The sequence below is a fragment of the Rhamphochromis longiceps genome, linkage group LG11 (genome assembly GCF_057381845.1).
Source record: "Rhamphochromis longiceps isolate RC_006_pf linkage group LG11, R_longiceps_female_GT1.1, whole genome shotgun sequence".
NCBI lineage: Eukaryota > Metazoa > Chordata > Actinopteri > Cichliformes > Cichlidae > Rhamphochromis > Rhamphochromis longiceps.
The window spans coordinates 38,867,753-38,939,841 of record NC_140567.1 but is presented as its reverse complement, the minus strand read 5'-3'; the positions used below and the strand labels follow the sequence as shown (position 1 = coordinate 38,939,841).

Here is a 72,089-nt window from a genome sequence, read left to right as displayed (position 1 = left end):
TCTGACTGAAGAGAGTCCGATGCAACAATATTCAATTTGAAAAACCTACAAACACAGTCACTTTTACAGCTGGGTGCCATAGGAAGTGATGTCACGACCTCCAGCTGGCCCTGGTTCCCCAACTGGTCTATGTTTACCCTGCAGGAGGAACAGCTCACACTCTGTTAACATCATGAGCAGTGATACTGTTTAAATCAGTCACTATAGGCTTATCTGCACCGGTGAAGTGACGCACTCACCTGAGATCCTGGAAAACCAGGCATTCCTTTGGGTCCTGGTTCGCCGCCGTTCCCCCGGCTCCCTGCAGCAACATTAATGCCTGATTACGAGTGTATATCCTTGTCATCAATATGAATGAATGACAATATTTAAAGTTGCGTACACACACACACACAGCTCCAGTGAATTTCTCTGGAAGTCTCTTTATGAGCCAAGTCCAACAGCTACACCACGCTGGAGTTAAACACATAACTGATGCCAAGGATCATTATTCATGAGAACTCTGTCTACTCGGCCAAAAACGACTGAAGGACTAAGTGTGTGCAGCTGCTCTGAATGAGCCTTTAGTGTTTGCTTCCTGGATGAGAAGTAGAGTAAAAAAGTGTTTAGAGATAGAAGTTTATATATCCCACAGGGACGTGATTAGGAATATTGGGACCAAGGTCGTTTACAGCGCTCACTGGCTCAAAATGTGTTTCCGTGCTTGGGATTCGCTGGGTACTACAGGCCAAGCCACTCAACAACCTCACATGTGGATACCCATCCACTCACGAAAGCTCCAGAAATGAGACTTCTAAGAGCTCACAGTTTGATCCCAAGCAATCTTTGGTTCCAGGTGGAGTCCTGAATGCCACTTGGCTTTTGATACTCTCATTGACAAACTTAGCACTGCACCAGTTCTAGGTTTTGCTGATCCGGCATTGCCTTACATCTTCCACACTGACGCCAGTACCTCCGGATTGGGCGCCGCCCTTTACCAAGAGCAAGAGGGGAGACTTAGGGTGATAGCCTATGCCAGTAGGGCATTGTCATCCAGTGAAAGTCGTTACCCAGCTCACAAGCTTGAAGTTTTGGCACTGAAGTGGAGCGTGACAGAAACATTTCATGATTACTTGCATGGAGCAAATTTTACAGTGGTCACGGATAACAACCCTCTTACCTATATCTAGACATCAACAAAGTTGGATGCTACCGGCCATCGTTGGCTGGCTGTATTTCTACATTCTCGTTCAAGATACAGTATCGAGCCGGCAAGCAAAAACCTGAACCTGCTCAGAAAGATGAGGCACTAATAATCAGTTTGCTCAACAACATCTCTCAAGCAACAGTGATGATGAAATATCAGCTGAAGTCGCTGATGCGATTTGCCAAAGCTGTCAGGACCCAAGCTGAGAATAGTTTGGTCGAATCCCTGTCCATCAACACAGTGCTTCCTGAGAATTACTCAGAAGATTCCCATGGACTTCCTGTTATTTCCACCATATCTATTTATCAAAAACAGAGAACCGATCCAACTCTCCGGGAGGTTATTCACCAGTTGGAGTCAGGAGAAAAGGTTCCCCCAACAGCCATGGAAGAGCTTCCTGAAATTCTCCGTAGAGAACTGAATAAATTGGAGCTGATTGATGGTATTCTCTATAGGAAGAGCTCAGTGGCCAGTGGATCTAAGAGCAGACCACAGCAACCTCCAGGTCCAAACTACTTGAAGGACTGTTTTGAGTTGACTGATATTTGTTGGATAACAAATGTTTTGAAGTTGTACAATCTGTATATTGCAGTTGAACTGTTTGTTAACCCAAAATGTGATGTCCACTGTTAAGAAGAGATTACCTGAAGTGCCTCAATGCTGTGCTTTATATTAATAAGTGTTGTGTAAAGTGCTTTGGGTCCTTAGGGACTAAGTAAAGCGCTGTACAAATGCAGGCCATTTACCATTTTACCCAACATGACAACACACCGCCAGCTCTACGTCAGTCATCTGTTTCCACCCCCCTCTCACACTGACCACTAGTAGTCTCCTCATGCCATCAGGGAGCGTTTGATTGGTTGTCGCTTACCAGCCAATTCGGTGCAGTGAAAGAGGTCGTGTTTCGTCACAAGCAGGGATGAACCACCAAGGAGCTGGTGGTGGACTTCAGAAGGGGTCAGCACAGAGACTACAAGCCCATTATCATCAATGGAGCTCCAGTGGAGAGGGTGCAGTCCTTCAAGTATCTTGGTGTCCACATCTCCTCAGACCTGACATGGGCTGCCCACATTCAGGTCCAGACCAAAAAGGCTAGGCAGCGCCTGTATCACCTACGACAACTGAGGAAGTTCAGGGTCTCTCCAAAGATCCTCAGGATTTTCTATACAGGACTCTTCCAGATATTGTCTATCCTGTAAAATAGTCAGATGTCTATTCTTATTAATGTACAGAATTCACCTGCTTGCTGCTACTACTGCACATTCACGCAATGTGTGTATACACACACACACACACACACACACACACACATACACACACACACACACATAATGTTCTTCCTCTACAGCCCCCCCTCCCCCCAAGTTTTTGCACATGTTGAGGAGCGTGTCAGGCTACATTTCACTGTGTGTTATACTTGTATAACTATGCATGTGACAAATAAAGAACCTTGAACATGCTTACACCCTGATACTAGAGCTGTTTTTGTTGCTATAGATCATTTCTGCTTCAACAGCTGGAAGATGTTTTCTCTGAACTGTACTCAGGCTTAAAGTCTTCATTATTATTACAGGTGGACGGAAAACACAGTTAGCTCTGTGTGTGTGTGTGTGTGTGTGTGTGTGTGTGTGTGTGTGTGTGTGTGTATATATGTGTGTGTGTGTGTGTGTGTATATGTGTGTGTGTGCGTGTGCGTGTGTGTGTGCGCTGTGTGTGCTGTGTGTGTGTGTGCTGTGTGTGTGTGTGTGTGTGTGCTGTGTGTGTGTGTGTGTGTGTGTGTGTGCTGTGTGTGTGTGTGTGTGTGTGTGTGTGTGTGTGTGTGCTGTGTGTGTGTGTGCGTGTGTGTGTGTGTGTGCGTGTGTGTGCTGTGTGTGTGTGTGTGTGTGTGTGTGTCTGTGTGTGTGCTGTGCGTGTGTGTGTGCGTGTGTGTGTGTGTGTGTGTGCGTGTGTGTGTGCGTGTGTGTGTGTGTGTGTGCGTGCGTGTGTGTGTGTGTGTGCGCTGTGTGTGTGCGTGCGTGTGCGTGCGTGCGTGCGTGCGTGCGTGTGTGTGTGTGTGCGCTGTGTGTGTGTGTGTGTGTGTGCGCTGTGTGTGTGTGTGTGTGTGTGTGTGTGTGTGTGTGTGTGTGTGTGTGTGTGTGTGTGTGTGTGTGTGTGTGTGTGCGCGCGTTCTACCTGACTGTGACTTGTCTCCTGTCTTCAGTGTTGTTGATGCTCGTCCGTCCCGCCTGCTCCTGACTGAACGCAGAGCAGAAGAGTCATCACAATATTTTTCTGGATGATACATTTTGACAGCCAACATCAGTTTACAGTCAGAGGTGCATCGTCCCATTGAAGCACACAGACTCGATGATTTGAATTATTGTCTGCTAACACTTTAGTGACTGAGAACCATGACAGGCTTTTAAAATGCAGCTCTATGATGTCCCCCCAACAATCCTAGCTCGGCCACGCTTATTGAAGAGAACACAAGTGTGGTTTAGAAGCTGATCAGATTTATCAGACTTGGTTAATAAAAGCTGACTCTGCGGCTACGTCCACACGTACACGGGTATTTTTGAAAACGCAGATTTTCCGTTTTCGTTTAAAAAAATAATCCCGTCCACACATAAACGCAGAAATGAAGGAAAACGCTGCTAGAAACACGCCAAAGCAACAGGTGGCGCTATATTGCTATCCGTGTAGAAATGTTGGCCAATCAGAAGTCTAGAAGCCTTGGTGGGAAAAAGTAAACAAAGCTGGGGCATAGAAGCAGAACCGAGTCGTATGTGTGGAGGGACAGTAACTGTGTGTATATGTAAGCATTTAAACACTGCAGAGAGTAGAATTAACAGTATTGTAGAAATTCATTTCACCGAAACAATAACGTGGCGCACAGTGGGACGTCACAAAAGGCGCACACCTTTGACGCTGCGTTTTTTTCCGTTTTTCTCGTCCACACGTAAACGCAAAAACTGAGTTTTCAAAAATATCCACCCTGGCCGGAGTTTTTAAAAATCTCCGTTTTCAGTGACCGAGAACGCCGTTTACGTGTGGACAGAAGGTGCAAACGCATAGAAAAATCTGCGTTTTCAAGAATACCCGGGTACGTGTGGACGTAGCCTGAGAATCACAACATTTAATTAAATACAGACAATTCTGAACAAAGCACAGTTTGCCTGCTGAAGAAGTGTACGTAGGACTATAACGTAGAATTAAAAGTCAAAATGCCTTAAATAAATTCTGTAGAGTGAAGTTAAATAACTACGGTCACATGAAAGTTTCTCAGGGCTGTGTGTAGTGCTGAGAAACCGTTCTTTAGCCACGCAGCGCACCTGACCGACAGCCTGTCAGCGATCAGGTGTCAGTGCAGTCAGACGACACGCAAAATAACACAGATGAGTTTGTCTGATATTCTTGATGCGTCTCAGAAAATATTAAAGATAAATATAAATCAAGTTGGCGCTCAGCCCAGCAGCTAGATTTATATTTAAAAGACACAAATCTAATCTGGACATTTACAAAAAACGAAACAGCCTGCCTAAACCAACAAACGAACACTTCCAGGACGTTCGCTCTTATCTGAAGCAAAGAATTCCAGCAGTATCTTCCCTCTGAAGACAGATTAATGAGAGGATGATGTATCCATACACCAGATATTTGGCTGAAATGCTGCTCAGTAAATCACTGACTCCACGTTGAACTCGGTCATCTACTTTTACAGACCAGTTTCTGATCATCTCGGTCTTTGATGGCAAAGCTGTGTGAGCTTAGCAGCTGCAGGGCACCGACATGTTCATCGGCCTGGATCTCCCTGAGCTGTCCAGCACCATGACCAGCCAGCTTTATTACAAATAAATTACACAACAGTGAAACTAAAGATGTGAAAGTTAGCACCATCCAAACACCATGATGCACAAGCATCGTGGTGTTTACTACTCATGGTATGAGCATCAGTCGTTACCGTAACAGACGGCACAGCTCTTGACCCTCCTCAGGTCAGCAGCCGGCTCCTGTGGCCTCCTCAGCACCGTGAAGATGGAGTTTCCTGTGTGGTCAGCCTGAGAGGAGGCAGCAGCTACCGTTACCGACCGCTTCGCTCGTTCATGACAAACAGAATTCCTCTTCGGTCCATCTGTCTTGTATGTGCTTTATAACTGACAGCCATGAGAGAAGGCTTCAGGCACCGCAGCTGTTTCTTCCTGTTGTACACTAACTTCTGGCTACACACTGTAAACATAACTGGAGCCGCACAGGGAGACTAAGTGCACAATGAGCTGGAACGACTTTGTGCTTGCAGGCCAAACAGGCTGGGAAAAAGGCCCTCACATCATGTGCTGAGAAGAGTTTAAAAAGGGGATGATGACCTTTAATGAAAGATTGATAGAAAGGGTGTGATTAAGGGTGGGTCTAACTTTTGATTAAGAAGTTCCTAGCCAAGGTGTGTGTACCATCCCTCACTTTCTCACTCAGATCCACTCCACACTGATCATGTCAGAGACACTCCTCACTTTTTATCACTAAAACATGGTTTATGATGCTTCGTCTCTTCAGTGACACTTGTGCTTTCTTTTTCTAAATCTCAGATGAAACATTGGAGTTTATCAGCCGCTGTTAAGCCAAACTCTCCTCCATCGCCTGATTAATCGCAGGAACGTTCTAGTTACTGTGAGCTCAGTTCCTTGATCATCGATATGCAAATTGTCATGAACATTGATCAACAACGAATGATCAAAGGCCATGAGTACCATTCACATAGAGTTGGTGAATGGCTGCAATCTGAAGAAGTTGCCTGGATGAGTGATGAAACGTTTCTCCTAGTGTGGAATAAGGGAAATATTTTACTGCTACTCATACTCATCATTATTACCATTGCATTAATCAAATTAATCATTTCAGTAAAACATTTATTGAAGCTGTTGGCATTACATTAACCTTTTTATTACAGGTACAGCTAAGACCATTTTATACACATTGCATTTTGTGCTTATCAAAGAGTTGGAGCTCGGTCAATTAATTGGAGGTTGTGAGCCTCGTTCGGCGCGATGTCCGGACGATCTATTGCGTAAGTGACTTGGACCCTTGGACTTGGGCCCTTACGCCATTTACCATTTACCGATGTAAATGGTAAATGGCCTGCATTTGTATAGTGCTTTTCTAGTCCTTAAGGACCCCAAAGCGCTTCACACTACATTCAGTCATTCACACATTCACACACATCCACACACTGGTGATGGCAGCTACATTGTAGCCACAGCTGCCCTGGGGCGCACTGACAGAGGCGAGGCTGCCGGACACTGGCGCCACCGGGCCCTCTGACCACCACCAGCAGGCAAACATGGTTAGTATCTTGCCCAAGGATATTTGGCATGCAGCCAGGAGGCAGCCTGGGATCGAACCACCGACCTTCTGATTAGTGGCTGACCTGCTCTGCCACCTGAGCTACAGCCAACCTTGGGAGGAGGTTTTCTGGACTTTGAACAAGGCTACAGGCCTGAAACAGGCCTGATGTCATGTCATGTCTCAGTCTGGAAAAGATCCACCATATCTATTTATGAAAAACAGAGAACCGATCCAACTCTCCGGGAGGTTATTCACCAGTTGGAGTCAGGAGAAAAGGTTCCCCCAACAGCCATGGAAGAGCTTCCTGAAATTCTCCGTAGAGAACTGAATAAATTGGAGCTGATTGATGGTATTCTCTATAGGAAGAGCTCAGTGGCCAGTGGATCTAAGAGCAGACCACAGCAACCTCCAGGTCCAAACTACTTGAAGGACTGTTTTGAGATGACTGATATTTGTTGGATAAATGTTTTGAAGTTGTACAATCTGTATATTGCAGTTGAACTGTTTGTTAAATCCTAATTGGTTAAATATGTTGTTTTTTTATTTATAAGTTGTGTACACAGGAACAAGAATAACTTGTATTTAGCTTACCTGGCATTAACATTTTAATATTATTTTTGTGATTTCTTGTTGACCCTGTTTATTTAATACAGGCCAGGTGACCCTTTTGGGTTTAAAAAGGATGGCGAGCCGGACTCGTTTTGATACAGATGTGTGTTATTTATGGGGAACATTTTTTGATTTGAGAACCTATATTGCTTAATATAAGCTACAGGATTATTTAGTTGTGTTTGTGCACCCCAACTGGCTTTTTCTTTGTTTTGTTGAAATACATGATACCTGCAAAAGCTTTTGTGTTGTATTTATTAATTATTGACAATCAACTCCAGTAGCCGTTCTTACATCTTCTGATTAATAATAGCCCGATATTTAGCTTAATACCTGATATGCATTCATTCATTAGCGCTTTGTTAGTGTTACATGAGCATACCGTCACGATAGGACTCACCTGTGGCCCAGCAGCACCTGGGAGGTTCTCGGGTTCCTCTCTCACCAGGTGAGTCAGATATCTGTGCACAGTAACAGACCTTCTCACCACCGGGAGCTCTTCTTCCATTACGACCCTGCACAAGAAAGAAAAACATGAATCAAATGTATTTATTAACAGCGTTGTAAACCAGAGCGACCCTGTGCGTCACAAAAAAGGTCTTATAAAATCTTTAAAGTTGTATCTGTGCGATTAAGGCAACAGATTAAAATGTGACTGAAGACTTTCAGCTTCGGTTTATCAAAGGTTTTATTAACTGTTCAGGGATGTCAGACATTTTCATGCACAGCCTCCAATTTTCAAAAGCTTTAAAAGCAATTGGAAAAAAAAACCACAATTCAATATAATTAAATAATATATTTATATTAATATAAATATAAGTTTTTAAACTTGGATGAAAATCCAATGACTGCCTGATGTACTGTAGAGACATCCAGGGACAAAACCCAAAAAACTTTAATTGTTAGTGCTTTTAATTGACAGGATTGTGTGCTGGGATTATGTGATCAATATGTTTTAGTCTGCACTTAAAATGAGCATTTGAATTAAAGTTGACAGCCTGTTCATTATTTACAGTCTTGCTGTTGTTGGGGGTGGGGAGGAGTGAGCAGGGTGAGTAGAGGAGGTGTCAGAGGTGGAGCAGCAGCAGTGGGGGTGGGTGAGGGTTGGAGACCGCCTCATGATGAATCAAACCTGTTGAAGTAATGATTCAGTTCGTTTGCCCACCTCGAGATGGCTCTGAGGCCCCTCCAGACCTCACCAACGTTGTTCTCTCGAAGCTGGTTGTCCATCTTCTGCCTGTAGCTGTCCTTCCCTTTCCTTATCAGTCCCCTCAGCTCTCTCTGCACCCTTTCCAGCTCCTCCTTGTCTCTAGATTTGAAGGCCCTCCTCTTCTGCTTGAGGACGGCTTTAATTTCTGGGGTAATCCAAGGTTTGTGAAATGTATTTATGTATTTATTCAAACTGGTATAATGTATACTGTGGTGGAAGGTTGGGATTTAAGAATTTACCTGAAAGTGGAATAATGGTTTAGTCTGTGACAGCTGAACATATTTAAGGCTGTCATTAGAGGGTTGATGTGCTGTGAAGAAGCTCGACAAGTGAATTGTTTGTAAGGAGCTGTAAGGCAAATAAATACTTATTGTTCCACTACACTTGCCTTGGTCCATCTTACTGTGTTTCCAGCCGCTAAGGGCCGCCCTGTTACAATGCTCAACTGAGAGGAACACCGGCGGCAGACCCAGAACCAATGAGAGAGATTATATAGATCCGCTTGCCCGGGAATGTCTTAAATGTTCACTCCCCCAGTGCACGAGCTGAATGTGGAGTAGCAAAAGGGTCCAGCAATCAGTGATTAATGACACAGGTTTGATGCTACACTGGTACAACGAGCTTTACAAATACTCTGTGAAAGCTGCCAAAAACACTGAGAACAAACAAAAAGGCCCATGAATAAAAACCCTGTCAGACCGCAATACTTCACATACTCAAGACCAGTTATGTAACTAAATGAAAAACATCAGGAAACTCTTAAACAAATCTGTTTATACAAGAGGCCAAGTGCTTTGTAACTGCAAATCAGCCTTCATGTAACAGCATGAACGAGATGTCGTAAGTCTGATGAGCTCACCAGAATCATCTCCAGCATCCATCACTGATCCAGATGGATGTAGAAAAATGAACCTTACAGTTCAGCCCCAACATTTAACACTATAAATAACTGAGACCCCCAAAAGCTGCAGTTCGTCTAATGTCCACCCGATGCTCCTAAAACGAGTCTCCTTACCAGCAGACACCTTCTCGTGCAGTTACCTCTGATCCCCTAAAACTCGACCATAAAGTCGTGGCTTCAAAGGACTACTCCACCAACCAGTGGGTGATGTCATGGTCACTACTTCCATGTTTTACATGCAGAGTATGGATGTGTCTTACCAGTGTCCCTGGGCTGCCGGGGTCTCCTTTGGGTGCTGGTCTGGTGCCGTCGACACCCGGGGTGCCCCGTCAGACAAACAAATCCAGAGTCGTGTTCGGTTCTTGAGCTTCCAGCTGTTTGTGGAGCTGCTGTCGGCCTTCTGACAGAAGAAAGAGCAGATTTTACATTTTTACTGACATTAAAGACATTTAAGTTTCCTTGTATCTAGTCTGGTCACGTGTATGTTATCTTTCCATTTAGTTATTTTACTTTCTGTGTTTCGTCCTTTTGTCTCCTCGTGAAATCAGTCGTGTTTGTTTAATATCGAGTTCCTGCTCATTACTCCTGATTTGTGCCAGCTGTGTGCACAGCTGTCTGCCTGATCACCCTCACTGTCCCCTTCAGCGGTTTCTAGTTTTAGTGTTTATTCCCAATTACATTTAAGTAAGAGTAAAGCTGCCCTTTCAGTTTCTTATTTTGTGATTTTTGTTTACTCTTTTCTTTGTTTGGTACTTTGGATATTAGACTCAAACTGCTCGCCTGCGTCATCTACCAGCAAAGTCCTGCAGTAGTCCAGAGCTCTCCTATACCCCTGGGAGACTCGTAGTGCAGCCTAGATCCCGGCTAAGAGGTGACCGTGCTTTTGTCCTGGCAGCCCCGAGCTTCTGGAACAATCTTCCTGCTGCTATTCGCGCCTCTAATTCCATCTATTCATTTAACACGCTGTTAAAAACTTGGCTGTTTGACCGAGTGTTTTCAGCTAGTTAGTGCACATCCCCTATATTTTATCCTATAGTATTTATCTTCTACTGATGCTCCACTGTATAAATACCCCCACCTTATATTTATACTCAGTAATTCTCTTTTAAATTATATTCTGAAGTTTTATTGCTTATTTTATCTGTACTTTTTAGGGTTTTTTGGACTCCTATATCTTATATTCTAACCTTGTTGTGAAGCACTTTGATGTTTAAATGTGCTATAAATAAAGTTGTATTGCCTGCGATGCTGTGGTAGATATATCAATATCATATCATATCAAACATCCTTGAAAGAGTAGCTGTCAAACAGCTAACAGATCATCTGCAGAGGTTTATTTGAAGAGTTTCAGTCAGGTTTCAGAGCTCATCACAGCACAGAAACAGCTTTAGTGAAGGTTACAAATGATCTTCTTATGGCCTCTGACAGTGGACTCATCTCTGTGCTTGTCCTGCTAGACCTCAGTGCAGCGTTCGATACTGTCGACCATAATATCCTATTAGAGCGATTAGAACATGCTGTAGGTATTACACGTACTGCGCTGCAGTGGTTTGTATCATATCTATCTAATAGACTCCAGTTTGTGCATGTAAATGGAGAGTCCTCTTCACACACTGAGGTTAATTATGGAGTTCCACAGGGTTCAGTGCTAGGACCAATTCTGTTTACATTATACATGCTTCCCTTAGGCAGCATCATTAGAAGACATAGCATACATTTACACTGCTATGCAGATGACACCCAGCTCTATCTGTGCATGAAGCCAGATAACACACACCAATGAGTTAAACTGCAGGAATGTCTTAAAGACATAAAGACCTGGATGGCCGCTAACTTTCTGCTTCTTAATTCAGATCAAACTGAGGTTATTGTACTCGGCCCTGAAAAGCTTAGAAATATGGTCTCTAACCAGATTCTTACTCTGGATGGCATTACCTTGGCCTCCAGTAACACTGTGAGGAACCTTGGAGTCATTTTTGACCAGGACATGTCCTTCAATGCACATATTAAACAAATATGTAAGACTGCGTTCTTCCATTTGTGCAACATCTCTAAAGTTAGAAATATCCTGTCTCAGAGTGACGCTGAAAAACTAGTTCATGCATTTATTACTTCCAGGCTGGACGACTGCAATTCATTATTATCAGGAAGTCCTAAAAACTCCCTGAAAAGCCTTCAGCTGATCCAAAATGCAAGAGTCCTGACAGGGACTAGAAAAAGAGAGCAGATTTCTCCTGTTTTGGCTTCCTGTTAAGTCCAGAATTCAAAATCCTGCTCCTCACATACAAGGTCTTAAATAATCAGGCCCCATCTTATCTTAATGACCTTGTAGTACCATATCACCCTATTAGAGCACTTCGCTCTCGCTCTGCAGGCCTACTTGTTGTTCCTAGAGTATTTAAAAGTAGAATGGGAGGCAGAGCCTTCAGTTTTCAGGCCCCTCTTCTGTGGAACCAGCTTCCAGTTTGGATTCAGGAGACAGACACTATCTCTACTTTCAAGATTAGGCTTCAAACTTTCCTTTTTGCTAAAGCATATAGTTAGGGCTGGACCAGGTGACCCTGAATCCTCCCGTAGTGATGCTGCAATAGACGTAGGCTGCCGGGGATTCCCATGATGCATTGAGTTTTTCCTTTCCAGTCACCTTTCTCACTCACTATGTGTTAATAGACCTCTCTGCATTGAATCATATCTGTTATTAACCTCTGTCTCTCTTCCACAGCATGTCTTTATCCTGTCTTCCTTCTCTCACCCCAACCAATCACAGCAGATGGCCCCGCCCCTCCCTGAGCCTGGTTCTGCTGGAGGTTTCTTCCTGTTAAAAGGGAGTTTTTCCTTCCCACTGTCGCCAAAGTGCTGCTCACAGGGGGTCATATGATTGTTGGGTTTTTCTCTGTATCTATGAAGCGCCTTGAGGCGACTTTTGTTGTGATTTGGCGCTATATAAATAAAATTGAATTGTTCCAACTTAATACCTCAGGCAGCAGAAACCCAAGAAAGAGGAGGGAGACGAGGAACCATCATGGAAGTACAGGCCCCTGCACGGTATGTACCACCGGCAGGTAGAGGAGATGGCTAATATCCAGAAATCCTACCAGTGGCTGGACAAAGCTGGACTTAAAGGGAAGCTCTAATAATATCAAGAGCTGGAGAGGATGTGGAGGGTGAAGGTAACAGTGGTCACAGTGGTAATCAAAGCACTTGGTACGGTGACCCCCAAACTAGGCAAGTGGCTCCAGCAGATCCCAGGAACAACATCGGAGATCTCTGTGAAGAAGAGTGCAGTCCAAGGAACAGCTGAGATACTGTACAGGACTCACACAGACAGGACTGGAACTCAAAACGCTGCCTTAATGCTGAAAAACCCTCATAAAAATAACTCAAAAACAAAGTAGAAACACTGGAACACGACAAACACACGGCATGGAGAAAGTACGACACAAAAGAGAGCAAAGGCAAACAGAGGGCTTATATACACAGGGAGTAATCAGGGAATGGGAAACAGGAGGGAGACACAGCTGGGAGAGATTAGGACTAACGAGACAGGGGCAGGTAAAACTGAATACACTGACATAGGACTGGGACTATCAAAATAAAACAGGAAATAAGACACAAATCACAAACACTCAAACGTGACACTGAAGGATAGACAGAAGGAATATAACCCATGAAACAGAAGACAGTGACTTAAACTAGAGGCCAGAACAACAAATGACACAAAGAGAACAAAACCCTTAGTGCACTGTATTGTTAATTTGAAGAAAGAAAGACAAAATCTGAGATCTCACAGTACTATTTCAGGATTAAAGAGTAAACAGTATTTCAACTTTAACCCTGAAATATTATATAATTTTATAATAATTATTATTATATAATTTATTTCATTACTGAAATATTTTTATTTTCAAAATTAACAAAAATAAAAAAGATCTTTGATTAAAGCACAAAGATCTGAGATAACAGTTGAAACAGCATGAGGGGCATAAGGCAGTGTCAGTCCATGCAACATTCATCAGGCAGCACATTCTCAATGAATCCCAATCTGAAGAGGCGGCTGCACAGGCGTGCCAAGGTAAGAACCACGCTCGTCTTTTTGGGCTGAAGCGTTAATGCCCGTCTGCTCTGACACACCGTGAGCTGCTGCAGCTCAGTCTGTAGTTTGAGCTCCACTAAAAGTCTCAGCAGACAAGCAGCTGCTTTCACAACATCACAGCTGGAATCACACAAAACTGACCTGTGATCAGACATCATCAGGTGATATTTCAGGAGGAGACAGACGGTAAACTGCGCATGCAATCATTTCCTCTCTGACACAACAGGAAATTCCAAACTTCCCAAATTGACTCAGAAAAATCTGCATATTTTCTTTGACTGCAAGATTAAAGAGAAAAAGACGTGAACCCACTTACAGCTCTGCTGCAGCAGCATCAGCACCTCTGCAACCAAACAGCTGATCCAGAGCTGCAGCTCAGGGCTGCTTTTAGAGGAGGAGAGGGGCGATGGCGGGGGGGTGGAGGAGGAAAGGTGGCACCTCCTCCGGCTCCTCCCGTCATCTTCCTCATTAGAGGTGGATTTACATGTTTGACTTGTGAATCAAAAGGATTTTCTGGTCACACTGAAGCATCTGTTGTGAGTTTTGGAGAGAAAGCAACACATCGTCTGCACATAGACTGATTTTATGTTTACATTTTATGCCCTTAATCACTGTATTCTGTCTAATTGCTGCTGCTAGTGTTTCGACAAACACTGCAAACAGTGAAGGGGAGAGTGGGCATCCCTGCCTGGTGCCCCTCAGGAGACAGACGCTGGACGATGTTTGCTCATTTGTTCGGACACAGGCTGTTGAGGAGTTTTGTGTAAAGTTGCAAATAAAAATTTCCAGTTAACTCTTTAAAATGTGTGTAGAGACACGGGAGCAGAGAGCACGAGGCAGTTGGGAAGAAGACGTGGCACGAGAGCCAATGAACTGTTTACATCGCTGTAAATAAACGCACTCGTCATCATTAAGAGTCCTGCATCTGGGTCTTCACTCCCACATCCCCACGGTTGGCCAGCGCTAACCGTGACAAAGAAAGAATATTCCTTACTGTTGGGGTGAAGGGAGCGCCAAAGTCGCAAAGCCAGCATCGCTCATCTACAGTTTGATTATATTTGTGGACTGCGCTGACTTCCTGCTGTGTTGAGCCTTTCTCTCTATTTAGTCCGAAGATGAGGTCGAGTGAGTAATTTAGGTGTTCAGAGAGTGCAGTGGAAGAATGAGGCGTCGTCAACATTTGGGCCATATTCACTTACGATACACAGCTTGTTGTCAAGTATAGATCATTTAATAATTATGAATCTAATCTCTTGATCTATGACTGTGAGTACTTTCAAATCAATATTTTTATGTCTATTGCTAACCCCTTTGTAGCTCACTACATACATACAGGCTGAGAACACGTTAGGAAACCTGTGACAGGCCTGTGGGTCATGGTCTCGGTCATATCACCCAGTGTTTGGAGTTCCTTGTGTCCTTTGTCATGTTGTGTTACTATTTGTGTTTTAGGTCCAAGGTTTATTCAGTTTATTAGATTTCCCCTCGTGTCTTTGCCCTCTGTCTCATGTTCCTCTGTTTCCTGTTTTATTGTGAAGGTCTCGTGTTTCATTGTTTGTTCCTCGTTATCCGTCTCTCATGTCAGCGTCTCCCTCATGGTTGTGTGCGTTTCCCAGTGTTCCCAGTATCGTTTTGTATTCCCTTTTCCATTCTGAGCAGTAAAGCTGTATTTTGAGTTCATGTTTCAGTGCATGAGTCTGCGTTTGGGTCCGCTCTGTGCTGCCTGCACAGTTATGTGTCTGTTGTAAGACAACGTCTGCCTGGAGTTTTTCACGCTGGTTAAATATGACTGATGACTGTCAGATCTATGTCCCTCTAAAGAAAAAAGGCAGATACCTTACACAGCCATTACTTCAGTGTCTCGATGACATTAAGGCTTGGATGTCTGTTAACTTTTTAAAATTCAATGATAAAAAGACAGAGGTGATGGTTTTTGGCAGCCCCACTGAGACCCCCAATGTGTATGTAGATTCCCTGGCACAGTATGTTAAGCCAACTGTCACAAACCTGGGGGTCAAAGTGGACTGTGATCTAAAGTTTGATAATCAAATTAAGGCCGTGGTAAAATCTAGCTTCTTTCACCTCAGGCAGCTGGCAAAAATAAAGCCAATTCTTTCACGGCAGCACTTTGAGACAGTGATCCACGCCTTTGTTAGCACTCGGCTGCATTACTGTAATGCACTTTATATAGGGGTCAGTGCATTATATATTAGTCATCTACAGAGGGTGCAAAATGCCGCAGCTCGTCTTTTAACTGGCACTCGAAAGTTTGAGCACATTTCCCCTGTTTTAGCTTCACTTCACTGGCTGCCCATTTCTTTTAGGATTCATTTTAAAATTCTTTTATTTACTTTTAAAGCTCTCCATGGCCTAGCTCCATCTTATCTCTCTGAGCTGCTACAGCCTTATACACCCACCCGCTCTCTCAGGTCAGCTGATCAGCTGCTCCTGAAGATACCCAGGACTGGGCGTAAACTTAGAGGAGATCGTGCTTTTGCTGTAGCAGCTCCCAAACGGTGGAACGAGCTTCCTTTAGAGATTAGACAGGCCACTTCTTTATCTGTTTTTAAGTCACTCTTGAAAACCCACCTCTTTACCTTGGCCTTTGACACCACGTGAGATGTTGGTTTTTTATTTTTATTTTAGTTGTTTTTAGGTGATTCGATGCTGTTTTATCTTGTTTTTGCTTTAACATAGGGCTGTTTTAATTTTATGTCTTATGTGTTTTATTTATTTAATTTGCTGTTTTTTGTTATTCTATTGTTTTAACTTATTTTCTGTACAGCACTTTGTTCCTGTGCTGGGTATTTTTAAAGTGCTTTATAAATAAAATTGGATTGGATTGGATTAAATATCTTTCTGTGCATTTTTAATGGGGCAAAACTGGAATTCACAGACTAATGAATAACATCACATTTCATCTTTACAGTCTGTGCAAAGTGAGGGACATGCCTGCTTCCTGATGATGCTCCCTTTGGCTCGTAGCGCTGCTGGTGGACCGTCCTGGAGCGGTGACACCGCCGGCGCTGAAGGTCATGTGACAGCCTTCAAACCCAAAGACGCATGATTTTCTTTTACAAAGGCTGGAATCCAATAAAACAAAAAGACTTAACACAAATGAATAATCACACTAATCTTTCTTTGTATTATAGAAATAAAATAAGGTGGAATAAAATCATTACTTTTGCTCTGTGGGCCCGAGTAGTGTAGTCAGTGTTTCAGGATTGCTGAAGAATCCCACGAGGCAGAGCAGCATCGTCCTGTGTTATGTATCATGGTATTAAACCTGCTTTTTACCAACAGAGGGGGGAAACTCCTTTCAGGTGAGTTACTGTTATTACTTCTGTGCTCACATTTGGAAGTGAAATGTAATGTTTAAAGACAGCAAAGACGATTAAAACCACAACTTGTCTAATAGACACCAGTTTACTGAGCTCGAAGTCTTAAAATGATCAAATAAATAAACCATGAGACTTCAGGCTGATGGTGATGTTTGTGTTTCCATCTTTCTTCACAATAAAAAATGACCTGTGATAAAGTCTTTGAGCGTGTGATCACAAAAACATCAGATACCAGTCTGGAGGATAACTCCAGCCTTCACGATGGTGCATCCCAGTAAACGACTCTATCATCCTGTCACTGTTATGTAACTCGTTGTACAGTAAATTATCCAAAGGAAAACCCGTTAAGTTCAAAAACTGTTGTATGAAAAGACTGTTTTTAACAGGAAGCGATGGAGCTCAGAGCAGCGCAGCTTCCACTGCCGCACGCTGCAACGATCACTCGATGCAGAGACGTGTGGCGTCCCTGTGCTGCAGAGTGGGCAGCGTCGCTGCTGAGCGCTTACCAATAACTCATTTTTACTGAGTGAGGGAGCCTGGGCCTGCTGACTGCTTCTTAGGCATTGCAGCGCCACCTTGAGGCAGGAACACAGCACAGCAGTACCGTCTTTGACCTGAACGCAGAGGTTGAACCTCGCGTGACAGGATCACTGAATATTTCATATGAGCTTTAACATATCAGGTGGATAATGTTTTAAACTTTGTTGTGCTGCGTTTATCTGTTTTAATGTCAGGTTTGGGTTGTTTTCACTGAAATCCTGAAGAGGCACACAGACACGGACACATGTCGGACTTTTATCTAAACACAAACTTTTATTCAGAAACAAACAGTACAAAATACATGCAGCTGTTTCAGAGGAGCTGCTTCAAGGCGCCTGCGAGCTTTGGAAATATTTGGATTTTAAAGGCAGGTTTTAATATTTTCAACAGCAGGGGGCAGCGTTTCTTGAGCTGGCGTTGTTTTAACTTTAGTTTTTGATGTTTCTAAATTTTCTCACAGATTTTGTTTGCCCGGCTGCAGCTGCAAAGGCACTGCACCAACGCCTGGTAGAAATTTGCATCACAGTCCTGCTTCCTTTGGCATCTGTTAAACATAATTCATAAAGGTTTTAGGCATAAAATCATTTTTCAACACATTCTCGTGATGTCTTTTCTTGGAAGCATTTAAAGTATTTAAAAATGAAAATACCTTTAAAAATAGCACCCTGTGACATAAAAAAGATTATTCCATTTCAGTAAAGTAGTTTCAGAGGAGTGAACTAAACTAATCATACATGGGTGGAGGACAAGGCGGCTCCTTGTGTGTGTTTAAGTCTTTACACTTTAACTGCCCAGAACAAAACCCACTGTGGACGAAGCTGCTCTGAGGTCGCTCTGCTGCTGTGTCAGCTCTCAGTGCAGATCGGTGGCCCGGCGCCTCATCTGTGCTTTGACAGACAAACTCTCTCGCATTCTGCCTGCGTCGCAAAGCGGTTTTCGTTGCCTCCGCAGCCGCTGTACCAGAAACGGGAGCAGACGCTGCGTTTGTGGTCGAAGAACCACCTGACCGTGTAATTCACACAGTCGCCAGCATCCTTGCCGAGGAAGCAGATGCCTGCAAGAGGTGACAGGAGCGAGGAGGCAAAATCAGCTCACAGAAAAACAAACTCAATAAAACAGAACAGAAGAATAGAAGAGCCCTTTATTGTCATTGTACATGTGCAAAATTATGGGCGCTCTGCAACGGAGGAAGAAAATATATCAATAGTAAAGGGCTTCAGGAATACATAGCAGACAGATCGGGGTCAGCAACCTTTAACACCCAAAGAGCAGTTTGGACCCAGCTTGTTGTTACCATAGTTCATGGAGGAGCTGCTCACTTACGTTTGTGGATCCAAAGATCCATGCTTGGCCTGCCTGGGGTTGAAAGCCTCGATAAATCCACGGCGCTTCGGCGGGTACGGTTATTTTGAGCGATGAAGAATACTAACATATAATTTTATTTTTGTATTTCAAGATCACGATAATCTTCCAATTGCGAACTACAAGTTAAAAAAGAACCAAGACAATTAAAATACACTTCAGTTACTTGTCATTTTTTTCCAAACCACGTGGAGCCGCAGTATAAGGACTAAAGAGCCGCAGGTTGCGACCCCTGCTCTAGAGGAATGTGAGTGTGTGAGCGTCCTGAGTGATGAGGGTCACTCAGACCATGCCTCAGATTGGTGGGCAGGGGTCGGGGGAGAAGCTGTTAGTGAGTCTGGAGGTGTGGCAGCTGACTGACCTGAGGCGCAGACCAGAGAGCAGTGGGTCAAACAGGTGGGGGGCGGGGTCACCTGTGATGGCCCTGGTTTACTTGAGACAGGAGGATCTGGCGATGGCCTCCAGGTGTGTCAGAGGGCAGCCAGTGATTTTTTGGGGGGTGCTAATGACCCTCAGGCAGCCTTCCTGCTCTCAGTCGTGGCCCCTGAGTACAAACACCTGGCAGTTTATGTATCGAGCTGCAAAGTGCAGCTGTGCTTCTTACTAATAACACTGTAACCTCCTGACACCCAGCACACTCGTTTATGTCCTCTGAAGGGGAATTTATTTTAGTCTGTATCTTTTGACCGGTTTGAGCTACCCCACTAAAAGACTTTCCCTCAGTTCTCGGCTGGTTAAACTGAAGTAGGCTGAATGTTTGTGGCTCATGTTTTGGTCAATGTCTCCCTATTTGATGATTGCAGACTGTAGGTGCGATGTCACTGAGATCATCTGCGTTCCTCAAACTCAGCGTTCTTCCCGTCATCGTAGCGAGGAAGAGAAAGGACAGTGTGACTGAGAGCAGGTGGATGCTCACCTGTGGACACAAAGCTGTCCAGCTGCTTCGTCGGCTCCACGTCCACATCTGTCAGAGACCAAACAGTCAGCAGGGAGTGCGAGCTAAAGCTGCAGAGCTTCAGTGAAGCAGGTTTCATTAGAGCACTTTACAACACCACAGGCTGAGTTACACCCACAGGGGAGAAATAAACAGCAACACAGACGGCCATAAACAGGCCAGTGATCCGAGTGTGTGCTTGTTAATGATGTGGACTCACTGACGACTGAATGTGAACCATTCGTGGTTAAAATCTGTTTGTTTTTAACTAATTAGAAACATGTCTGTAAAGGTTCTCAGTCATCCAGCTCATCGTAGTCTGAGGAGCTTGGAAAGAAAAGCGTCTGGACTTCTTTAAGTTGCTTGAAGACGTTTATGCTTCTTCAGTTCTTAGAGCAACTGGTTTAAGCCCCGGCCTAAGAGGGGACGACGGACCCCCTAATGATCCTGTACCTAATCACACGAGCCGAGGTATGAAAACAGGTGCAGGTCACAATCAGCCAAGGGTTTGGGTGAAACCTAACTCCACCCTATCATGTGATTTCATTCCCGACGCCTTAACACCCAATCACATCCTGGGCCTTCTGACCTCAGGGAATCAGCCTCTTTGCTGATTTGATGAAAGCCCAATTAGGATAACCGCATGTTTTAAGAGCTTTCTTTACACGTGTGGGTTCACCCAACATCTTGGTTGATTGTGACCCCCACCCATTTTCACACCCAGGCAGAGGATCAATAGGAGGTCCACGACCCTCGTAGGGACACTCCCACAGGGCTTAAAAATCTGGGACGCTCCACCAGTCGCTCTGAGAACTGAAGAAGCTTCTCGGGTGAAACGTCTTCAAGAAACTGAAAGTGCAGATGCTTTTCTTTCCAAAATGTTTTTGAATGTTACTGAGCACTAATTAGTGAGTGTGTGTGTGTGTTTATGTGTGTGTGTGAGTGCTCTACCTGTGAGGTCAGCTCCTGAAAACGACCTCTTTCTTTTGCTCAGAGTGTTGATGACGCTCAGGTTTCTTGCCAAGATTCCCGTCTGCTCCTGGAACCAGTTTCTCGGCTGATCGGAAATCTCCAGCTCCCAGTCTGCTGAGCCCTGACTGGACACAGAGCAGCGGCACTCGCTGAGCCATCACAATAGCTTTCTGAATAACACGTTTAATTATTGCTGCTCCGAAACTGCTGTTTACTAACATTTATGTGCTTTATATTTCAAGGCATAGAAATACTACAGAGAAACCCAACAATCAGACGACCTCATATGAACAAGAACTTGGCAACGGTGGGAAGGAAAAACTCCCTTTTAACAGGAAGAAACCTCCAGCAGAACCAGGCTCAGGGAGGGGCGGGGCCATAAAAAACAAACTGGAGTCTATTAGATAGATATGATACAAACCACTGCAGTGCAGTACCTGTAATACCTACAGCATGTTCTAATCGCTCTAATAGGATATTATGGTCGACAGTATCGAACGCTGCACTGAGGTCTAGCAGGACAAGCACAGAGATGAGTCCACTGTCAGAGGCCATAAGAAGATCATTTGTAACCTTCACTAAAGCTGTTTCTGTGCTGTGATGAGCTCTGAAACCTGACTGAAACTCTTCAAATAAACCTCTGCAGATGATCTGTTAGCTGTTTGACAACTACTCTTTCAAGGATGTTTGATATAAAGGAAGGTTGGAGATTGGCCTATAATTAGCTAAGACTGCTGGGTCTAGAGATGCTTTTTGAGTAAAGGTTTAACTACAGCCAGCTTGAAGGCCTGTGGTACATAGCTGATTATTAGAGATAGGTTGATCATATTTAAGATCGAAGAATTAATTAATGGCAGGACTTCTTTGAGCAGTTTTGTAGGAATGGGTCTAAAAGACACGTTGATGGTTTGGAGGAAGAAATTATTGAAGTTAACTCAGAAAGATCAATTAGAGAAAAAGAGTCTAACTTAACATCAATGGTACTAAGAGTAGCTGTAGATAATATTACATCTGTGGGATGATTACTGGTAATTTTTTCTCTAATGATAAAAATGTTATTTGTGAAGAAGTTCATGAAGTCATTACTAGTTAACGTTAAAGGGATGGTTGGCTCAACAGAGCTCTGACTGTTTGTCAGCCTGGCTACAGAGCTGAAGAGAAACCTGGGGTTGTTCTTATTTTCTTCAATTTATTTGTGAAGAAGTTCATGAAGCAATAAAGAGAAACTTATTCCAGTTAATTAGTGCCAAACAGTAAGAGATGACATTGTCTCCAGCTTATGGGTTATCTGCTTTAAGGTGTGTTTGTGTGAGCTACACAGATGTGTTGTTGATGACAAAGCTGTGTGAGTCTGTGTGAGTCTGTGGAAGCTGTGGCTCAGTGTGAGTCTGTGTGAGTCTGTGTGAGTCTGTGTGAGTCAGTGTGAGTCTGTGTGAGTCTGTGGAAGCTGTGGCTCAGTGTGAGTCTGTGTGAGTCTGTGTGAGTCAGTGTGAGTCTGTGTGAGTCAGTGTGAGTCTGTGTGAGTCTGTGTGAGTCTGTGGCTCAGTGTGAGTCTGTGTGAGTCAGTGTGAGTCTGTGTGAGTCTGTGGAAGCTGTGAGTCTGTGTGAGTCTGTGTGAGTCTGTGTGAGTCTGTGTGAGTCAGTGTGAGTCAGTGTGAGTCTGTGTGAGTCAGTGTGAGTCAGTGTGAGTCTGTGTGAGTCTGTGGAAGCTGTGAGTCTGTGTGAGTCTGTGTGAGTCAGTGTGAGTCTGTGGAAAGTGTTACCTGTTCGTGTCCAGAGTGTCGCCTGGCTCTGACAGCTGGCTGCAGGTCAGTTTAAATGGGAGTGGAGGATAAGTGTTGAGTCCCTCTGAAATAAACCCGAACAGCCCGTCAGTGTGTGTCTGGTTACAGACGACAGGGAGATCTGAGCGTGCTCTTACTGTTGAGGGCGGAGAGGAAGACCCTGATGAAGCGCTGGGCGTAGCCCTGCTCGTCGGCCTTCAGCCTGTCGAGTCTGATCAGGTGCTGCTGTATCGGCACGCTGGCCAGCTCCTCCACCTCCATCCGGTTGTAACGATCACCCACCGCCACCACAAACAGCGCCACCCCCTCACACTTGGCCTTCTGGGAGATGTAGCGCAGCTTGGCCTGGTCTCTGTAGGCCGTCTTGGTGCCCACCACAGTCAGGACGGCCCTCTTGCTGCGCGGCTGGCCGGCCTTCAGCAGCACCTCCCTCAGGGTGTAGTCCAGCATCTGTCCCAGCGCCAAAGAGCCGCCCTGCTGCTGCATGTTCTGCATCATGTACGTCTTCATGTCTCCAGCGTTCTGGTAGGTCTGCAGGCCGAACTCCACCTTGGTGCTCTGTTGGACCAGAGCTACTCGGGCCTGGCGGCCGGCTCGGCGGGGCTGTGGACTCACGGCCAGCTGCTCCACCACAGAGCTCAGCAGCTGCCGGGCACCGGCGTATTCATCGGCCTGGATCTCCCTGGAGCTGTCCAGCACCATGACCAGGTCCACATCCGCCTGCTGAGGCAGCACTGGTTCCTGGATGAAGGCGCACTCCTCTGCACGCCTGCAGGGGTCTGCAGAGACAGCAGCAGCCACTGAAAACACCTTTATTCATCCACATACGCTGCTCGTGTATTTAACGTTAACTTCATTGTAAAAAGTGATTTTTCTCATGTATTACCAAAACTGAAACAAAAAAGTCTGATATTGTGTAAGTGTTTTTCATCAAGGGAAGGATTAGACACCTAAAGGCATAAAGTTATGTATCAACCAAAGTCTCTGTCAGTGTACAGAAGTTAAATATTTAACTGTTTTTCTACACGATGAACAAAGAAAGAAATGTGTGAAATCACAGAAAAAGTTCTGGAAGTTTTGTTTTTAACTGCAGTCGTATAAAAACCTTTCATTTGTTATTGCTTAATGACTCAGGGAGGTTTTAATCAGCAGGGAAAGTCGTAAAACTGCAGCAGCTTGTTTGCGGTGAGCAGCAGATCCAACAAGTTAGAATCAAAAATGGCTTCAAGTGCACATTCAGGGCTGTGAGACTCGCAGGGGAGAACACGCATCACGTTTAAGGCCTGGACAAGTTGAATCGTTTTGTTCTCCATCGTGGAAAAATGGCTGAAAATAAAACCAGGCCAGCTTTAAAAACTCTGCACTCAGCTCTGCGGTCTCATCCCTGTGTTTCTGTCTGTGCACTCGGCCTGAAGCTACACTTGCTGCCTCGGAGTGTCGGCCCCCTTCCTTCTGTCACATATCGGTATGATCCCAGTCTGTCTTTGCTTGCGATTGGCCGCATGCTGTGCCCACCAAAATAAAGTCCCACCCCTACCTACTATCACAGTCACCTGCTGCAGAGCCGATAATGGCATCAATAAAAGTAGCCGCACGTCCTGAGAGCAGTGAGATGTGGCGATTTACATTTTTAAGAGGACTGTAAAGTCAAGCTTCCTCATATTCACTTTGATCCCACACAGCTCATCTAACTCGAACTAAAAAGGTGTGCAGTGCAGATGAGGTATGAGCATCAGTCGTTACCGTAACAGACGGCACAGCTCTTGACCCTCCTCAGGTCAGCAGCCGGCTCCTGTGGCCTCCTCAGCACCGTGAAGATGGAGTTTCCTGTGTCGTCAGCCTGAGAGGAGACAGCAGCTACCGTTACCGACCGCTTCGCTCGTTCATGACAAACAGAATTCCTCAACGACTGAGGGAAGACGACAAGCAGCTTAAAGAAAATGATGTTTTATTAAACCTTCCCTCTTCGGTCCATCTGTCTTGTATGTGCTTTATAACTGACAGCCATGAGAGAAGGCTTCAGGCACCGCAGCTGTTTCTTCCTGTTGTACACTAACTTCTGGCTACACACTGTAAACGTAACTGGAGCCGCACAGGGAGACTAAGTGCACAATGAGCTGGAACGACTTTGTGCTTGCAGGCCAAACAGGCTGGGAAAAAGGCCCTCACATCATGTGCTGAGAAGGTCCCAGATGTATTGGCTCAAGTGAGAGCAAAGAGTTTAAAAGGGAGATGATGAAACCGTGGAACCCTCCAGAAGTCATCACACTGTAAGGTCTAAAAAGGAAACGGGGACACCCTGACTGTAGCATCAAGAGCCAAATGTTTTTTAATCCAAGGCAAACACTCCGATAATCTCAGGGCGCCGTTGCTGTAACAGTGCTTACTGATTTATGAAGTCCCATCTTCATCCAAACCAGATATTACGATATCGACTCCACACTCCTGTATGTTCACACTGAGAGGCATGGTAGGTTTTGTGGACAGATAGGGTGGCACGCTCGCTGCATTATTGCATCACTTCCTGCTCCTGGTGCACCACATCAGTGGTGCTTGTTCAGTTGTCTAAAGAGCAGCAACATCAGCAGTAACTGTCTGAGAAGCTGGCTCTCTTCTGCTCACTTTGTCGGTTGTCCAATTATTCCTTTGCCTCCTTTAGCACCTGGTCGCCTGGTTGTAGCTCTGGAGGCCTGGCTCCCCACAGAGCCAGCCAGGCCCTGTGGTGCTTTGCAAAGGTACTGTTGGCCTGGTTGACTGTGTCCAAAGTGGGAAATCAGGCCAGTTTGGTGACTACGAGGAGGAAGTGTAGCCTCAAACAGAAACCTTCAGTACGTTTCCCTGTGTACAGACTCCCTGGACTGCTTCCTGTGTGGTGAGTGTCGGAGAGAGAGGCTGGTCGCGTGTGTGGATTGCCTGAAGAGGAATGAGCACTTTGCCCCTGGATTTCCCTGGAGCCCTGACCCCTCACCTTTTTGTATATACACCCGGTGTGCATCAGAGTCCTGCGTGTGAGTCCTCCACCTCAATCGTAACAGCAGCTCCCATTTCATTTATTAACCTTTTCATCTACGCTAAAAAAAAAGAAAAAAAAAAGAGGCAGCACGGTGGCACGGTGGTTAGCACTGTTGCCGCACAGCAAGAAGGTCCTGAGTTCAATTCCAACATCAGGCCGGGGTCTTTCTGTGTGGAGTTTGCATGTTCTCCCCGTGTTTGCGTGGGTTCCCTCCGGGTACTCCGGCTTCCTCCCACCGTCCAAAGACATGAAGCTTGTGGGGATAGGTTGATTTGACAATCCAAATTGTCACTAGGTGTGAATGTGAATGTGAATGGTTGTTTGTCCCTGTGTGTTGGCCCTGCGACAGACTGGCGACCTGTCCAGGGTGTACCCCGCCTCTCGCCCTATGACAGCTGGGATAGGCTCCAGCGCCCCCCGCGACCCTGAAAAGGAGAAGCGGAAGAGGATGGATGGATGGATGGATCTACGCTAGTCCATGCTGGTATCAACATACTGAGTTATCCTGACCCACTGAGTCACAGCCAGACTCCTCATCGCACAGGCCGAGGAGGAGGAGTGGCAGCACTTCAGCTTATTAACCAACCAAAGACACAGTTTGAATTCATTTAAAAAACTGTTAATAAGCAGTTCTCATTTGTTATAACAAACAAGACATAATATTTGGTTACAGATTATTACTTCAGTACTTCAGACTAAAGAAGAAACTGATAGTTGGGGTGACCCTGAATCCTTGTCGGTTGTATAAAATAATGTCCAGCTTATGAGTTTTCTGATCAAAGCTGTGTGTTTGAGCTACCCCAGGGAGTCACGCACTTCACATTCCAGGCTCTATTCTTTCTACAGAATCCAGAGTCAAGATAAAATGATTAGCAAGACACCAGAACACTTTTCTTAAAGGTAACGCAGTTTGCTACTTGATTGCTCCTGGGAAAAAGTAATTTGCTTCACTACCTGTTACATTAAAAAAAGCTGTCTCACAACCACAGTTTAGTAACATGAACCTCAGGCTGCACCAAAGCAAATCCCTAACGAGGACTCACATCTCTGAGATCTTTCTCTTAGCAGAACACGAAGCAAAGACTGATTCTACTTTAGAAACGTGAGCAGGTAGACAGGGAGGCTGCAGCCCGACTGCTGTTTGTTACCTGTGGAAGGTAAAGTCTGTCTGGGCAGCATCAGCAACATCACGCAGTTGTTTCTGTCGCGGACACACTTTTCCTCTTTTCCATTTGTCTTTTGTACAATAAAGATAAATGTCCATGCATTAGGCTGCATCGCTATTTTCCTCCTCTGACGCGTGAACTGTAACCAGCTGATCGTCGAGAGAGTGCAGCCACACGATTCCCAGGAATCGGAGCGCTGGGAACAGGTTTCCTACAAAAGCTGTTTTTGGTTCCCATCCCCAGATGGTCTCAGTCAGGTTTTAAGTCAGACTAAATGAAAGATGATTTTGTGCATGATGGTGCAGTTTAAAGTGTTCAGGTTAATTCATCAACATCGTTTTTTCCAACAACAGAAAAACTATGAAACATGTTTGAGAATTCATTTGTAATGTATCGTCTAATTTTAGCATGTTCACCATGGACCTGATGGAGGCTAAATCAAACTCACCTCCATCGCCTGATTAATCGCGGGAACGTTCCTCAGGGAGATGATTGCTGGGACGATGTTCAGAGCCCGGTACTCCATAATGGCAGCAAGAATGTCAGTGTTGTCCTGAGACGCTCCATTGGTGAAAAACACGGCCACCTTCCTCACCATGAACCCAGCTCGCACTCGTTTGAAGATGTTCTGACCCACAAAGCGCATGGCGGCGCCCAGCTGGCGTTTCTTGGACGTCTTCTCTAGGGCGATGTTCTTCACAGCTTCTATCAGCGCAGTCTTGCGATGGTAGTCCTGGAAGTGGATCAGGTACTTGGTGTAGGCGCTGTATCCAACCACAGCCACGCGAGCGCCTTGTGGACAGTTGCTCTCAGCGATGCTCAAGTCCTCCAGCAGGTGGAGGAGGGCGGAGCGCTGCCTCTCGAGGGCCGTCGGAGTCACGTCGTCAGACATGTCCAAGCCGAACACCAGCTCGGTGGGGTAGGCCGGACACTGTGACTCACCTGGAGGAGGTAACGTCAGGAAGAGCTGAAGTGAAACGACCGCGGTGTTGGAAACACGCTCAGGCCGATTAACAGATACTCAAAGACGACTAGTTACAAGTTACAAAGGACTTCTGCTACTCAGTAAAATCCACCAAGCAGTTGGAGACAGTTTCAGATAAAAAGGTGCAAATATGTCCCGATGATCTCAGTCAGTCGGCATCTGTGGACAAAGTCTTTGTGCTGTACTCACCATGTTTGTTCTCACTAAGAGGAGACGTACGTACCGTGTGAACAAGCTGTGTGAAGCAGAAACACATTCACTTATCACAGCGCTCGTACTCTGCAGTTTGCTTCCACAAACGTTCGTTTTAGTTTCCATCCTCTACATAAAAACTCATAAACAAACAGCTGATCATTGTTTTGCAAACGTGTTTAAAGCGATGACACTTACCACAGTTGTCCCTGATTTTGTTGATCAGTTCGCATTCCTGAGACGACAGAAAATGTTCTTTGTAACAACATATTTATTTTAAGCAGGTGAAGCGATTTAAAGGTGGACTTACAGACAGGCCTCTGCTCCCAGGAGGACCTTTCGGGCCCTGGATGGAGGAAAAACAGAGATTATTGTAAGTTTATTTGGGAGGATAATCAAATGTGACTTTTATCTGTGGCTTCCACAGGGTGATGACCCGCTTCCTTTACATGGTGCCGGTTTTACGTTGATGTGGTCCCTCCCTGACAACGGAACAGGATGCAGCGTTACTGCTGGAGTCTGCCAGTCATGGATGGATCTTGTGTGATGTCTGTTCCTATGGACAGTGATCCCAGCAATTTGTGATGCTGTGTCATTACCAGCTTTTTGAACTGAAATCGTCCATCAGTAACCAGGACGTGCTCACAGCCATCTGCCTCCAGCTCAGATACCATCCTGCTCTGTCACAGCAACCCTCTGCATGATCTCGCCAAATACATCCATGAAACCTCTATGAGGTCTTTCTCTTTTCATCCTGCCTGGCAGCTCCATCTTTTAATATGTCCTCTGTCTAATTTAATTTAAAAACTAAATGAGCTTTTTCTTATTGAAAGATTTGCTTAGAAGATAACATCATTCAAAGAATTATTAGACGTGCTAATGAGAGTGAAGGTAGGCAGGTGAAGATGCAGTTTAAACGTACTTTGTGTCCTGGATATCCGTCACCTCCAGGCTCACCTGGCTTTCCTGGCATGCCTGAGTTCCCCTGTATGGGTCACACATAAATCACAGAAGAAGCAAAAAGCCAACGTCTCAGTGACGCGACATCAAAGAAACCTTTCTTACCCCACGACCCCGGTTCCCCTTGGATCCTGGATACCCTTTCGGTCCCTTCGCACCGTCGTCGCCCTGAAGACAAAATGCCGTGTCTCAATCACCACAGAGTCCAACATACTTCTAGCTTACTTTGGCTGAACCACATGGTGGCATCAAAGTTTTAGTGTGTGGAAAATGGAAGGACTCACCGGTAAACCAGGGTAACCAGGAAAACCAGCATCTCCCTGTACAGAGAAAGGAAGAAGCAACGATTTCACGATTAAGACTTTCTAAAATGTTCGGCCACATGTGTAAATCTGTTTTACCCACATCATTGTCCAGCTGAACAGCACCAAAGACATCCCCATGCCTATGCAGATGATACTAAGCTGTATTTTTCCACTAAGCCCCCAAATCTCAACAGCCTCCCAGACCTCAATCACTTCACCACTGCCAGTGAAAAATGGACGAACGTTCCTTTTTCTGAATCCTGGTAAAACTGAGGTTCTTCAGGTTCTTATGAAAACTTGGGAGGGAACATTTTGGATTGTGCCAGCACAGAGCTTGGGTGCGGGTCACCAGTGACACAAACCACGGTGTATCCTGAGAGAACCAGAACATCTTCTCCTCCATCAAACGAATAGCTGAAACTAAAACCATGTGGCGTTCTTCTTACTGCTTTTCATTGTTGATGAAAACAGAATTCATTCAGTTTTTGTTGGTTGATGTCAAATTAAGGTTCAGCTCTACCTTTGAACCTTTCGGTCCTTCAGGTCCAAACCCGTCACGACCATCCAGACCCTGAACACAGAGAAAGTCTTGCATGAGATAACTGCATTGAATTACAGATATACACAAGCTCAGCTCATGTTCGGGATCCTACCGGCATTCCTCTGGGTCCTGGTGGTCCCAGAGCACCCTTCACACCTGGTTCTCCTGGTTGGCCCTTAAATAACAACCATGGACATTTCTCCATCAGAATTTACACCCCCATCCAACAAAACCCTGCCAAAATATCTTTCCATTTATAAATAAAGAGTACATTATTTACAGGCTGAATCCAGTTTTATTCACATTTTAAACGTTTAAACTGCTGCTGTGGTTTATGGCCACGATCCTGGGCCATTTGACCCAGCGTTTTGAGTTTTTATACATTTGGATGTTTATGGTTTATGTTTAAGTTCATCAGGTTATCTAAGTTCATTTCTGTTATACTGAGGTTGCTGTTGTTTATTACAGTCCCCTGGTGTCTTCACCCCGTGTGTTTAAGTCTCCCTCAGCCTTCACGTGTTTCATGTCTGCGTGTCATTATGTTTCCTGTTTTATTTTGAAGAGGTCTGGTGTCCCATGTTCATTGTGTTTAGTTTCACTTCCCCTGTGCCGTCATTGTGTTTCCGCTTCATCACCTCCTGTGTGTATTTAGTGTGTGTTTCCACTCATTCCTCGTCCAATCGTCTGCTTTGTTTCCATGCCTCTAGGTTTATGGATTCATGTCAGGTCTTCAGGTTTCTAGGTCCTTGTTCTAGTGTTTTTATATTTAGCTCACCCAGTTTAGGTTATTGTTAGTTTCTCCTTTGCCTTTTGTTTTTGTGCTGTTTACTAGTGATGTGACGTTCTGTATCGAGGCTTCGAAGCTTGTGTCGAGTAATGGAGGGGGCGTTTCCGCGATGCGCGTATCGAGGCTTGCTTCATTTATGGGAGGAGCTGAAAATGATGACGTCCGCAGCCTCGCTGCCCGGCTGTACCACGTGACTGGTTCATGAAGTGGTTCGAACTTTGCCGCGAGCTATGACAGCGATATAAACCCCTCAGACTTCATTCAAAATGTGGGTGTTTGATGGAGAGTTGTGGTTAGTGAGAGTTTGGAGACAGTTTGGAGGTTTATGAGCGTGAGGAGAGAAAGTCAGGAGAGAATGGAGCCAGCTAAGAAGAGGAGGATGTCCTCCCTGATGGTGCAATACAATTTATGTTGAGCTGTCTTGACTTTTGTACAAGGTGAAGTGTTTGCTATGTGCCAGGGAGCTGGGATATAACAACAACATCCATGCTTAGGCACTACAGAGCTTTGCATGAGAATAAGAGGAACACCGATTGTGGAGCAAGACCAGGTGAGCCATCAAATGCAATGATAATATAGCATGCAGTAATGTTACTAAATGATATAACAATATTATACAGCTGTAATAAGTTACGTGTGTGATATTTATATTTGTGCTTTGTCTTTATTGTCTTTCCTCAGGAGAACAATCTCAAATAGATGAAGACCTGGTCAGCATGGTGATTGAGGACTCCCAGCCATTTAGCATTGTGGAGGACAAAGGATTCAAAAGATTTGTTAAATCATTAAATCCTAGCTATGTTCTCCCCACTAAAAAGGTCATAAAAGCAGTGAAAATTTAGTTTTTACAGAATAAAATGTGAACAGGCAGGACTGAGGCTCAAAGCCTCAGTGTGTAGCTGTCCATACCTCAACGTTACAAAAGCACAACTACTGTCCACACCCCAACCACACCTCACCTCACAGTAAATGATCATTTCCATTTCAAGCATTTCCAAATAATCATTTTCCATACTGCCACTATAAATATACACAGTATACTGCATCACTACAATATACATGTTTTACACACTCCTTTTGTTGTTGACATTTACAGGCTGTGTGCAAAATGCCACACTCTTCAAATTCATGCCAGCTATTATTTTTACGTCCAGTAGGTGTCCTGCTAGAGCAAATGAAGCTTCAAGAAGCTTTGCGCTGGGGTGAACCAATTGGATGAAAAGCTTCAGTGCTTCATGGGGCTTCATCTGCCCATCACTACTGTTTACCAGCCTACAATAAACAGCTCGCTTTCAGCTAATATTAAGTCTGTTTCCACTATTATCTACTCACATTCACACAGTTTGCTTCAACCAGACTGTGACACAAAATCTCATTGGGGCCATTAAAGCTTGTAGTTGGATAGGGGTTGGGTTTTGACTTCTACCCGCTGGCTACATGGGTATTCTGGTTAAAAGCTTTCCTGAATGCAAAGAAAGGAAGCGATGTCACCCACCTTCTGCCCATTAGGGCCAGGACGTCCAGGTAGCCCTGGTTCTCCAACAGATCCATGTTCACCCTGTGGAGGAGCAGAGCTGCCACTGTTCACTCTATTCACATCATGCAAACACTGAACACTCTTTATGTTGCAGCCACTGGAAATACTTCTAAAGTCTTTAAATGTCTAAATGTTTAAATGACCTTTAAAGCAATAATAATAATAAAAAAAGCAATGTTGGTATTTTTCCTCATGCAAAACTCCCTTTAATCAGACACATGCTTCATTAGAAAAACACAATCAGTACATCATAATTGAACTCGTTGGTCAGTGCATGCATACAGCCTAGTTGATGAACGCACCTGATTTCCTGGAAAACCAGGTGTTCCTTTGGGTCCAGGTTCCCCATTGTCCCCAGCAGGGCCCTGCAGGGTCATCACAGTTTGATAACTGGTGATTATTTACACCTCTGCTCTTCCAATCAATGATGACTGATGGATAGTCTGCATAGCTGTACACTAGTAGTCATCTGTAGTGTACGCTGATAATAATATATATGTCACTACACTTTATTTGTATTGCTTCTAAAACAAAGAAGTGTTGAAAAATAATAATAAAATTAGGAAATTAAAAGAACAAGAAAAAACAAGGGCGCTAGGATGTCAATCCTGGAAAACATTCCATCAAACAATAATTACAGAGCTATGACAAACACAGCAAATCAGTGCAATCTGATCAGACAGCGTGTGGTTGTCTGCATGCGCCTGCCAGAATCCTTTCTACGGCCAAACTTCATGACGTCATGCATGAAGTACATCCTAGTACAGATGCCGGGAGTCTATGTATATATAACAGGATACTGGAGTCAATTCTCTATCATCTCACACGTCGATTTAATCAGTTTCTGTTTGATGGTTATTCAGCTGTGTGACAACCCGAAGGATGCGGCCTCCGAAGGATGCGGCCTCCGAAGGATGCGGCCTCCGAAGGATGCGGCCTCCGAAGGATGCGGCCTAGGTTTTGGGACACAGCTTATGGAAAGACCAGATGTTTTTCAGTCACCAGGGCCTGAGGCTAAGTAATTCACCTGGAATAATTTTGTGTGTCCCTGACCAAATGGCGTGGAACACCTGCCTTAAGAATTTGGTTGGTGTCATTTAAGCACTGTGTGCCAGGAAGAGGGAGGAGCCAACGCAGGACTCAAAACTCAAAAGAATTAACTAAGGCAGGCAAAACACCAAATACAAAAAAACGTAACTCAGACGTGAAACTAGACAACTGAGAAAGTGAGGAACAAGCAACTAAGAGCAAGGAAAAGGGGGGACACTCGCAGCAATATGGGACGATGCAACAATGGGCAAAGGCAAACGGTGGAAACACACGGGGAATGGGGGAGAGATCAAACATAATGAGGTGGGAGGAAGGAAAACAGATGAATGAAACCCAGAGACAGAACTTATACGAGAGACGTGACAGACTAACCAGGGAGGGAACAAACTAAACCAACAGGAAGTACAAATGATTACACTTGGAAGAACGAGGAAACTAAACAATAGCAAAGAGAACATAAGAAACAGAAACACTGTGTTAGCGTGACAGCAGGACGGCGTCATTCACACATCGTCACAGCCGCTCTCGTCTTAAAGAGCGCAGGATTTCATATGTTGCTTTGAGAAAACAGTCATGGTGTGGATCAGTGCAGTCATGTTTTGGGGAAGTACGATCTGACGTTGGTCACATTTCAGATCAACAGTGAGCTTATTTGTGTCTGTGTGATACCTCCTAATGCTTTAGCTCATCACATGAACGTACGGCGGCCTGAATGTGCAGACGGAGAATATCACTTTCTGTCGACGTGAACACTGCCCATGAGACTGTTATACAACATGTGTTCACAAATATACTCCACTAAATGAGAAACAGCTTTTCTTAAGTTGCTAACTTATACCAAGCAGAGCTGCAACTGCATCCTATCTGGCTTTGTGGTTTGACAGAGAAAAAAGAAATTCATGAATAGTTCCACTGAATTTCTCTGGAAGTCTGTCCATGGGCCAAATCCAGCACAAATCTGCCAAATCCAGCTGAGCGAAAGCCAAAGTGTAACCGGAGTGATGCAAAAACACAGACTAAACTGGTACCTCTCGAGTCCTGTGGGGATTTCTGCCTATTCAACTAAAACAAAACTTCTAAGGAATAATGTGTACAGTTACTGTCAATGATCCTTCAGGAATTTAATGCTAAATTCAACCAGATGCAGCCTGCGGGAGAACATTTACAGCTTACTGCCTCAGCTGTAAACTCTGTTAGCCTGGCTCTGAATCACGGCTCTTGAACAGTTGAGACTTCAATATTTGAAACAGCTTATTAGTTCCAACATATCGAGGGGTCTTACAACGCAGTGGAGATCCCTTTACAGGCCCAGCGACTTGAACATGATGCGTAGTGATTACATACAGTTGTGGTCAGATGTTCATCACGGGCATGAATTTCAGGTCATTTTGGATTTTTAATGATTTCTTTAAACCTTTTCCAGTGTGCAACGATCGTAGAGAGTGTGCATTAGAGCAGGGCGATATGACCAAAAATATTTATCACCATATGCATTTGAAAATTTGCAATAACGATATAACTGACGATATAATCGACACGAGACAAATTGAGATGAGAGATGAGATGAGATAGCCTTTATGTGTCAGTTGCAGGTCTTTTGCCCACAACCGAGATGACAGACCTTGCCGACCGTACCTACAATACACAAACCTCTCCTATCATTTCAATCCCAGCAGGCAGCCTTGTGGGGGTTTGAACAGCCGGTTCCGCTTTCTTTATTCTTTGATAAGTCAGGGCCAAGCCAGCTCCGATCAGCCAGAACCCTGTTATCATGGTTCCGAATAGGTAGATATCTTCAGCACTCAGGCTCACCCAAGCCCAGACTTCTCGTTGAGGAAGGGGTGTCAGTTGCATTTAGGGACCAGTTGATCAAATCCATAATTCCTTTTTGTTCCCTCTCTGTTCCAGGGAAAAGGAATACAGAAAAAAAAGAGACTAGACAAGGACATAAGCAGGGAAGATAAGGGAGAGGAGAAAAAGTGCGTCCGCCTCCTCTGAGAGCCAAAGAAGAACTCCTCAACTTTATTAGTGCAAAAAAACAAAACAAAAAAACCCCATCAATGTATTTTCACTTAAACAAGCAGCTGTTTTTTATCTGCATTAAAGCTATATAAACATTTAACAGTGCAAACTGACAGTTTAACCAAAAGGCGTTTCCAGTGGAAACTGGCCGACACATCCTCAGCATAACCATGTGTAATATCCACAACACTTAAAAAGAGGTTACACACACGCAATACGGTAACATTATGTTGAAGCACAGCACGTATCACTCCGCGAGGCTCCGCCTACGATAGCCGTAACGCTCCGACAATCCATCGAGCGGTGCGGCTTCGTAGCTCAGCAAAGTCGTACTGAAACATTTGACAGATTTTCGAGCGCCGTGCACATAAAATCGTTTCGAGGTCAGTAAACACAACCAGAGTTCATACATAAGGCACACGGGATTATAAGGGGCTCTGTCGACTTTCAGACAAATCAAAGGATGATTTTAAGTGCGCCGTATTTTCCAAACAACGCGGTAATAACGACGGCCCGCTAGCATGCGCTACCAAAAATAGTGCTTTGTTGTGTATCTGACGGACCAAAGCTAAACCAGTTCCACACCAGTGAAGCTGCAGCATTTTTACAAACCAGTTCTGGTTCATCGTTTCATTCAACGATCCACTTTCGCTCTTCTCATTCTGCGTCGCCGCCATGTGCGTATGTAAACAAAGGCACTGTGCATGTGCGTTTTACCCATATTCTATCGCCATGTTTCATTTTCTTATCGTTGCCCAACATTACACCGGTGTTACCGTGGATGGTATGATATGGCCCAGCACTAGCGTGCACCAAATGGATTTTCTCTAATCCACACTGTCACGGACCCGGCTCTGGAGGACTCGGGGGTCCGTGACCAGTTTTGACTGTTGTTATTGTTGTTAGTATTATTAGTATTTGGTGATGTGTGCTTTCTCCACAATGCTGTGTTAGTCTGTGTCCCACTCGTATGTATAGGCAGGGTGTGGGTGTATACGTGTGTATGTCTGCGGGTGTGGCTGGAGGATGGAGCACAGCCACCTGTAGGCCTGATAGGTGTGGCCCTGCGAAGGACTGGCCACACCTGAAGTTCCTGCCACACCTGTTGGTGATCAGGGCTCGTCGGGGGAGCTACTTAGGAGAGTGTTGGAGCTCCCACCGGCGCGGGATCATTGAGTTATCGTACCAAGTTAGTGTGTCAGCATATGTCTGTGTTGTTCGTATATGCCCGCCGAGGGTTAGTGTTGACGGCTGCCTCTATGGTTTCCCTGCAGGAGGAAGAGTGGTCCAGAAAGGCAGCACGCACGGGGTGTGCGGAAACACAACAGCGGGGAGCACGAGCACGAGCACAGACGTCGGAGGGAAGCACGCACACGGGGTTCAAGGGAGCAACGGGGAGTTATTGTGTTTACAGTTTTTCACTGTGAATAAAGAGCACTGTTTGCATCGCAGAGTCTGCGTTTTGGGTCCTCCTTTCCCCACATCCCCACGGTCTGCCAGCCAGACCGTGACACACACAGGCTCAAATATAAATAAACATACTAATTTTTGGCTAAATGTCTCAAAGTTCTTCACAGACGCTCTTGGTAGCTGTCGATAAGCTTCTGGCATAATTCTGGCTGCATGTTTGATCACTCTTTTTATCAGAACTGAGGACTTGACCAGAGGGTGTTCCCACTCTGAATGACCGTCAGCGTTCCCACAACATTCATAGTAAGAGCAGCGATGTGAGAGGAAGGCTGAGTGCGGGGAGGAGGGGTTAAACTACAGCAGAGGCAGTCGCGTCTTTTCTGAGTTAAATATGTTCGGTCTCACAATTAAGGTCAACCTGCCGTGCGTCCAATCACAAAGCAGACCGTCACGACAGAACCCCACTCTCACCTGTGGCCCAGCAGCACCTGGGATACCGGGAGGGCCTCGATTTCCTTTCTCACCAGGTGACCCCTGCAAACAGAGTCAGACGTCTGTGTACAGTCACAGATATACGGTATAATCCTGATGCTGCTTCATATCGTCTTCTACCTTCTCACCACTGGGACCTCTTCTTCCATTACGACCCTGCACAAGAAATAAATGTCACCATCATCATGCTGAAGTCTTTCTGCAGCACAGAGCAGCACCTTCCTACCCGAGTCTCTGTGTGAGGATCACTGCTCTTCATGAAAACAGCTTCTCTTAGAGAGAAACAGAAGAACGATTTTTCTGAGAAATCTCACCGGGTTTCCATCTAGTCCACTGTCACCCCCGTACCCGTCTGGACCAGGATCACCCTGTGGATTAAAAAACATTCTGATAACTGCATCCAGCCATCTGTCCTTCTGCCCGTCCATCCACAGAATTATATACTTTGGTCAAAATATTATAATTATATATTGTGACCATTTGGCCTGGCTTTCCTCAGACCGTACACCAGAGAAGGTCAGGGCTGCATGGTTTCAGTCACTGGTTGGTAATTTCAACATTTTGGTCGTTGCCATCCTGAGTGAGCTACTCAGGACCAGCTCATATAGTCTTCACTCATTTGTGATGTACATCAGGTGGGCTTATTGATTTAAAAGTAAAATTAATCACATTTTATTCAGAAACACTTTAAATTAGCAACTGGAACCATAAATCCACCAAAGAGTGTTCAGCGCTCCTTTTATCATAGACTTCTATCCAATCAGACCAGAGGACTCGCCCCCTGCCGACCAGGTTAGGATGCTTCTGTATTGGCTTCACATTCATGTTCAATCACTGGCCACATATCTGATCAGCCAATCACGTGGCACCAAATGAATGCATATAGGTCTATATGTGGCTGGTTGTTGGTACAGGATGGGTTGGTCTGACTATTCTGCTGATCTGTCGGGACTTTGCACACAATTATTTACAGAGGAAGCTCTGAAAAGACAACATGCAGCGTTAACAGCAGATCTCTGAGAGAAACGACCTCACTGATGTCAGAGGTCAGAGGAAACGTCTCTAAATCCACAACACATTAAACTTGAAGCAGATGTGTACTGCAGCAGAAGACCACACCACGCACTCCTGTCAGCTAAGAACAGAACTGACTGTCTGATCCAATGGCATCCTCTCTTCTGAAAAGAAAGTGACAGGGTGTCACATGCTCGCCCCGCGTCCTCCAGCTCCCTTCCACAGTCCGAAGGCATGCTCGTTAGGTTAACTTGTGATTCTGAAGGTGTGAGTATGAGTGTGAATGACTGTGTGTCTCTCTGGGACAGACTGGAAACCTATCCTCGGTGAACAACAGGCTCTGCATCCCCTGAAACCCAACAAATACTTTAGTATCAAAAACGCACAGTTCCTCTGATGCCCAGAAGAGGCAGCAGTGAGTCAGTCTCCATAGACACTCGTGTTGGCTGTAGATCAGGAGGTAGATCAGGTCATCTACTAACTGGAGGTTTGGGCAACATACTAACCCGAGCTGCTCCCTGATGCATCGTCAGAGGGTGAATGTTAGAGAGTGAAAAAGTGCTTGTGTGAATGAGGCATGTTGTACGAAGTGCTCTGAGCATTCAAGTGCTAATTTAGAGGCAGTCCATATTAAAAACGTTTACAGCCTGATAAGAAAATCAGCTTTAGTCTCTGTAGATAATTTACGGTAAACTAGTGGCATCATGGCGGCTAACGTTCAGCTTTTACATAAAGATGTGGACGTGTCTTACTGGTCTCCCTGGGCTGCCGGGGTCTCCTTTGGGTCCTGGTCTGTTGTTGTCGACACCCGGGGTGCCCTGTCAGACAAAAACAGTGTTCGGTTCTTGAAGTGGAGCTTCCAGCTGTTTCCCAGCTGCGATCAGCTGTCGGGTTTTCCGACAGAAGAAAGAGCCGATATTACAGTTTTAACTAGGGCTGTGCGATATGACCACAATCTCATATCCCGATATCTGACGTTTATCGTCCGATAACGATATAAATCACAAAAATGTAACATTTTCTGTAAAGTCTGTGAATCTCGGGCAGCTCGACTTGTGTGAAGTGTTTCCAGCTGTGCGTCGAGTGTTTTAACCGATGCATGAAACGACACGTTTTAGACATAAGCTGTAACGGCGCCGTTTTCTTTGTGAGTATTTATTACACGGCGTGCTGCGGGGAAAAGCCTGTTCTAACGTTGGAGTCTAAGCTTTATTTTTTAGCACCTGGCGTCTCTTTTTTGCTTCTCATCCATAAATAATCTGCATCTTTCACGCGATTCAGTTTATTTTGAAAGGTCTCAACAGGATCTTGAGCTTTATTGTGAAAGGTTTATGTGGAACATAAACAAGCGGATACGCGATGCTGTTACCGTCGTTGTTGCTAACGACAACGCATAAAAACAGGCGCTTGTGCGTCCGTAGTGTGGTTATATTACATATAAGAGTAAGACAGAACTTTAAGAAATGAATATAGCCACTGCAGTGATCAAAACCATGAAAAAATGTTGCCGTAAACACTTTATTTTGCGACACCACGAAACAAACGATAGCGTAAAATGAAAGAACGTTTTTATATCGTCATCGATATATATGGTTATATCGAACAGCCCTAGTTTTAACTGACATTAGTGACATTTAAATGTTTAAACACACAAAAACATCCTGAGAAAACATCGACATGCAGAGTTCTGTGATGGGTTTTTATGGCAGCACGACGTTTGTGGATTATTGTTGTAAATAAAGTGTTTTATGAGTGAATGTAGTGTGTGATCACACCAGGCTGGAAAAGCTCTCGATAAATCCCAGCTTATTTGTATTTGTTAGACAGATCAGACGGGCACAGACAAACTACACGATCAAATATCTTCACCATAATCTTTGTATCATAAAAATATGTGCAGAAACTAAAGAGTCATTATTTCAGGACATTGTTCATATTCAGGCTGTTGAAACAGGTTTTCTTTGTAAAAACAAAAAACCTGAAATATGAAAGGTTTATTTTGCTTTAGCAGTCTGATCGACCTGAACTTGACCTGCCTCCTCCTCTTCCTCGTCCCCCTCCTGCTCCCACATATTAAATAATTAGGAAAAAAAGTCCATGTGACTGCCGACCTTTCTGAAATGAAAGCACCGAAACTCACCGGGTCTCCTCTCAGTCCCTTCTGTCCTTTCAGCCCCTTCTCGCCTCCTGTCCCCGGGATGCCCTAAAGATGATATTTCAGCCTGTCAATCAACCTACCCAGAGGTCAGAGGTCAACAGCTCACAGCTTCTGTTATGATATTTTGATACCACGGTTAGCATTTACAGAAGATTGTTTTATACAGGAAAACTGTTACTCAATAAGGCCTATATACTAGTTGTTTTTCTCTTTCTCTGTGACCCAAGAATTAATGTGTAAGACTCACAGGCTGGTACCCCAAGGTCGAAAACACCACAGAGACGAGACCACTTCCTTACTCCCATCCTCCCTTCCTTATCTCTTAGAAAAAGGCTCGTTAAAGGCCAGGTGGTTTGTTTCAGAATTCACTAATGAAAGAACTCTGTATTCTGTGTATTTTGCTGGGATGATCATAAATTGTAGCTGAACTGATAAACTACACACAGGATACTTCTTTGCTCACAAGGCAGGAAGACGTTTCCTTATTTGGTCTGTACTGGTTTGAACTGGGAAAGCTGACACACGAACCTTTTTTTTCATCTATATAAACTGCTGTGTATCAAATAAACCTTTGAGTCGATTGGGAAGGCAACCTAAAGCAGTCTCTGTTTTCTTGTTCTCCCAAGCTGCTCCCGAGCTCGTACTAACACGCTGAATGGCATACCTGAGTGTTACTTTAAATAATTAGGAATCTTAGAAGGAAAGGACAGAACTCTGCTTATCGCTCACGCCACGGAGGAAACCCGGGACGGCAATTTCCTTCAATTTTGGTGTCAGAAGTGGGATTCCTGACAGAAGGTAAATATGCGTCTTTCATATTTATATAAAGACCTATTATACCTCTCTCAGTGATCGATCCAAAAAAAAACGGGATATGCTGACGAAGTTTCACTTAGTGATCCAGAGAGATACACTGACTGACTTCCTCAGTCCCCGAATAAAGTAAATTAACCCTTGTGTGGTGTTGGTGGACACAGGAAGTTGCCTGTTGTCTTGAATATTTTAATTTTGTTTAAGTTGCTCACTCAGAAAGAGTGACACAGGAAGTTGCCTGTTGTCTTAAATACTTCTCGTTAAGTGAGAAGTTGCTCACCAAAGAGTGACACAGGAAGTTGCCTGTTGTCTTAAATACTTCTCGTTAAGTGAGAAGTTGCTCACCAAAGAGTGACACAGGGAGAAGTTGAACGGGTCTCACAGACCCGATTACCATACAAGGGTTAAAAGCAGTAAATTAAAAGCAGAAAGACACAGGAAGTTGCCTGTTGTTTTACGAGAAGTTGCTCGTTAAGCGAGAAGTTGCTCGCTATGTGAGAGTTGCTCACACAAACAAAAAATTGCTAGCAATAAATTTAAAGTGACCTCAGCTGTGCCGCAGCGAAAATACTAACCTAAATCCTCCTAGCGTGTAAACCCCTCTGGAAATCACTGAACATGAGTCAGAATTATTCAAAGACCACAGACAGGTCCGATAAAAAATCTAAAGTACCTGTAAAACCAAAAATTAATAAAATACAAAATAAAGTCTCAAATAACGGCTCAGTGCGCCTCCCATTTCCGGTTACGTGTAACCCACGTCCACGAATCGGCGAAGACTTCCATGATTACGTATCCAGAACATGCGGAAGTGCTTATGTGACTGACTTTGTTTACAACTTACGGACTGTGAGTTCAATGCATTCTAATTTATTTCTGGAGCCTTATCCCGAACGATTATCGCCAGAAACCAGGTCAGTAGAAATGTTGAATATCATTTGTGATAAGAAAAGTAGTCTGCTTAAAAAGTCCTGTAGAAAATATGATAGAATGCCGCGACGTGATGCATCAAATGTTACCGCTATGGACAAAAGGAGGGTAAATAATGACAAAGTCGCCGATTTCTTTAAGAATCTAAAGAAATTCCTGCTAACAATGTCCAGAGACAAAATTGACTTAAATGCAGTAACTATGTGTAAACAGAAGCCTGATGAATCTATCCTAGTATTCATAAAACGCTTTATGCACTGTTGGACAAGCTAGAGGTGCAAATTTAGCTCAGTTTTCCAGCAGCCGCAGACACCCAGAGCAAAAATGAATTTGTGTATTTAATTTAACACAAAGTGTGAAATGTTTGCTGACACTGATAACAGCTTATGTTTTCTCTGCCCTATGTACCGACATGATGGAGAAGGAACATCCTCTGTGTCAGCTGGACCCTCAGCAGAGAATGAACTCAACATCCTTTTTGTCCGGTACTCTATGTCACACACTGTGCCAAAAAAACGTGTACAGACGCCACTAACAGGTAATCCCATGACTGGGAGCCACACTTTTGTTTCTCTCACACTTTTCAACAACATGATAACTGCTCACACAAGTGAAGGTCAAACAGTGATTTTGTCACATAACTCAGACATAGGTTATGATATAACTACACCATGTCGTCACATAGATCTAACCTACCCTATCGACTGTACTATTTCTGCACTTATGTTGCCAGCTGAATACCAGAATATGACATTGTGGTCAAAAAGTGAGAATGATATAGGATTTATTGACTGTACACTTTATCACGTACACCTATTAAAACACAACAAGCCAGTATATGTCAAGCAGCATCCCATTTCCACGGAAAAAGCCGCAGCCCTAGATGTCATGATAGGAGATTTATTGACTACAGGAGTAATAAAGCCCACACTCCTGTCAATCCTGTGCCAAAGCCTAACAAACCTGGCGTATGGCGTTTCATACAAGACTTAAGGCAAATTAATGCAGTCAACATTCCTCTGCCACCTCTCGTTTCAGATGTTCACAGCATATTGACATGCTTTGCATACACACTTTACCGTGGTGGATTTATGCTCCGCTCCTTTTTCTCAGTAAAACACACAGCCGTTATTTGCATTCACACATAGAAATAAGCAGTACACTTGGACTCGTTTGCCCCAAGGCATGATAGACAGCTCTGCTGCTTTCTCAATGGTGCTTCACTCCTCCAGGGCTGCACCCTGATCCACATGTGGATGACCTCCTCCTCTGTGCTGAAAGTGAAAAACTATGTCAAACTGCTACACACATGCTTCTCCAGCACCTCCAAAAGACTGGCCACAAAGCATCAGCAAAGAAAATGCAGTACTGTCAGACTTCTGTTCAATATTTGGGATTCACACTGTCTCACGGAAAACGTTCCATGACTGCAGACAGGGTCAAAGCTGTGACCTCTGTCCCTCGTCCCACTACACAGAAGGAAATGTTGTCCTTCCTGGGCATGGTGAACTATTGCAGACAGTGGATACCAGACTGTTCTTTTCATGACCACATTCTGCGTGACTGTTGTAAAAAAGACAAGCCTCCTCGAATACTGTGGTCCACAGAAATGACTGCCTCTTTCAATGCATTACAGGGAGTGCTGACCTCCGCCACTCAAAGGTGCTGCCTGAATTGTTCAGGAATGCCGGCCTGCCTGAGGGCAGTAGCAGCTTGCTCTATCATGATAAGGGACTGCGAGAAGCTCACACTCTCACATGACACTATTCTACACACCAATCACCAGGTCACGACCATTCTAGCAAACATAACTAAACAACATATGCAAATCTCACTATAAAAGCGAGCAGCACACCCAATTCGCCAGCACATTTATTGATCCTATGCTATGTTCTTCTGACCGACAGGATGGCTCAGACAGGCTTGACGTTCGTGACTGCATGACACGTATACAGGAATCCACAGCACCACGTCCAGATTTAGAGCAAACACCTATCCCAGACTCAGCCACGGTTTATGTGGACGGGTCCTGTTCAAGGCCGAGTGACAACTCATTTCTTTGTGGCTATTCAGTGGTGACATTGCCTGACATCATACTAGAGGCTCACTCATTACCATTTCACTCAGCACAAAAAGCAGAGCTCATGGCTTTAATACGCGCCTGTGAGCTACATTTGGATAAGCATGTGACGATTTACACAGACAGCCGCTATGCATTTGGCGTTGTGCATGACTTTGGCACATTGTGGAGACAGAGAGGATTTAGATCTGCTGATGGAAAATAAATTGCTAAATTGTGATTTTGTTAAAAGACTTTTTCAGGCTATACAGCTGCCATCGGCCGTTGCAGTTGTAAAAACGAAAGGACACAGTACAGCTGACACAGACGAAGCAACAGGTAATGCCTTAGCAGACGTGACAGCCAAGGCTGCAGCTGCATCACAGCTCCCACCTCCGCAGGAAGTATTATCTGTGCCCCTACAGCTGCCACTTGTTACACTCCCAGACTATTTAGACAAAAATGTTGATTTAAAATTCATAAAAGAGCAAGCCTCTGCATCTGATTACACCTATTGGGAGAATAATGACTGTACCTTAGATGACAGAGATGGCCTATACAAAATCTTAAGGGTTTGATTGCCCTCCCATATTCCCTGATGCCAGTCCTTGCCCGACATTTTCACTGTGTGAGTCATGTCGGACAAAGAGGGGTAATAGGAGCAATAAAATTAAGATTTGTAATTGAGAAAACATTGCATGCAGTAAAAAGCATATTAGCAACCTGTCTAACATGTGCGCGAACTAATGTAGGTAGCTCAAAAGCAAAACATCAGCATTTACCACAACCAGATTTTCCATTTCATACATTACAAATTGATTTCACACATATGCCAGCACAAGGAAGCATCAAGTACTTACTGGTAATAGTGGATCAATTTAGTAAATGAGTAGAAGCTTATCCAACCTCAAAAGAAACTGCAGAAGTAGTCTGTCAAAAGTTGAGCAATGAAATAATACCCAGATTCGGAATACCTCACCAGATTAACAGTGATAGAGGATCTTCATTCACATTAGAAGTAATTCAAAAGTGTGCTAAAACTTTAATGACCTGGGTCAAATTACTTACTCAAGTCCTGTGTGAGATTAGAATGACTCAATCTACAGTAACCAAATTATTTCCATTTGAAATAAGACTATTTCCAACACCATGGTCAGCTTCCAGAGGGGCACCGCTAGTAGAAGGTGATGTATATTGCATTGTCCACTGATGTTCACAACCTGGTAGAAAAACTGAATAATAACTATCAGAAAGTTTGTCTCTCTCAGCCTTTCCCCTCCACAGTTCCACCAGTGGAGACAAGGAGACGCATGTTGGAGAAGCCACTAAAACCAAGGACTCTCTGGGAGGCCGCGCGTGTTCCAGCCCCAGACTGTACTGGCAGTGACGAAGAACCAGCATCCTTACGGACGGACAACCTCAGTGGATTCATGCCAGCAGGGTTAAGACCAGCCCAATCGGACCATCTCAGGCGTCGGATCAAGCAGACGACATCTCCGGCGAGCCAGCGCCCGGAACTAGAGCAAATAAACACACACGGGTAGATGACATCTCCGGCGAGCCAGCGCCAGGATCCAATGTACATACACACACAATCACTGATTAACACACAACGTCTGAAAGAACAACAACAAGGTACTCAAACATCCAGCAGGAACAGAAAGCCAAAAGTACCACATGATGTCTAACCTGATAAAGCCAGACTCATTCCATCCTGATAATGGAGAAAATGAAAATGCCCATTGTCATCATACGACGCTTATTCAATGTCTCTCGAACCTGGGACCAGGCCAGGAGACAACTGAAGAACTGTTTTTCTTATATATTGTCTTATATATTTAGGTTATTTATCATATCTATCGCATTAACCTTAGGATTTCTCTTTGCTATTTTGTATTGTAAACTGCAACCATGTTCACATTTCTGCAGGTCATATTTTGCTGACTATACCTCATGCTCTATTTTGCAAGACACCTACTTAATGCACTCCTCACGCTCCCTAAAATCAGTAAATAGCAACATAGACGCCACTAATAAACCATTTTATGCACCCTCTAGAGCAGGAGCTAACGCCTGGTATGAAAATGCCAGAACAGCCGCTCGTGATTTAGGAAACAGTAACTGTTATGTCTGTTCAAAGGCTAATCCAGAACAGGTAATAGTAGGATACCCCATATCCGGTTTCCCCCTGACTGAGGGACTAGAGAAAATCGGTGGAGATAATGCTCTCCTTAAAGACACTTTACAGTTGACTCTGAGCCCTCTCGACTGCCTACTTAGACACACACACACACCAACTAACCCTGAGACTCCATTAGGCGAATTATTGAAGTTATCTAATGACACCGCAGGGACCTGCGCCCCAATGAAACGCCCTAAGACTAGGTTAAAACCCTCACTGCCCTTAGGACAGATCCCTCTCCATTTTAATACTAGTATGATATGTCTGCGCAGACTAAAGTTAACTGGCCCAGACACACACATAGATTATACAAAGGATAACTATACATTCTTCTCTGATTCCCCAGGTGCACACTGTAATGAGACATGGCTAGCTGTCTCTGTGGCTGAAGTTTTATCATATCTGGAGGAACACACACACAGTTCAAGTTCGAGCAGAGACTCGATCATTGTTCCCCCAGACGGTGTATTAAATGACACTGACTGGGGGGAGTTAGTTAAATCACACATGGTCACGCGCCTAACTAGAGCAATCCCACATGCTTATTGGATGTGCAATAATACTCTTAGATTAGCTTTACCTGTTAATTGGACCGGTACCTGTGGTCTAGTAACCGTTGATGTATGCTGTACTTTCATTCCCAATAATACCGCCCCTAACGGTTCATTCACACAAGCTATGAATAAACTTGAAGCATTGCAGATAGAACTAAGAGCCAATGCAGGTCACGGTCAGTGGCTACATAAGTGGCTACAGGACACGTTTGGGAGATGGAAGGAACTAATTGTAGCCTTTGTAACCGTTGCAGCATGTTTTTGATGATTATTGTCTGTTGTGTGGTACCATGTATACGCTCTCAGAATTTTTGATATTAAGCTTGCTCGAAGGACCAGTTACAGTTATGATTTGTCTTTATATTATGTTATTACATTCTGTCTTTATACTATGTTATCATTTCATGATAAAAGGGGAGAACTGTTATGATATTTTGATACCACGGTTAGCATTTACAGAAGATTGTTTTATACAGGAAAACTGTTACTCAATAAGGCCTATATACTAGTTGTTTTTCTCTTTCTCTGTGACCCAAGAATTAATGTGTAAGACTCACAGGCTGGTACCCCAAGGTCGAAAACACCACAGAGACGAGACCACTTCCTTACTCCCATCCTCCCTTCCTTATCTCTTAGAAAAAGGCTCGTTAAAGGCCAGGTGGTTTGTTTCAGAATTCACTAATGAAAGAACTCTGTATTCTGTGTATTTTGCTGGGATGATCATAAATTGTAGCTGAACTGATAAACTACACACAGGATACTTCTTTGCTCACAAGGCAGGAAGACGTTTCCTTATTTGGTCTGTACTGGTTTGAACTGGGAAAGCTGACACACGAACCTTTTTTTCCTCTATATAAACTGCTGTGTATCAAATAAACCTTTGAGTCGATTGGGAAGGCAACCTAAAGCAGTCTCTGTTTTCTTGTTCTCCCAAGCTGCTCCCGAGCTCGTACTAACACGCTGAATGGCATACCTGAGTGTTACTTTAAATAATTAGGAATCTTAGAAGGAAAGGACAGAACTCTGCTTATCGCTCACGCCACGGAGGAAACCCGGGACGGCAATTTCCTTCAGCTTCATTTTTACGAGCTGAAGTCAAAACACATTTAAAAAAACGAAAACAGAAACAATAACAGTAAAATGGATCAATCGTTTCATTAGGTAACAACGATCAGAGCTGATGCAGCACGAAGCAAAGAAACTTTGAGTGGTTTTTGTTTACTGGGTTTCCCGGAGGTCCTCGTTCTGCTTTCAGTCCACCGAGTCCCGTCTCTCCCTGCAAACAAAACCAGAAGAACGCGTCATCTCTTCTTCTTCCACAGTCACGTGACATAAACCATCATACTCTCCTACCATGATTTGTAAATCACTAGGATAATACAGCATGTGTAAATGTTAATATAAAGAATAATTTTCATATGTAATAATTCATTTATCTAATTTAAACTTATATGTATAATTTAATCCACAGTTGCATTCAAATGATTATATTGAACAGCAGGAGCCAGGTGATGATAAATTCACTGCTCATCAGCAGGTGTCAGCATGTCTGTCACAGCTGTGTTCAGGTGTGTGTTAACACAGCACAAGGAACAAAGGCCTCAGTCAGCAGTGGGACATTGTCCTCAGCCCAGATGTTTGTCAGGCTACATTCTGTTTCACAAAGAGGAGAAAAATCATTACAATATTAGCCTCAGCTAATGTTAGCGGCTAACATTAGCTGATGTTAGCCATTAGCTACATTAGCTAACATTAGCTAATGTTAGCTGATGTTAGTCATTAGCTACATTAGCTAACATTAGCTGAGGCTAATGTTAGCCACTCCAGGGCCTCCTTGACTCAAACCAGTGTGTCCACTGGCCTGCAGGTGCCCGACACAGAGTAACGGAGTGCGCACTGTGCCAGGATTTATACATCAGGGAAACCAAACCCCCCTCTGGCTTCAACACAGAAGAGCCACCTCATCAGCCCCCCCCCCGCAGCTCCCGGGAAGCTGAAGACAGCTTCAACCGTTTGTGTGTTGAAAAATAGTAATTTTCTTGTTTTAACAATAGAAATAATTATTAGTTAGATTACTAGTTAGTGAAAAAGTAACAGTGTTAGCAACGCGTCAGTGATCAGAAGGCCTCAGTCACAGATGTTCATACCTGCTCGCCATCGATGCCGTTCAGTCCATCCTCCCCGTCGTCCCCCTGCAGCGTTGGAGCAGAATCAGCTGTTACGTCTCACTGCTCAATCTATGATAAACTGTCACTTCTCCAATAAATGCAGCAGTGTCAGCAGACCTCGGTCACTCACCTTGTTGCCTGAGAGGCCTCGGTAGCCCTGCAGATACAAACAGCAGATTTAATGGTTAAAGCGCTCATGTTTGACTTTTTCAGCCCGGCTTCACAGGAATTTTTCAGTTATTTGGATTCGATTAAACGTCTGATATATTTAATATTTGTGTGATATATTTATAACAAACTATAAACAAACTTGTCAGGCTGAAGGACATCACGTCTGACACTGTGGTCAGCAGCACAGGAGCACCACAGGGAACTGTGCTGTGCCCTCTTCTCTTCACCCTGTACACCTCTGACTTCTGCTACAACTCTGAATTATGCCATATTCAGAAGTTTGCATATGACACAGCCATCATGGGGTGTATCTGGGATGATCAGGAAGAGGAGTACAGAAGTCTGGTGAGGAACTTTGTCGCATGGAGTCACACAAACCACCTGCAACTCAACACCTCAAAGACTAAGGAACTGGTTGTGGACTTCGGGAGGTCCAGAGAAGGTCCACTGCCGGTTCAGATAGAGGGGGAGGAGGTGGAGGTGGTCAACAAGTACAAGTACCTCGGGCTGTGGGTGGACAATAAACTGGACTGGTCATGCAACACAGAGCACCTGTATAAAAAAGCCCAAAGCCGACTGTACTTCCTCAGGAGGCTGAGGTCTTTTAACATCTGCAGGAAGCTCCTGAGGATGTTTTACCAGTCGGTGGTTGCTGGAGTACTTTTCTATGCTGTGGTGTGCTGGGGGAGCAGCACAGCAAAGAGGGACTCATCCAGGCTGGAGAAACTGATCAGGAGGGCTAGCTCTGTGGTCGGCATGAAGCTGGACACTCTGGTGACAGTGGCAGAGAAAAGGACATTAAAGAAACTGCTGGACATTATGAACAATGCTGGGCATCCTCTGCACACGGCCATAAACAACCAGAAGAGTCTGTTCAGTGACAGGTTGCTTCTCCCCAAGACAAGAACTAACAGACTTAAAAACTCCTTTGTCCCACACGCCATCAAACTGTTTAACTCCTCTCTGGAGGGGAGAGGGAGGGGAAACAGGAAGTCAAAGGAGGGGGGAACAACTAAGCTGTAGTGCCTCTTCACCTCACTGTACAATACCTTTGTTAATAGTCAACGGTGCAATAGACTCCATACTTGAAATGTGCAATTCACTTGTATTTTTATTTTTATTTTATTCCTATTTATTCTATTTATCCCCTTTGTATATTTTATCTATACATGTCATTGTATTTACTTCTGTCGGTGCTGTGCTTTTTTGGAAACCGAATTTCCCAGAGGAACCCACCCGAGGGATTAAGAAAGTTTTATCTTATCTCTTGTTTTTCATGATAAGAACAAAAGTTAATGCTAAAAATCAGTCGTCACACAGTCTGACATGAAAAACATCTCCATGAACTCGTCTGTTCGACTGCAGCGTCATTTTCTCCACGTGATGGAGTAATGATCAGACTTCAGCAGTGCTCCTCTCAGAAGTATGACACATCGCGTACCTTCTGTCCTCTGCTTCCAGGACAGCCCCGGATCCCCTGAAGTCCAGGAAGTCCAGGAGGACCGCGCTCGCCCTGCAACACAAAAGCAAAGTCAGCGCACCTGGTTCGAGCTCTCAGTCTGCTTCGTCCTGTAGGTCCATCTTTCAGTTATCAGGTTATATGAATATTATCTCAATAATACATCTGCATTTAAGTAAAATGTAATTGCCAACTGCTTTTAGGTAGCCCCCATAAACAGGAGCAAGCAGCTGGCAATTGTAGGAAAAAAGAACTTTAACAAGAATTTTAAACTTTAACAAGAAGAACACAAACTACAAACTAGAAAATTCAAAATAAATAATTAAAAGCAAATTTTTTAATGGAAATGAATTCAGGTTTGAAGTTTTTTAATCAGGTTCAAGATCCTTTATTTGTCACATGCATAGTTACACGCAGTGAAACGTGTGCTGACGCGCTGCTCGACTGTGCAAAAGCAGAGAACATTATGTACAAATAACTGAATAAAATAAAACAATCTGGAAATTTTTACATTGAAAATCTGAAAATGTAGATTGTGCGAGTGTCTCATTTACAGCGGAAAGAGCTCGTGGTGGGATGAAGAAGAAGCACTTACACTGACTCCTTCTTCTCCCGGGAAACCCGGATGACCCCGCTCTCCCTCCTCACCCTGTTTATAAAGCAAACAGAACCATCAGAAAGAAAGCAAAGGGCTGGAAAAGCCTTCAGGACACATTTCACAACTAATTAGATTAAGTGGCAGCTGGTCAGTAACGTGATATATTAAAATGATATTTTAGTTATTAGAGTTTATGATATTTGGACAATCGTGTCATGGACACCAGAGCAGCTCCGGCTGCCGTCCACATGAACAGGTTAAAGCTCCATCGTGCAGAGAGGAGCTCGTTTAAAATGGACTGAGGCACAGTGGAAACTGATCTCAGGTCGGATGGGTCTGTGGGAGAGGGAGCATCCGCCCTGTGGAGCTGGCAGCTGGCACATCTGGACAGGCTCCGTCAGTGCTGAAAGCTATACACAGGTATCAGAGCAGCAGCTGCTCCGTGCAGACGTGTTTTTCATGTTTGAGTGGGATGATGCTAAAGCGCAGAATGCATCTGTTGCATCAGCACGCCTGCAGTCCAGACCTCTGGCCTGCTGCTCAGTTTCATGCAATGATGAATTTTTGCAGTTGAAACGTGAGATATGTTCTCTGTGTTCTATAGTGAAACATTCCTGGTGTAAAGTTGGGGTTTCACACTCACCTTTGCCCCTCGTGGGCCTGGAAGACCACGGGGGCCTTTGTCTCCCCAACATTTGCACATCACTCCGCAGCATTCCCGGGCTGTCACGGTGCTCTGCAGTCAGACGAGGGGGCGAAGGACATACATGAACAATGCACGATCTTTGTGAAGATCTTTAAGAGGCAAACATCGGTTACTGAACTTTTTGTCTTCAGAGAATCAGGACTCATCAAAATATTACTCGCTATAAACTTTAAGAGGAACGATTATGTCAGCAGGAAAAATGGAAACAGGGAACTGGTCCAATCACAATCCTCCCGTCAGCCGCCTCCTGAATGGCTGATGGGATTATTGTCCCTTTGATTTCTTTGTTGCTTACGTGACTTTTCTTTCAACCTACCCGCATGTTTTGCACTTGGGTCCTCTTATCTCACCTCATGACTCCTTTACTGGTTATTCTGAATAAAATTCACTCACATTTTTTACATTATATGAATAACATGAACGTGGCTCCTTTTTACTCAGACTAAAGATTAAAACTTGCTTTATTTGTCATTTAGAAAAGGTAGAAACGCACTCATGAGCAATGGGACTGACTTACAATCTGTTGGAATATGGTGCTGCCGATGCTCAGCATGCTGATTATGAGCTGATCGGTGTACCCGAATCCGCGGCCAAACTCCACCTTCTGTAGCTGAGTGTGGTTAGTGCCCCTGAGAGCCACGGCCAGCAGGGCGCTGACTCCTGCAGACAGGACAACAGACTGGAACGGCGTGGCTTCACAAACACAGTGCACGTACATTTCCACTGGATCTGAATCAAGCAAACTGATTAGGTCTAGAAATATTTAGTAACTTCTCCTCGTAGATTAGATGGATCCAGTCTGATGGTGATCCAAGTGCTTCTTACCCCTCAGCTGTAAAAGGCATTGATGTGAACGCTACAGCTCGAGCTTCAAATTGATATCATAGCTGCTTCTATTAAAATCTTTGCTTAGTTTGAATCTCAGTGACCTCAGAGCCACAGCAAGTCTGATGAAGATCTTGCGGATGTAATAACTTGAGAACAAGACGACGTAGGAAATTGATATCTTAGGTGTGTCTCCTCAGAGGCCGAGGGGTTGCACTAGTATTATATTCAGTTCTTTCAGCTCTCTGTCATTCTACACAAACCACTTTTTCCTGGTTGTTTAGGAAAGTTCTTGTGCTTCCGCTTGTTCTGCTCCACGGGACTTCCTCGTAGCCCAGAATTAAAATTAAAGCATGCGTTTTTATGTTTTAGGACACACATGGGACACTAGCCCATACATCTAATGTAATAACTGAAGAATTTGTGTGCTAACATCAGATCAAAGTGCATGGGGATGTCAATAAAGATGAGCAATGAAAAGTAAAGATGACACAATGAGAAAACCAGAAGCAAAGTTGGGAATGAAGTGATCTTAGTAAATGCATGTTTTTACCAGACTCTCGCAGCAGCTTTGATTCCCGCTGTAGACTCATGACGTTTTCATTGAGTCCATCAGAGAAGATCATCAAGACCTAAACGACAGAGTAAACCACGTCCGACAGTTTAATGTGGATGATGCCTCATGAAGTGGTAATGTTCAGGGCTGAACGATGAAGTCATAGCAGAAGCGCTAAACACTGCAGCTCCTCTAATGTCCACTAGAGGCTCCAGCAGTGAGTCAGTCCCCATATACTCCCGTGTTATAAACAAAGCTCTTTACCATTAGCAGTCTTCATGCTGGGTAACAGTAATTAATGTAATTGAATGTAGTGTGCAGTATTTGGCTACCCAACAGCCACGGCTGCAGTTTATGTGCTAAATTTTAACAAGATGAAAAATAGCACCGTTGCATGTTAGCAACACAGGATATCAATTCAGTTACTCGGATAATTTCATGGTGAAAATGAGAACTGAAGGATTCTGAAAGGTCTAAACTAGGGCTGCCAGCGTTAATCTCCTTAAAATGACTTTAACGCCATAACCACATTAAAGCGGCAAATCTCCCTTAGCAAGTTACCGCAGATCACCCCACGGCATCAACGTGTTAGTGCGGTTAGCTCATTAACGTGTTAGCACCGTGCAGCTCACTAGCGCTAGCTCACTAACAGAGATTTGCTGCAGTCATGGTGTTAACATCACTTTAACGAGATTAACGCTGACAGCACTCATCTAAACATGTCTCACCTTGACAGTAGCCTTGGATTTGGTTTTGAACTTCTCCTTGTAGAAATTCAGCAGCTCAGAGTTAAAGTAGGTCGGCTGGGACAACTTCCAGCTCAAGACTTTCTTCAACTCGTCTTCACTGAAGTCTGCAAAATTTGTATCATACAAGGCCCTGCCATCACTGTCTACCAAATGGAAGGCGATTTGGGTCTTGACCGGGGACTGGGGGACGCCAGTGCAGCACAAGTTTTCTTCTGTTGAAATATGTGAAATATGATGGACAATCTCTTCCAGGTGTTGGATGTGGTCACTGATCAGCATGTTGTTGGATCCACTTGTGTCAGTAATGTCGAATCCTATTGCAACGTCGATGGTACAATCTGAACATGGGAAGAAAAGCAGGGAAAGGATATTTGTCTTTGACCATCTGCTGGTTTCATCTTCATGTTTCCCTCTCACCACATAACCAAACCGACATCATGACCAGCAGCTTTACAGCTGTGGCTCCAGCAAACATCAGCTGATACTAGAAACTAATATTAAATAAATTCTAACAACAGCTGATCAAGCTTGAACGTGCTGCTGTTGTTTAGCGCGACATCCACTGGTTTCCTGTTTCTGGTGCAAAGTGGGCGATAAACAAAGGAGAGAGAAAAGCCGATCAGCTGATCATTGATCAGTTTCATGATTGAAGTAGAAACAGGAGAGAGAGGGGAGAGAATGAGAGAAGAAGAGGCAGCTGTGCAGCAAAGACAGAATAACTCCAGCTTTGTGTCTTTTTCATTGTAGCTGAAGTTCGGGACAAATCGCTTCCTTTTCACCTCAGTACCATTTTCTTCTCTTTGTCTACGATAAGATTGCTTTCAGAGTCGTTGCCCAAGAAAGGGGGAGGGTGCATCAATCTTCTTGGCTATAATTGGTCCAGCCCAGAGTCAATCATGACCAATAGGCTACCACCTTTCACTCTATACACCGTTACAAACAAAAATGCCCCATAAAAACGAAAAATCACCATCGGGCAGTTGCCCGGTATGCCCGATGGCCAGTCCAGCTGTGGATACTTGTCCCCTGAACTATGTGGTGTGAAAGCAGTTGCTGTTATAAATGGTGCCCCACATTACGTCACCATTTAAAATATGGAAATTGGATCTTCTGACTGTCTTGGTTTAGTCTCTCTTTTAAAGGATTCACTCAAAGATTTTCTGTTCGCCTAATTATGAAATTACTAGTCATGTACATCTCTTTTTTCCAACTTACCAATTTTGGGCTCGTCGTCAGGCCCAGTGTCACAGATTTCATCAATGATCTTTGTCTTGATATTTGCCAAGCTGTCGAAGTTCTCGACATCAAAGACCTTCTCTGGTGTGCCAGTGATCTGCAGGAGCTGTAGGTAAAAGACATCTCCAACAGCAATGGCGAATACTGTAACCCCCATTTTCCTGAGCGCTTCTGCGGCATCCTCCACGTCATCATGAGAGTTACCATCTGTGATCAACACCAGGTTCTTGGGAACACCTGTGCGGCCTCCATTTGATTCATGAAAGTAGTCCCTAATGTGATCCAAGGCTTTTCCAAGATTAGTGTTTCCACCGTTATAGTTCATGTTAAGGATATGCTCAATCAGCTTCGTCTTGTCGTTGTACGTGTTAAGGTAAAACTCATGTTTAGGATTATCACTGAACTGTGCAAGTCCGACATGTGCAAACTCTTTTCTGACATTAAAGTTGTCCACCACACTTGCTGTGAAGTTTAACATAATTGTGTGCTGGCTTTCGTTGATGCTGCTCGAGTAATCGAGTAGGAAGACCAAGTCTGTCTGGTTGCAAACTGCCAAAGAAAAAGCAAGAAAGAGACATTTGATGCCATTAAAACACAACTGTGCTGTGAATTTAACACTGTGGCATCGTCAGGCTTCCATCAATCAGCCAACCAACAACCTGATGCCATCTTTGGTTAGACTTTTGTATCTATTGTGACACCGGAAGAAGGGTTGACCAAAAAATTAGACATTAATGAAAAACTTGGGAAACATTAAACATACATATATTATATAATTATTATAATATATTAATCAGAATCAGAATACTTTGATTCCTAGGGGAAATTATTTTATATCATATAATATAACAAATGTCCCACGTGTGGGACTAATAAAGGTTATCTTATCTTAATATAATATAATATAATATAATATAATATAATATAATATAATATAATAATTGTCACAGTTTGCCAAGGCAAACTGCGTGGAGTGGATCCAGGTGCAGACATTCTCAAACTCAAACTTAACTGATGATGAACCATTTATTAAAGCAGACAGAACAGTACAAAATAAAAGGGCGAAAACAACACAAACTAAGCAATAACCTAAACTGGGTAAACTCAAAAGGAAACACGAACTATGAAAAACCCTGGCAAATAGAAAACCAAACTCTAAACATTGCAATGATGATGATGAGGATGAGGATGAGGATGTATGAAAACCTGAACGCAGGACTTGGCATGGGAACAACACAGATGATCCGACAAAGAATGAGAAGGCACAGACTAAATACACACAGGAGGCTAAGAAGAAGTGGGAACACACGGGGAACAGCTGACACACATGAACACAACGACATAACGACATGGAAGAGTAAAACTGAACACGATGAACACAGGAACACAAGACCTCTTCAAAATAAAACAGGAAACATAAGACGCAGACATGACAACCTGAACTTGACAAAGTAAGACAGACATGAAACACATGAAGGGCAAGGGAGACTTAGCAGGGGAGTAAGACACAAGGGGAATCTAATAACAAAGAAGTATAACAACCTAGGCATGAAAAAAAATGAACGTAGAAAACCTGAAGGGCTTAAACTAAAACTCAAAACGCTGGGTCAAAAGACCCTGTGGAGGACCACAAGAGCCACGCGCGTCGAAATAAAGATTTCTGTGCTTCAATAATGAATTGTAGAATAAATTCTGCATTTGTAAATTCATTTTGGAATTCCAATTTAATAAACTGCATTTCAAAATCCATTTCCCTTTCCTGTTCGCTCCGGGATTAGCTGCTGGATTAGCTGCTGGATTAACAACTTCATTTTAAAAATCGTGCGGCTATTCAAATTAGCCACACCGTGGGATGTAAGGAGCTCTCTGATTGGTTGGACAGACCTCTCTGTATGCTCTGTGATTATAAAGGCCTTAAATTCTGTGATATATACTGTCAATGATTTTCACAGAGGTCCTAAAGTACTTAAATCTCTGCTGATAGTCTGGTTGTTTATATTTTCACATGTTTTTGTGTCTGTAGGGCTGTTTGATGACGTTTCGGACTCCACAAATACAAAATTTATTCTACAATTCATTATTTAAGCACAGAAATCTTTATTTCGATGCTCGTGGCTCTTGTGGTCCTCCATAAGACCCAGGATCGTGACAATAATATAATATAATATATAAAGCAGCTTGAGGTAATTGCTATATAAATAAAACTGAACTGACTCAAAGACAACTAAAGGGAGCATAATAATTCCCTTTGGGACACTCTTACCTCGCTTAGTGGAATTGCAGATGACAGAAGAAATGTTCTGGTACAGAGTTTCCAAATCCTTAAAATTATCGACAAAGAAAACTTTGGATGTGTCACCACCAGCCATGGTCTCCAGCTCGTCCCTCTTTGCGTCCTGCACTCCGATACTGATGACTGTGATCCCATTTTGTCGCAGAGCATCAGATTCTGCTTTCAGTCTGTCAGAGTCTCGAGCTTCTCCATCTGTGATCACCATGAGAATCTGAGGCATTTCTTTCCGACCACCATGTTCAGCGTTGAAGTACGGCAGCGAGTATGCCAAAGCAGCACCTGTGTATGTGCCTCCTTGTGGTTGTACCAGCTGCTGCAGAGCTTCAAGGACTTTTCCTTTGGAGTAAATTTCATTTAGAGTAAAGCTGGATTTGGGTGTGTCAGAGTAGAGAATGACTCCAAAACGAGTCAGATCTTTACCAACTGTGGTCTGGTTCACAACTGAAGCCATAAAGGTGTGCATACTTTTGAACTGTTCCTTCTTTATGCTTTCAGAACCATCAACCAGAAAAATAATATCAGCCTTTACTGTCTTTTTACAATCTGGATGAAGGAAAAAGAGAGGAGGTTAGCAAAAACAGAACTTTTTGTTGTCACAATAAAAACTAAAATAGCAAAACAAACATTTTAAAAGTCATTTTTATTTTACCAAATCAATCATTAACCATTTGTGCTGAGGTATTAATGGGTTTAATATATTAAAAACTTTTTGAGTTAATTGACTGAATGATTTAGCACCTCCACAGACTCCACCTTTGGTTGTACCTTTTAGACAGTCACACATCACAGATGGTTTTAAACAGCCTCTCTTACCTTTCTCACAGAACTTCAAGGCCAGCTTGGTCTCTAGTTCCTTCAATGCATCAAAGGTATTCTCAATAAAGACCCTCTGCGATGAGCCACTGATCTCCGACAGTTCCTGCTTGTTAGCCTTATCCACTCCAATGGCATAGATCACCACTCCTTTGGCCCTCAGAGCATGAGCTGGTTCTCTGACGCTATCATGGGATTTACCGTCTGTTAGAACGACCAACCACTGCTTCATCCAAGGCCGCCCTCCTCTGGCTGCATCAAAATACTGTGAGACTTCTGTGATGGCCCTGCCAGTGCGAGTGCCTTCTTTCATCTGCTTCATAACATCGATGGCGTTTAGCATTCCTTCCAGGTTGTAGTGTGTGGTGAGGTCGAACTCCAGGCGTCTGTTGGTGCTGTACTGCATAAAACCAACATGCACCTTATCCTGTCCAATGTTGGACTTGCTAATGACAGATTTCGTGAAATTTTTCATCTTTTGGAAGTCTTCCACAGAGATACTCTCAGAACTGTCAGTTAAGAAAAATATGTCGCTTGGTATGTCTTTACAAGCTGTGGATGAAAAACAAATAGAGGTTAGTGTGGTTTTCTCTTTTTACAGTTATTTCCCTACCTAAATCTAGAATTGGCAATTTTGAACATGTGAAAGTCCCATAAAAGAAAGAGGAAATCATGTATACATCTAATCAAGTTTTTGAAATAGTTTATGGTCCTGTTCTCTATCCTCTCCTCTTATTATCTCAATGATGTGTGCTACAAAGCAAAGCCCAACTTAATTTAACTCACTTTCCGAACAGATCTCTCTGATGACGTCATTTTTGATGGTTTTCAGGGCATCAAAATTACTGACAAAAAACTTTCTCTTTGGATCTCCAGCAATCTCATTCAGCTCATTATCATTTGAGGCATTCACCCCGATGGCGTAGATGATGACCCCCTGCGCCCTCAGTTCTTCTGCAGCATCTTTAACTTTATCTTGGGATTCTCCATCAGTGATGGCGATCAGGTACTCGGAGACTTTGTAGCCACGGCTCGTCTTTGCGTTCTGAAAATGTCCTTTCATGGATGACAGTGCTTTTCCTGTGTTTGTTCCACCTCCTTTGTGAAAGATTTCCTTCACAGCCTTTTCCATTGTCTTAGCATCTGAGTGCTGTGTTAGGTCGAACTGTAGAGAGGGGGAATCTGAATATTTAACAAGACCCATGCGAACATGGTCTGGCCCAATACGGAAGGTATGAAGAAACTCAATGATAAACTTCTGCATGTCTGAGAAATCTGCATTTTCAATGCTCCCTGAGTCATCCATCAGGAAGAAAATGTCAGCCAGGTCCTTTTTATCACATGCTGAAGAGAAGAACAAAGAGTTAGATCTTCTCACACAGTCAAAGAAAGCGAGTTTGAACTGAACATTCAGAGTCTGAAATGTTTGAGAAACCATGTTTACACCCAGCATGTTTTACAGGCTGCTTATGAACAACTATAACTTAATAATGGATGAGCGGTTTCTTACTCTTTTTTCTTATCTGGGAAATTTATCAGGTAAGATCCAGTCACCCACCTTGACATACCTCTAACACTAACACAGAGCATTGCATCAATAATGCTACTACAAAAGTTAACATTTCTCAGGGAAAACTAACGGCAACTTATCAGGAAAGCTTAGTTCAAACCTTCTTTAGTCTCTGCATCACTTTCCTTGTCCTGGACCCCGATCTGGAAGATGGTGTTGCACAGGGTTGCCTGCAGAGTTTCTTTCAGGGGTTTCAGCTTGATGAAACTGTCCACAGTAAAAACGAACTTGGGGTAAGATGCCATCTTGAGCAGTTCGGCTTTATTGGCGTCTTTGATTCCGACAGCAAAAACTGTGACACCAGCTCGACGGAGAGCGATCGCAGGTTCCTCCACATTATCCTGGGATTTACCGTTTGTGATTACCACCGCTACCTTCGGGAAATCCTCCCTGCTGCCCTTTTTTTCAGTGAAGATGTTTTTCAGGGTGAAGTGTAGGGCAGCTCCAGTGTGTCTATCACCTTGACGGTAAGGCAGGAAGCTGATGAACTGCAGAATGTCTGCCTTGTCTCTGAATGAGTTGAGGGAGATGTGTGCAGTCGACACGTTGTTGTATGTAACAATGCCTACTCGGATTTTAAATGGACCAGTTTCCAGGCTGCTGATGACCGAGCGCAGGAAATTACGTATCAGCCTGAAGTTTTCCTCTCCAATGCTTCCAGACTCATCAACAATGAACACAATGTCTGCCTGGTTAGCTGTTTTGCAATCTGTGAAAGGAGCAGACTCAGTTTAGTCAACCCAACTGAAACTGTATGTGATATGAATCTGAAGCCTAGACTGTCACATGTACCCCAATCAGAAAACATGGGTGAATAAGGAAGTGCAGCTTCTACTAAAGGCACGTACCAATACCGTCAGATCAGGGGATGCTCAGACCTACAGTACGTCCAGGGATGACCTGAAGAGGGGCACCAAGAAGGCGAAGCACAGCTACAATCTGAAGAACACTTTGTCAGCTCTGACTCACAACATATGTGGATGGGCATTCAGGCCATGTCTGACTACAAGCCCAGCAATTCCACACAGACAGCCATGGATTTGTCCTTCCTCAATGAGCTAAATGACTTCTATGCTCGTTTTGTTAATGACAACAAAGAAAAAGAAACCCTACCCCCTGATGACAGCATTTCAGGACGTGTGCTTTGAGCATGTGCAGAGCAGCTTGCAGGGCTCTTCACAGACATCTTTAACCTGTCGCTTGCCCAGGCAGACATGCCAGCGTGCTTCAAGACCATCTTCATCGTGTCAGTGCTAAAACACTCATCACCAACTAGCCTGAACCACTATCGCCCTGTTGCTCTCACGCCCATAGTTATGAAGTGCTTTGAGCAACTGGTCCTGGCACACCTCAAGGCATGCTTGCTCCCCACACTGGATCCTCACCAATTTGCCAATCGAAGCAACAGGAGTACAGAGGATGCTGTACCCACAGCGCTGTGTACTCTCACACCTGGACAACAAAAATACTTATCCAAGAATGCTGTTTATTGACTTCAGCTCAGCATTCAGTACAGTTATTCCCTCCAAGCTGATCACCAAACTTGTGGATCTTGGAATCAGCAGCTCCACCTGTACCTGGATCATGGACTTTCTGACCAACAGACCCCAGCATGTTAGGTCAGGGTATAACTGCTCTGCTGTGTGCCGAGCCCGTTCCTCTATGACTGCAGACCTAGGTGAGTCTGCTACAGTGAAGAACTAAAGCTGTGTGGCGCTGACAATAACCTGTTCCTGAGTACCAGCAAAACCAAAGAGCTCATTGTGGACTTCAGGAGACAGGAGACAGACACCCATGTCCCCATCTACATAAATGGCACAGCTGTTGACCGGGTGTCCAGCTTCAAGTTCTTGGGGACCCACATCTCTGAGAATCTGTCCTGTTCAACTACAACCTCCAGCCTGGTCAAGAAGGCCCATCAGTGCCTCTTTTTCTTGAGGACACTGAAGAAAAAACACCTGTCTGCTGTCATACTGAGTAACTTCCACCACTGAGTGATAGAGAGCATCCTGACCAACTGTGTCACAGTGTGCTGTGGGAATTGCTCTGTTGCTGACAACAAGGCACTGCAGCAGGTGGTGAAAGCTGCGCAATGCATCACAGGGACTCCACTTCCTGCCACTGAGGATGTCCACAAGACGAGGTATCTATGCCGAGCACGCATCATTCTCAGGGACTCCTCTCATCCTGCCAATCAACTCTTCCAGCTCCTGTCCTCCACAAGGCGCTACAGGAGCCTTCAGACTAAAACCAGCAGGTGAAGGCTTGATGCTGGTTTTAGTCTGGAAAGACTAAAAGAATAATTTGTCCTCTCAGCCGCAAAAGAATCCGGGTCACAGGCACCAATTATTAAATTCTGTTCTTTTGAATTCTTTTGGCGACAAAGAAAGACTTACGACTCAGAGTGGTCAAGTTCGAAAAATGATCTCTATTGTATATTTCTGGAAATGGAGACCTGTCACACGAACACACACGCTTAGGTCTGAAAGCATTACAAGCCAGCATGGTTATGTAGTTCTGCTGCACGTCACACACACACTCAGTTTACTTAGTTCCACTTTTTCTATACTTCCTGTTTTCTGCACAAGACGTGCAGTCTACCCTGTGACTTTTGGCCTACAGTCTAACTCACAGGGGCGTTTTCCTGCACTGGACTCTATAAAACAATATAAACAGAAAATAAGCATTTAGAATATATATTTATATCGTAAAATTAGGAAGAGCTTCTTCCCCACAGCTGTCACCCTACTGAACTCAGTCCGCCGCTGAGCCTTTCCATCCACACTCACTTAAACCTCTACACTCCACCTTCCTCCTATCCTTCCCACTGATAATTTCATTCTCAACATTCACCATATGCTTACATTGGTTACTGCTACAGTTTGGGACACTGACATAGAATAGTCTCTGGTATAGTGAGTACACTGTTCACTATTATAGTCTTCTCCCACTGCTGTAGATATACTCATACCACTCTGTAGATCAGTTTACCTCACATCGACACATCTGTATATACTGTATGTAGCACATCTGTATATCTGCTCGTCTGTAGAGCATTATAAATATCTGTATACTTAACTTATATGTACATAATCTGTCATAACTATTTCCATCTTTTATCCTACACATATCTGTATATAATCTGCTCCTATTGCACTTACTGCTTTTGCATTTCTGATTAGATGCAAACTGTATTTTGTTTTCCTGTATTCATTCATGTGTAATGACAATAAAGTTGAATCCTGATAATGCTGCAGGCAGATTTCAGGCATGATTGAGTTTCACTCACCAAACAAAGCATAAAACCTAAGCAAAATATTAAAATGTTAGCCTCCATGAATAAAAGAACAGAAATGGGGGATTTCCTTCCTTCATTGAGTCTTTTTATGGTCTACTGTGACATGCGAGTGAAAAGGCTAGGCTGACATGTTCCAGATCCAGGTTTTTGCACACCTGGATCACAGTTGATAGTAACGGGTCTTAAACTACAGTGAACGGCTATTTCGTTTTAAAAGAGCAAAGGTACGTTGAAAAAAAAAACCCTCAGATGATTTTGTGGAGACTTTCTGCATCGTTAGTTGGGATGATCTGACTGCTTCCTCTGGAAAACTCTGGCTTACTTATAATAAACCATCGTTGCATTTATAGCTGCTTCAGAAACACTGCTGTGTAGTTACTGATGATGATGATGATGAACTGATGGCGGCTTTCTCACCTTTAGTGACAGTCTCCACTCTCCGGGCCGTGAGCAGGTCAATCAGCAGAGTTACTCTTGAAGAATAAAAGATATAGCCAGGGCTGGCAAAGCGGTCCAGAGCATCCTTTGTCGCACCTGCGTCCATCCCCACAATAATTACCCCCTCGTCTTTCAGATTTTCAGCAGACCAAAACACAGGATCATCCGAGTCTTTTCCAGCCACTACAACCAAATACTGTGGGGTTCCCTGTTGTGCGCGGCCTCCTGCCTCAGCAGTGAAGAAGTTCTCTTTAGCGTAGGACAGAGCTTGTCCAAGATTTTGTGGTTGGCCTGTTTGTGAACGCAGTCGGAAACGTCGAGCAGCGGTCACGATCTGCTGCTTGGTTTGATAAGTGTTGAGACGAAAGTCAACTTTGACGTCCTGACCGTACTGGGCCAAGCCGACACGGTAACCAGACGCTCCAACTTCCAGTCGATTCAACAGTCTGGAAAGCTCATTTCTAAACAGGGTAAACTGATTGGAAGCTATTCCACTGTCCACCAGGAAGAAAACATCTGCAAACCTGTCGACCAAAGCTGAGGAAGACAGAAGCAAAAGTGTTTTAGTACAAGTTCATGTTCAGTATACAACAAGCCTAGCGCTCATGTGATCTACTACCTGTCATGAACTGGCTGTGCGCAGGCTGGAGAGGACCCAAATGCGAACTCTCGGAAGAGAGGACGTGAACTCAAAATATAACTTTATTTTCTGAACGGAAAAAGGCAATACAAAACTAAACTGGGAAATTCTACTAATACTAGACCCAGGAAAACAGGGAGAGGCACACAACCATGAGGGAGGATGTGACATGGAACTGAGGGAGACGCTGACATAATTACACAGAAGACAGCGAGGGACGTGGGAGCACACGGGGAACACAGCTGAGACCAATATTCATAACAAGACAGGGGAAGAGCGAACAGAGCATGACGTACAGCGACAGGAGACCATCAATGTAAAACGGGAAGCACACAGAGACGCAGACTGGAGGGGCGAGAGAGCACAGAGGAGCACGAGAGAGAGAGGACAAGACGAGCTGGGGAACATAGGAAAACATGACAAAATCAAACAAGGAGAAACACGGCGCAAGCACTCATACAACTAAATGAATATACACAGAAGGAGACACAGGAGTCAAGACACGAGGGGAATCTAAAAGGTTAAACAGAACAACCTAGGTTCTATAGAATAAACACAAGGAACCTAAAACATAAATAATAACACCAAATGACGAAAAACGCAAGTGAACACAAAACACTGGGTCAACAGACCCAGGACCATGACACCACCTCACAGTGCTCAGAGGCACAGCTGAGGATGGACCAAGCAAAATGTGCATTTTCAGCTTTCTGTTGATTCTTGTGTCAAAACTGTATTCAGGTGCTTCTTAGATATAATTAATCGTGCAATAAAGAGATCACTGTATCAACCAATCAGCTTTCTTTACCTAGCGTCTGATCCTCCAGACTGAGACAGACCGTTTTCAGCAGGTTGTTGGTCTGGTCCTGGAGCTTCTGGTAGCTGACAGTGGTGAGGACGAAGCGCTCCGAGGGCCAGTTAGCGATGGTTATAAGCTGTGTCCTGCTGAATTCTCCGACCCCGATGGCGAACACGATGACACCGTGCTGCCTCAGTCTCCTGGCAGGTTCCAATACGTCATCTGTTGATTTGCCATCTGTGATGACCACAGCAATCTGAGGCACACGGCGCTCGGCTCGGCTGCCGGCCTCTTTGGTGAAGTACTCCGTCCGGAGGAAGTCTATGGCTTTGCCGGTTTTTGTGCCGCCTCCTCGGTGGGCAAGGTTTTGCACTGCAGCCAGCAGGGAATTCTTGTCCCTGTGATCCGTCAGCTGGAACTCTGGATAAGGATCATCGCTGTACTGCACCAAACCGATCTGAACCTTGTCGGGGTCGATTTCAAAGCCCTGGATGGTTTTGCGGAGAAATGTGCGGATCTCCTGAAAGCTTTTATCATTGATGCTGGACGAGCCATCAACTAGGAAGACGATGTCACCGACGGTGACCTTTTCACACTCTGGATAGCAGCAAAAGAAAATCAGTGTTCATACACAAGTATTACAGGGAGATGACACACAGTCCCAGAATAACATTATCAACTAAGCTCCATTAATTGTGATGAACTCATGAAACAAATGTTCTGTCTCCTGTTCTCTACTATTAATCCCACTAACCCTCTACGGCACACGCTATGAGCTCACCGAGGAATCAAATAGTCATGATTTGTTTTTGGTTTTTTGCTGCTTACTATTGGATGCTATACCATTGTGAAAAACGGAAAAATATCACACTTTAATGGAGTAAACAGAAATATATCAGCAGAAAAATGAATTAAATTGGTGTCTCAATTCCTTTAGAAAGGATAAAATAGACTTTTTAGTCTGGAAGCAACACCGTGCCCCTGATAGTTAACAGTTTGTCTTTGAAAGCAATCACATGAAATGTACAAAAGCACATGAGCACCTGGATTATCCTGTATCTAAACTCAGGTTTCAAAGACACAGCCCGGCATGCTGCGTTCAAGTACCGACCTCTGACTGTCTGAGCAGCGACGCCACAGAAGAGTGCCGCCGTGATGAGGCTGAAGAGAAGACCTGCCCTCCCCGTCATGTTGGGACCGCTCACGTAGTTCTCTCCTCCTACACCAGCAACAAGACGGAAAGAGTGCCAACAACATTGTAGACATTATAAATTACGTGAACTTGCTTTCACGCATAATGACGTGACTTTATTTTTTAATCAGTTCATTTCACGAAGTCTAGTCGTTTGTCCAGATGAAGCTTTGCAAACCTAAGCCGTGCTGCCGTGCACGTTTTTGGAGCGAACGTTCTCCTGTGACTCTGCCCACGGGCGGATCTACAGGGCTAGCATGGGCTAGCATCTGCCTCCCTAAAATAATAATAAGCTAGCATTAACACTTTGAGCCTAGCTACAATTAACAGTTAATGTGAACTCTAAAACAGAACATATAACATAGTGAGCCCCTCCCCCCCACCCCTCCACCAATGAAATGGTTCCTCCTGTAGCTCGGGACCAACTTTACATCTTTATGTGAGTAACAGCCGATGCTTGTGGTTGTCCCAGAGCGCATTTGAATCAACACCGTGGGCATTTCCAGATTTCACACACGAGGTTTATTGTTCCAGTCTGGAAATGGAATGAAGGTTATTGCTGTTAATGCCGGCGCCTCCAAATCACATGACCGATGTATAGGCTTTGGAGCGTGATGTCACGGGAGGGGGTGTGACCAGGATTTTTGGTTGAGGCGCCATATTTCTGGGCCAAACAAAGCGCTAGCTAAAGAGGAGAGAAAGCACACGGTTAACACATACTTGCTGTGTGGTCGTAACGTCAGACGCACAACCGGCAGGAGAATAAGCTTGAAAATAGTTTATCTTTTCATTGTTTCCCCACCTGGAAGCATCATGAGGGTAGTTTTATTTGCGATGTGATCTGGGGTCATAACAAATTAGAACAAACATCCTAATGAGTGATTTTGCAGAACTATGTTCTATTTATAGAGTTGCTATTTGGCATTATTGCAGAAAAACTTGCCAATGAAATGGATGAAACACATCGTGACTGGTTTCCAGCGCTACACACGGGCACTCTGAAATCCCTGCTTCAAACGTACCACCATGCCAATCAGATTACTTCTTCCATGTGAGGGTGAAGAGGGGACCCTCCTGGGTAAGATGGTGAAGGTTTGCTGTGTCTGCTGAACAGTCTGGTAGTAAAACCAGGCACAAATGAAACTTGCTCTTGTTAAATACTCTTAAAAGTCTTGTGCTGTAAATACTGGCAATTTTTCAAAAGATACATTAAACCGAGTAGTGTTAGTGGTGGGTGATATTATGTAATTTGAAAAATGTGTTTCTTTATTCAACAAACGTGGATGTGTCCCTCCAGAGGTTTATAATTGTGAAACTGGTTCACCTTGTACGCGCTGACTCCACAGACAAGATAAGAAAATATATCAGGCTGAGTGACTAGCGGTTGGTCTTCAGGGTTTCTACTCCACGGCTGTACTTCATACGGGTCCACATTTCCAGTGCTCGATATTTTTGGCAAATACCGTCTCTTTGCATCTGGACACAAGCTGTCCCTGTACCGTCCTTTTTCTTTTGAGCTGCTTTTAAGCATGTTTCTAACAACCTTCCTTCCAGCTCACGCCAGAAATATGGTGCCACGCTCCCACAATACATTGTGCCGATACGTCAGTTCCAAAGCCCTATACTTACTGCTTTGATGTATTGTAACCATATATGTACAATGCACATTACAGGACGTAACAGTAGGTGTAAAAGAAATGGCTTTGGTTTCCATGGAACCCTGAGAAATCTTCTCTAGTTTTCTAATTCTACTGTTATGAACTTTAACCTTTACCACACTGAGGCCTGTCCACCTGACCTCCTATGTCAGGCGTTACCGAGCACTGGTTAAAGTTTTTTTTGGTGTTTAGGGCAAATAAAAAAGGTTCGCTCGAGTCAGAGAATAATCTGAAATGCAAAGATGAGTTAGTTATAACACAGACAACACAAGAACCAACATTTTTATATTCTGCCAGTTAGAAATATTTCTTTGATTTTTAATCATTTTAATACACTCAAATCAGAATCGTTAATCAATTCTATGAAATACTGAAGAATTTCAAAAATAAATAATAAATAAAAAGACGAGAAGTCAAACCTCATTCATTCTGCAAATGCAAGCTCGCGCAAACGTACTGTGACAAAATGTCGAGAAAGAAAAGTAAATATAATATTTTGACTTTATTCTTAAAATTACTATTAACAACAGATTCTGGAGAAAAGGAGTGAGATTAGAGATCTAAAATCCAGTTTCAACCTTTTTCATGAAATATAAACTTTGATTAAATGCTAAAGCAAATAAAAAGCAAAAGTATAAGAAAGTAATAACATTATTTAAACATTTCTCGATGCATGCTTAGTCATCCAGGTAAGTAACTCTCCAAAAGTTGATTCTGTTCATCTGGACGGAGCATTTTCAGTGGAAATTATGCACATTTACATAATCACGATGAAGGAACTGCCTCCCAGCCCATTGTTCCTCAGTGGGCTGTTTCAGTCATTATGCAAATGTATGTTTATAAGATTGAGACCTGCAGTCAGCTGAGACTGAAGACGTCACCTGGATGATGACGAAACGTTTCTCCCACAAAACGCTGCGTCCAGATGAACAGAATCAGCCTTTGGAGATTATTTAAATATTCTTTTTTAAATATGGCCCTGGTACTCCTTCGTAGGCAGAATGAGTTTTTACACATGAGCTGATGAACATAAGAACACACAGGCTGCATCTCTGTAGCTCATCAACAAACACCATCACACGCAGTCACCACAAAAGCCCGCTGAGGTAAAACAGCATGTCTTAATTCTCTACGCCAGGGGTCAAAGTTCAGTCCTCAGGGCCACATGTGCTTGCTGCGACGCGCCTGAATAAAATCAGTAGCAAGACTCTGTAGAACCTGACTGCATGCTGACGTTGCAACCCTACTCAGGTTAATTTGATTAAATGTTTGGAAAAATGTACTTTTACTGCACTGTGTTCATTCACTCATGAGCTGCTGTAACATGAATCAAATGGCTGAATTGCACCTCAGCATTAGGGCTGGGTTTTGATAATCGATTTATTGATTAAAAATCGATTCTGGCTTGGACAACGTAAAATCGATTCATTAAAATTCTGAATCGATTTTTTTAATATAAATTTATTTTGCCCAAAACGCCAGAATCTCAGGTTGAACCTCACAAAATTTCAAGAACCACCAAACAGCTAAAACAGTAAATGAGAGCAGGAACACAAAGACGTAAACACACAGCGCGACCCGCGGATCAGAATCAGTGAGATGTGACTTTCTCACGGTCGGGGCTGGAAGCCGACAGCTCGCTGACTCTGATCTGTCGGCGCTTTGTGTTCACGTCCTTTATGAGCCGATTCTAAAGCTGTTAGTTTGATGTCTCTCCAAACAATATTGACCGAACCAGCAGCAAAAGAAGATCCAAACTACGCTTCACATGAACATCGTCATGATTCACTCTTTTACTGTTTTGCTTCCACCAGGATAAAATCACACTTCATGCACAGCTCTCTCTCTCCCTCTCTCTGTACTTCAACAACAGTTTCCCGTCTAAAAACCTGTTTTCTGCATTATTCGCTTGCTTGTTACGCACAAGTCTACCGTTGTTTACAGGCTGTCGGCCGCTGTTTTTTCCTTTTACTTACTTCCAAAAAGAAAACCTAATTTCTGCGGTTCAGTTCTGAACAAATGTAAACTTTTTTAAATTATGCAAAATGCAAAACGCCGTGTCTCTAATAAAACCGCTGTAACATCAGAGGTGATGTTCATATGCTGGTTAATGATTTTCATTTGTTTTTGATCTACTGCAGAATATTTTTATAAAATCCCAGAACAGGAAAACCTCCTTCATGTTTTTCTGTTTTATCTTCAGCTACTTTGACACAAAGGCCTCTGCTGTGATGCTCACACCTTTGATAAAGTCTCGAAAGTGTCAGCTTCCTTTTTATAGATACAAAAATATGTAAATGTACTGATCTGAATTATATGACCTTGTGAATCGGAATCGAATCGATTCTAGAAATCAGTGACGATACCCAGCCCTACTCAGCATGCAGTCACGTTCTAAAGAGTCTTGCTGATGATCTACTGATTGTATTCAGGCGTGTTGCAGCAGCGACACATGGAAAAGTTGCAGGACAGCGGCCCTCGAGGACTGGACTTTGACACCCCTGCTCTACACTGAAGTGGGCAGATCTGAAAACATGCTCAATAGTCATCTGAATCTACAAACTATAAATAGCTGCTGCTCCAGTGATCTGAGTCAGCAGTGTCAGTCCATCCAAGCAACATTCATCAGGCAGCACATTCTCAATGAATCCCGTCTGCTCTGACACACCGTGAGCTGCTGCAGCTCAGTCTGTAGGTTGAGCTCCACTAAAAGTCTCAGCAGACAAGCAGCTGCTTTCACAACATCACAGCTGGAATCACACAAAACTGACCTGTGATCAGACATCATCAGGTGATATTTCAGGAGGAGACAGACGGTAAACTGCATGCAATCATTTCCTCTCTGACACAACAGGAAATTCCAAACTTCCCAAATTGACTCAGAAAAATCTGCATATTTTCTTTGACTGCAAGATCAAAGAGAAAAAGACGTGAACCCACTTACAGCTCTGCTGCAGCAGCATCAGCACCTCTGCAACCAAACACAGCTGATCCAGAGCTGCAGCTCAGGGCTGCTTTTAGAGGAGGAGAGGGGCGATGGCGGGGGGGTGGAGGAGGAAAGGTGGCACCTCCTCCGCCCCCCCTCCCGTCATCTTCCTCATTAGAGGTGGATTTACATGTTTGACTTGTGAATCAAAAGGATTTTCTGGTCACACTGAAGCATCTGTGCGCTTTTAGCTTAAAACCTTTAGCTTAAAATCTCAGAGTCGTGCCGAAGAGTTTCTAACTGCTGGCTTCTCTGAGCTTCTTACTCTGCCCTATCCAGTCTTTAAGTCTGACATCATTAGCTGTGCCTGGGCCCAAACTCTGCTGCAGGTCTCAAAGTCAAACGAACACTGCAGCATCACTGAGAGTTAAAAACTGTCTAAATTCTTTCATCTTCAATAAAATGATCAGCGTTGCTGCTTTACCAGGTGTAACAATTAAGTTTAACATCCAAGCATCCATGAAAACAGGATTTACGAAGTTTAACACAGTTAGCAGGAAGTTAGCTCGCTAGCTTCCACCTAAGCATGATATAGCATGCTCTGACTGAGAGATTTATGAAAAATTCAAACGTACAGCTCTGCTATCACTTCAAACATAAATGAAGACAGAAAGCTAAACAGCAGTGACGTTTGTAGGGTTACTGAAGTTGGGCTAGCTGGTATATAATGATGTGCTATGTGGCCGCTAGCGACACGGTTTGAGCACCGTTTAAGCACCGGCACCGTTTCAAAAGTACCGGTTTGGCACCGGTATCGGATAAAACCTAAACAATACCCATCCCTACTAATTAGTGTTAATTGGTCTTCCAGCTCTTCGTTATGCTCAAATTTATTTTTTCCAGCCTCTTATTGCTACTTGTCCCAACTTTTTTGGGATTTTTTTTTAATTTATTTTTTTATTAGTAATATAAACATACAAACAAAATGCACCATATATTACAGATTCAGAGAATAGACCTTTCTTACATATTAGCAACTTTCATACATAGTGAAAATAAAATATAAAGATGGGGTCACATAATTCAACAAATTATTAACTCACTAAATCAAAGTCTTCCATAAAGGAAATAAAAAAAGCAGCCTTTTTCTTTTTAACTAAAGTCAAAGATTTAACCAACAGGTTTAAGTCGTTTAAGCTAGTGTTGGTTTAGTCTTAAAAAAGCGACATTTATGTATAAAATGCTTGCACAAGATTAATAACACATTAACACCATAATTAGCTTTCTTTTCTTTCAAAAACACTCCAAACATTATCATATTTAAGGTAAATGGGGTAATTTGAATCCCACTGGAATAAAGCCAGGTATGAAAATCCAACCAAAATATTTGTATAAAATTGCACAAAAAGAATAGATGGTCCAAATCCTCCTCTTCTGTTTCACAAAATACACAATTACCCGTTTCTAATTTGAATCTATCACCAAGGAGTCTATTTGTCGGGTAAATTTTATTCAAGATTTTAAATTGGACTTCTTTCCTTTAGGAGGGATAGGGAAGGTGTCAGTTCTTATT

General features: G+C 43.8%; 1 protein-coding gene across 1 annotated transcript; it reads right to left on the bottom strand.

Annotated features, from left to right (window-relative positions):
* Positions 1-17,454: 17,454 nt before the first annotated feature.
* Positions 17,455-65,951, bottom strand: LOC146660021 (collagen alpha-6(VI) chain-like). Its single transcript, XM_085424029.1, has 39 exons — positions 65,852-65,951; positions 64,750-65,337; positions 63,281-63,838; positions 59,666-60,274; positions 58,782-59,339; positions 57,996-58,547; positions 57,153-57,725; positions 54,869-55,438; positions 53,633-53,991; positions 52,902-52,980; positions 52,041-52,183; positions 51,461-51,553; positions 50,815-50,868; positions 50,202-50,273; positions 48,720-48,746; positions 48,569-48,613; positions 47,644-47,697; positions 39,866-39,928; positions 38,478-38,543; positions 37,026-37,079; positions 36,832-36,867; positions 36,691-36,753; positions 32,040-32,102; positions 31,696-31,758; positions 29,526-29,588; positions 29,393-29,443; positions 28,852-28,887; positions 28,673-28,735; positions 28,530-28,592; positions 27,918-27,953; positions 27,806-27,842; positions 27,639-27,650; positions 26,879-27,372; positions 23,995-24,091; positions 22,389-23,030; positions 22,231-22,315; positions 20,447-20,592; positions 19,478-19,525; positions 17,455-18,253 (listed from the first exon to the last, which is right to left on the bottom strand). Exons 1-39 carry the CDS (start codon positions 65,928-65,930, stop codon positions 18,078-18,080), a joined length of 7,470 nt encoding a protein of 2,489 aa, XP_085280155.1. The 5' UTR covers positions 65,931-65,951; the 3' UTR covers positions 17,455-18,077.
* Between the last annotated feature and the right edge of the window lie 6,138 nt (positions 65,952-72,089).

Bases quoted from the DNA above. Each gene is read 5' to 3' on its own strand.
- LOC146660021 (XM_085424029.1), bottom strand. From the start codon at position 65,930: ATGACGGGGAGGGCAGGTCTTCTCTTCAGCCTCATCACGGCGGCACTC. The intron at 52,981-53,632 runs GTGAGACATGTT...TCTGTCGTTTAG, and splicing joins AATCCAAGGCTACTGTCAAG to GTCTTGATGATCTTCTCTGA. The intron at 32,103-36,690 runs GTGAGAGTGGGG...ATGACCCTGCAG, and splicing joins CAGGTGCTGCTGGGCCACAG to GGCCCTGCTGGGGACAATGG.